At 42.4% G+C, this 72,089-nt stretch overlaps 1 protein-coding gene and 2 long non-coding RNA genes across 3 annotated transcripts; 1 reads left to right on the top strand and 2 right to left on the bottom strand.

Moving 5' to 3' along the window:
- Window positions 1-2,453: 2,453 nt before the first annotated feature.
- Window positions 2,454-4,909, bottom strand: LOC310650171. The gene is made up of 2 exons (XR_014494329.1): window positions 2,829-4,909; window positions 2,454-2,724 (listed from the first exon to the last, which is right to left on the bottom strand). It is a non-coding gene; the product is annotated as an uncharacterized lncRNA (long non-coding RNA).
- Window positions 4,910-46,730: 41,821 nt separating this feature from the next.
- On the bottom strand, window positions 46,731-55,486 carry LOC310650163. The gene is made up of 3 exons (XR_014494328.1): window positions 55,312-55,486; window positions 48,381-48,524; window positions 46,731-47,707 (listed from the first exon to the last, which is right to left on the bottom strand). It is a non-coding gene; the product is annotated as an uncharacterized lncRNA (long non-coding RNA).
- A 152-nt stretch (window positions 55,487-55,638) lies between these two features.
- On the top strand, window positions 55,639-57,961 carry LRATD1 (LRAT domain containing 1). Its single transcript, XM_083358752.1, has 2 exons — window positions 55,639-55,884; window positions 56,663-57,961. The coding sequence occupies exon 2, from the start codon at window positions 56,700-56,702 to the stop codon at window positions 57,561-57,563; it is 864 nt and encodes a 287-aa protein (XP_083214878.1). The 5' UTR covers window positions 55,639-55,884; window positions 56,663-56,699; the 3' UTR covers window positions 57,564-57,961.
- Window positions 57,962-72,089: the final 14,128 nt, after the last annotated feature.

Below are 72,089 nucleotides of genomic sequence, written 5' to 3'. Positions count from 1 at the left end.
TCGCTGTCTAGAATTATTTATTTCGTAAAAATAATAAAGGCAGAATTACAAATAAATATTATTTATTAAAATTGGAAGTGAATGAGATAATGACAACATATTACATTTTACATATTGTAACTTAAACATTCCTGGGTTCTATTCCTTGCCATGTTTTGATGCATATTTCCCTTAACTTGGAATTATTTCAGTATCAAAGAAAAATGGAAAATATTCATCTATAATCAAGTAGCATTGGGGGAAAGAATTAAAACCTTCCATTTTCAGCTCTTTGTAGAGTAGTGCCCCCAACATTTTGGGCACCAGGGACTGGTTCTGTGGTGAGAGATTTTCCTGCTGATGGGAGGGGGCATGGTTTCATGTGCTGCTTGCATCCCGTGGATGGGCCTTCACTTGTTTGCACAGATCGGTTTCTGGCATGTTGCGGACTGTTGCTGGTCCATGACCTGGGGGTTGGGGACCCCTGTTGTAGAGCATCAAGCTACAGCCTGGAAATAAAGCTCATAAAGAGGGTTGCTAGTTCACTTACTTGCTCAGTCAAACTGGAAAATCATTGTTATTCAGTAAAGTTGAATGACTAATCACATAGACACTATGTATCTTCCACCCTTATTTCATTCTCCAATTCTCCAAACCTCCCATTTCCTAGTACAATCACAAAACTTAATAGTCAAACTCTTCTGTAAAAGTTTATCCAATTTAAAAGAAAATTAAGGTTTTGTTACATATTTAGCCCTTATTTATTTCTTCATATTCATGATAAAGTTATCCAATTTACAGGAAAACCAATATTAGAAAAGGAAGATGAGAAAGATAAGAATAGCATTAAAAAACAGAGGGAGGAAATGGTGTCTGGAAGAATTAAAATAATAATAAAACTGCTCTAGAACCTCTACAAATATTTTAAGGCCAAAACAAAAAAATGTTCATATTTTGCATTGCAGCATTTAAAAGTGGAGTCCCTTTTTTCCCTTTAATCATGCTTGAGTTCAATTTTGAATGTTTTTAACATAAAATGGGTAATTTATATCCTGCTAAGCGCGATAAACTGTTTTGAAGATTATGAGATCCTAGTATAACAGACAATTCCTGTAATAAAGCAGCCTTTCAAATCAGTTGGACCTTTTCTATTTGCTGGAACCATAAATTTCATGCTCTATTAATCAATTTGAATCTTTTCTGATTAGGTAATTTAATATAAGGAAAATAGTACTTACAGAAAGTGTTTAAATTTTTAATAATATGCTAGTCTGAATTAGCTAGTAGAATTTTAATGAGATGTTCCACTTTCTGCTGTTCATGTTTTCTGATGTTATTATGTTTGCAAGGAGGTAACTGACAAAGGATTTTACTCACAATAGTTTTCAACATTTAAACATTTAGTGAATATTCATCCTAGAGCTGACTTATGGACTTAATAGACAATAGTTAAGAAGGAACATCAATGGAAAGTTTTAGAAAATATGCTATATGGCTCCCTTCAACCTTTTTGAATGTACACATTTCCCCATATATTATTCCTCAAGCAAACAAACAAATAAATTGCTGAGGGTTCCTATTTGCATAATATGCAAAATGCTTCCTAATTACACAAATTTTACTCTTATTTTGTCTGACAGTGGTCTTTGGGGAAAGTTTTATATTCTAAAACTAAGTGTATGCAATTCAATAAAAGCAATTGTTAAATACTAAGAAAGAAATCTACTTTTGCACATTCAGAAGTGTCTGAGTTACCATAAATTACACCATTTTGCAGCTTTTGGTTTGCTGAAAATGTATGCTGCCACCAGTTTGCCCAAATCCTGGATTTTTCCATCATTTTTAGTGTGTTCCAACCTGCTGTATACAACCTTCAAAAAGTTCTCAAGTCTGAAAAATAGAAATTAGTCCTTTATCACTATGGTATCTACAGAAATTAAAGAATTCAAAATTGCTACTTGAAAGTGAAGCTAACTGCATTTTGAAAAGCTGAAGATTTATTTATTAGATATTAAAATTATTATGTCTCTAAATTTTTTAAATTTAGATTATTTTTTAAAAAATGCATGTTTTGTAACATGAAAGTACCATTTAAAATATATGATCTTAGGACAAAGATAATTGCAAAAATAAATTGTCTGCAAAGTGGCTTATTAAAAGAACAGCACACAAAAATAAATGCATATTTTCATGCAGGTGTTTCTGAAAAGATGGATCAATAATGAAAGTTTAAATAAAAATGAGACAAATGAAATTTAAGATTGGAAAAATGACAAATTGAAATGAACAGATTCACTCATCCATCCTCAGATAGCATTTTAGGTTAGTTTAGTGCTAGCTGTAGTTTCTGAATGACTGCAATAATGAGAAATAGGATTTGGGATTTTCCACACACAAGGGGACCAATAATTGGTCAAAATACAGTAAAAAAAATTCAGTAACTCATTTCTTTTCTCTCTCTCTCTCTCTCTCTCTCTCTCTTTCTTTCTTTATTTCTTTCATATGCATGACCAATTTACAGCACAGTGGAGGTGTTTAATCGAGTAACAACAGATCCCATCTATCCCCATTCAACCTCCACCCTATCCATGTGTCCTTGATTTTAATCTTTGGTTTTAACTTATTCATGTTTTGATGTAGATGTATTTTTATGTCTGTAATCTGTCATATAGTAAGATGGGCAGCCAATAAATTTGATAGATAAATAGATCACAATCTTGTAGCCAGTTTCAGTCTTCATTTATTCTAAGGGAACATTTGAAAAAAAACATTCAGTATTGAAAAAAAAATGTATTAGCTATACAGTCATGTAGTGCAATCATAAATCTTACAGTCATATGTTCTTTTACCTGAAACTCAGCCTTGTGATGAAATGTGAAGGTTTCAACAGACAAGACCAAATAAATCAGAACTCCAAGGCTTGAGATTTCCTCAAAGAACATGTTTATTGGTTACATCAGACATGTCAAACTCACGATGTCACGTGATGTCGTGCAACGTATCGGAGCTTTTTTGCCATTGCCGGCAATGGGGTGGGCGTGGCTTCCTGATGACACGTCCGGCCCATGGGCCGGTAGTTTGACACCCCTGGGTTACATAGTATCAGCACAGTCAAAAGTGAAACCAAGTCTGAAATTCCCTTCAAAGAGAGACAATAATATAAAGTTGAACTTTCCACCCCAATGCTAGGCAATCAGCTACATTCCCCAATAGAAGAGTTTGGTGGGCTTTCTAACCAAATGCTCACACCCCCATCTAATAGGCAGAAATGACCTTGGTTCCCATGGGACAGTAAAATATTTGGACAGTAGAAATCCACCACCACATCCCCTCCCATTCTTGTGGCAACCTAGAACAAGCAAAATGGCTGCAGCCAGGTTCGTTGCAGAGTTAACAATGTACTTGTACGTAAGCACAGATGCTTATTGATGCTCATAGTCTTATTTATGATTAGGATTATAAAAAAACTGATTTCTAAGCATACAAAAGTGAAACTTTTGATTTCATAAAGTTGACCTCTAAATCAAGACACTGTCAAGGAAGAATAAAACTTTGGTGGTAATGCCAACAGTCTACTTGATGTCTCTGGTTGTTTTGAGACTGTAAGGTGGCTGAGATTTGTTTAAACACAGGCAACATAGCTAATTGTGCTAAAGTTTCTTATCAGCATTGGCTCATTTGGCAGATGTCTGGTTCAAAGGCAGTTTTTTTAAAACTCCCCTGTTGATTTCAATTAAAAGAGAATTTCCAAAAATGAAAAAAAAAATCTGGACTTTTTTTTTTAAACTCTTCGAAAGACTGAATACTACTCCCTATTTAGCCTAGTCTTACATATTGCAATTTCAGCCCATGGGCTAAAGTAATGATAATCACATATGTTTTATCCTACTAATAAGGTTGGTGGGAGCAGTAGAAGAACATAAGGAGCTTCTGCTCAATTCTGTTATAGGGTATGGTAGATTCCATAGTGAATCCCTAGACAAATCAACAAAACAGGAATGTGAATAGAACTCATCATCTATTGTCCCTTAAGCTGCTAGCAGCTCCATATTTGTCAGAGGCAACAATGACTATTTCCAGATTGTACCAGTTTGTCACATTACTCTCTAACAATATATCTCAGTCCCTTTGCGAAATGGCTACTTCTGATAACTCACACAGTAGATAATATGTTCAGGGTAGAAGTTTCCTGTGGTATCTAATGGACTTTGATTTCTTCTGGCTTCAATATATGGGTTGGTTAATGCCAACACAGAGGAAAATATCAGGAGACAAAGTTCATTAGAGAACAGAAAAATAAAAGTTCTTTAATGAAAAGTGGACAGGAAGAATCCTAAATACTCCCATAATAATCCATAATATAGGAATTAGCAAGTTTTAATACCACATCCATTTATAAATTCTAAACCGTACAATTCATATAATCCCACAACAATATATGCCTGTTCTTTACCCACTGAGCCCTTTTTTGGGGGGGAAGGGGTTACACACATTCTGTCTGTAGCCCCTTCCTGATTTGGGGTTGGGGGTTATGTGAACCTATAACTTGAATGTGTTTGGGAACTCTACTTTTAGTTTTTGGAGGCACTGGTACAATGATTGCAGTCTTAAAACATGATGGAACCACGGCCTGATGCGACGAGAGATTGAAGTTGTCTGTGAGAACAGTGGCCAGCTGGTCAGCACACTCTTTAAGTACTTGCCCAGAGATATTATCAGGACCTGCAGGTTTCTGAGTGTTGACTTTCCACAGGACCTTCTGAACAGCAGTTGTATCAAACCTGAGCACCTGCTCATCAGGAAGGGGAACAGCCTTTCTTGCTGGAACGTTGTTTGTGGCCTCAAACCACCCAAAAAAATATTTAGCTTGTTTAGAGAGTCTGTGTCACCCTTACATGTCAGGGACCTTGCCTTATAATCAGTAATATGTCTTGGGTCCATAGGATCTTGAAAGAAATTCTGCACTTTCTGACTATAGGCCCGCTTTGCTGATTTTATAGCGTTCCTCGGATGTCTCCAGGGCTTCTGCTGCTCTGCTTACCTGTGTTATATGCCTAGATTAAAGCTTTGTCCATAAACTATTTCTTATCAATAATCTGCATGAGATAATTAACAAAACTAGCCTGTCTTCAGCCATGCCTTTTATGGAAAAGACTGGTTTTGATGCCACCGCAAAATGGCTGGTAAGCTAGGTTGCAGCTCCTTTGCCAAAGATCCACAGACATTCATTCTCAAGAAGTTTTCTCAAGCTACTACATACTTTCAATTAGTTTACCGGTAATTTTTGTGAGAAGGTACCTGCCCATACAGCAAGACCTCCCTGCCAGAGGTGGCAGCCTTTGGAGTAGAAAGAGCCATCTAAAAGAAAGCTCTTAAGTTATAAGCAAGGGACATCCAACCTTGGAAACTTTTAAGACTTGTGGACTTCAATTCCCAGAATTCCCCAGCCAGCATCAGTTTTGAGGGGGGGAGGGAAGGAGGGAGCTCAGAACCATGCTTCTGGACATTTTACCCATCTATGCTATATATATTGTAAAATATTCAAGTCCCATTTATGTCTATTTAGGAGTAAATTCCACTGAGCTAAATTAGGCTTACTCCCATTTAAATCCTGTTGCCCCATTGTTTGTGTTGCTTTTTGTAATTCACTCAGGCTGCAAACCTAAACTTATTTACTATGGAATAAGCTTCCTTGGATGGGCACCAAAGGGTTTACTTACAATAACACAGAGACATAGTGCACCACAATCTGCAGGCATTGTCTTTTCAAAGACATAGAGTCGACACTATATGGCTGTCAGTGATTTAGTATACAGATTCTTTGTATAAAACTGGTGAAATTATTTTTCAGGGTTTTCTTAACTCTTCTGAATACATTAATCTTCCTTCTCTTAGTTGTCTGCCAGAATGGGAAAGGGAAGAGCAGAGAATGTCATGTGCTTCCTGGTATTATTACATGAATTGCACCAATGAGGAAATTTACACCAGTTGCATTATGACATCATGATGCATATGATATTATAGTGATTTGTACTGGACTCCCATTTCCCATTCCTCTACCCTTTCTCCGGTACTAAATTTTAAACACAGTTGTATTAAACTTGTTAAGAGTATAAAATGAAAATGAAAATAATGGGGAAAGGGGAAAAAAGAAGTGTAGGATGAAGAGAAAAAAAGAAAAGTATCAACTTCTGATTCTTTTCAGTGCACTAAAATTAGTATAATGTAACAGCCTTAACTTTTTACTTTGCACACTCAGTATATACTAGCCATTTTTGTATAACAAAAAACCCTTGTCTAATCAGAAAATCCCGAAGTCAATGTTTCATTTGGTTTCTATCTTAAGCAGAAAATCCAGAAGTGTAAACACCATTTCCCCAGTACTACAATCATACAACTAGGGTGATACAACTGGATCCTGGGAACGTACAGTCTTTTAAAATGATTTGGTGGAATGTTTCAGACCTAGTATCTGCACACCTCTGCTACTTTTTAAAGCAATCCAACCTCTTTTAGATTTCCATGTGAGATTTTTTTTGGGGGGGGGAGAGGGAAGTGCTGTTGCTTTGAAAGTGTCATTAGCTGTAATGAACTAATGGATGAAAGCTGTGGCTGCTTTTCTTCAGGGGGGTTTGCACAGCATCCTAAAAACTATGGGGCCGTGCATACTAAGGTCCTAAGCACTTTTTCTGAATTGTTTTTAAAAGTGTGTATAGTTCAGTTAGTTGATACTATGATACTTACCTATCCTTTACTCATTTTGTAGCCTTGAATACACAGTTAAGTAGACCAGAAACAACTGTCTGATCTAATCAAGTCCACCATTTTGTTGCTCTGAGTGATACTTTGCAGCTCTGATTAAGAATAAGCCAGTGGTTTTTCCATCACAGTTAAGCATTTTATGAAACTGAATTCAAACTAGAGCCCTCAGAAATTGCTCCCTTGCTTTCAGACACATGGTACAAAGCTTTAACAGAAATAGCAAGGTATTCTAATTATTTTTTTATAAATTGAACCATTGTTGGGTATCCAGCCCAAATGCGATGGGGAGGATCTCTAATAGCTATAAATTGAGCCCTCTCTAAAAGGGCTTCAATGCTATTCCTTTGTTATGGTCCTCATCAAGGCAAACCTACTTCAGAAAGGGATTCTTAAGATTCTTAGATGCTCTTTTCACAAGAGCAATTCAAACATCTCACATATGTTTCATCTCAAAATTCTGTGAATATGTGTCCCCTTCCTTTTTTATTTTTTGAACCAACAAAACAGTATATATCATTATTATTATTTTTTCACTCTTGATAAGGCAAAAACTGGAGGGAAAAATGGTTGGACAACCGTAGCATTGGGGCAGAAGGCATGCTGCTATGTCTCCACTTCTTTGATATTTCAATCCCCATGTTCAAACTATACCATATGATGCTTGCAGTGCATCTGGTACAATGTTCCAACTGGGAGCCAGAGTTTTTCCATATTTCATCTTGCCACTTCCTAAATAATCCAGTATCACGGTTATACTAGCCTTGATCCATAGCAGCGAAGAGTGGAACCTGAAAAAGAAATTGGGAGAAAAGAACCTTTAACTAAGACATTATGGGATGGAGAATTAAGTACCCAAGATCTCACCCAGAGGCTGAATCTGATGTGCAGAAACTTGTGGCAGAACCATCTTTAAAAATAAGAATGTAGCAAAAAAGCCAAACATTTCAATGGAGAAGATGTGTTATACACATGCAAGGCACCAAATTTAGACCAGCTGCTAAATCAGGACATATTGGTGACCTATCCCTCCTTTCCTATGCTCTTGGGTCTCTTATGGTCTGCTGTTGCAAAAGAAATGAAAGCCTCCAAGTGCTAGAATTTTCCCTTAGGTATTTGCCAATGCTTCCTGCAGAGAACCAATTGACAATGAAACACACTTTCCTGCAGTGTACCTACGTCCAGTGACTTCAGAAGAATTAGTTTATATGCAAAGTTTCCTGATTTTGAAATGCATCCACTAATCCAGGGGTGTCAAACTCAATTTCATTGAGGGCCGCATCAGCATTGCGGTTGCCCTCAAGGGGCTGGGTGGGTGTGGCCTGCTGGGTGGGCGTGGCTAGAGTGCGTATGGCCTACTGGGTGGGCATGGCCAGCTCTACATCGTTCGCATCAAAGGTGCCTATGGGGGGCCTGGGCAGGAGTGGGACAGATCTGAGGGTCTCTGGCAGAAGGAGGGTCTCTGGGCCAGGGCCAAGGCAATGGGGGCCGTTCCATCACTGTTTCCAGGATGGCTTCGCGGGCCACATAAAACCACTTCGCGGGCCGCATCCGGCCCCCGGGCCTTGTGTTTGACATGTCTGCACTAATCTGACTTCCAAATAAATAAATAAATAACCCTCTCCAGTCTTCTTTCCAAAATATTGGGTGAAAACTTTAAATTTTGAACATATTCCTTTCAAAACATTGAACCTTTCTGAGCTTAGACTTTTTAATATGCAGTGCCAAGCCAGGGTGGAATTCATACTGTCAAGGAAGAAATTATTAAAAAGGGGGAAGAGATACAAATGAAAGAAGGTGGAGGTAAATGATGGGAGGGCTGGCTTGACATGCCATCATGGATGCTGCTGCTACAAGTTTGGAAGTATATTTAAATAATAATGAAAAAAAATCAGTTGGGAAAACATCTTAATTATTTGATGCTTCTTCCCTTTATTACTGTGAGCAGCCATTACTGATAGACATATTAGCATTTCCTTTGTTCAAACTGGAGTGCTGAATTATCTTTAATTGCCATGTATATGCAGTCTGTGGTCTTAAAAAAGGAAATAATAAACTACTATTGTCAGCTTTTGTGCAGATAGTCTGCAGGCACTGAAGAGATATCAAAGGAAGAAAAGGAAGATTTATTATAAATAAATTAAGCTAAATGGACCCTGGAGTGCAACTTAATGAAAGATACTGATAATTATTTCCCTATGGGCTTTTTAGCACCTTCATTTTTGTCACTCTTGTTTGTTTCAGGGAGCTAATGGGAAAGGACTGGTTGAAGTTGGCATTAAAAACTGTGTGTTCCACACTTTGATACTTACTCAGGGACATACATTCTTGTCTCAGCCCAATTAAAGGGAGAAAACATGTTTTTCCTATGCCTGGAGCCAATAGTCCAAAGATTAAAATGTGAATTGGCAGTGCTGTAAAAAATTTATTTGGAAAAAAGCCCCACTGAGTTCAACTAGGCTTACTAGCAGAAAGGTGTGCATAGAATTACAATCTGATGGACAATCCTGTACAGCTTTATATAGCAATAATCTCCGCTGGGTTAAAAGATCTTCACATAATTTTGGTTAAGACTGTAGCTTTAGTACTACTTCTTTAAAATGAAAGGATTGTGTACAATTTTGGCATCTAAAACAATAATCATCTCCCTGATCCTTTCAGAAAAAGCTGCCAGATCCTTATATCTCACTCAGCTCTGCTGTTGCTGTTTAATTTTTTCCCCATAAATGTCAATGGAAAAAAATAAAAATTCCAGTGTTCCAAAATGGAATTCTGAGTATTTATTTATTTATAGTTTGGATTAAGATTTCAGGTGAAACTGATGACCTGCAAAGCTGTTCAGTTCCAATCAAAATCTGAAATCTGCTTGCTCCATCTATATTTATCATATGTCAGAAATAATATTTAGATATTAATTGATATTAACACTACATTTTTGCAATGTGTTGGATTTTGTTTTAATTTTTTTTGGAGTGCATTTAACCAAAGTGACCATCAATGGTTTCCAGGAAAGTGTAATATTGGCCTGGGAAGCTCAAGCTGGCTGAGTTTCTGTCTCATGCACCCCTGGAACAAATTGCTTCTTGGATGAATCTTTCAGCCAGAATATGTTTAAATTCATACTAATGTGTCTGTTTAAAGAATTATTGATTATCTGCATGTTGGCAAGTTTGCTATGATCAGGCCCGAGGCCAAAGATGGAACCTTGTCAGGCTCCTAGAAAATCTCAACAACTCCAGTTCCGCAAAGTAGATTTGCTCATTCCTGGCACTTAGCATCAGATCAGTTAGTAGGCAAGCATATGTCGTAGAAACAAGTTCCCTGTTCCTGTTTGTTTTTTTGAAAAAGTATTATTTCATCCAGGGCTTTTTTTCTCATAGAACGCTCAGAACGGAGTTCCGGCACCTTTTTTGGATGGAACCTTGTAGGGTAGGGCAAGGCGGGCTGTATGACATGTATGAGTTCCGGCACCTTTTTCTTTTACAAAAAAAGCACTGATTCATATAACCTTCCTTGTTTATAAAGATTCCTTTTGATGAGCACACAGAATTCCCATTCAGCCCTCTGAAAATCTAGTTAAATAAATCACATTGTAGTCTGGGACTGATGATCCATGAAGATAAGTTCTATTGCACTATTCCAGTTTTCAGAGAAGGAGAAAGCATCCCTGTCCATGTCTTGCAGACCTGGTTAAAAGTGGTTGCCTTCCAACTTCAAAACTGTTCAGTCAGAAGTAAAAAAAAAAAAAAATTGGGGGGGGCAGAACCCTGCAAATACATTCTGGGTACTTGCCTTTCTTGAATACTTAAATTATTTAGATAATACAGATCCAGTTTTATTATTATTATTCGTTTATTAGCTACCAGGACAGCAAACATAATGCTCCCATCTCCATTTTTCCCCATATCAAGCATGTGAAGAAGGTTGAGCTGAGAGACTGACTGGTAAGTGTCATCAGCAAGTGTGTATGGCTGAGATGGACTTTTGCTCAAGTTAGTACATTAGCCACTATACCGTGCAGGTGTAAAGGAAGGCAAGATTACCTGGAGATTAGAGTTACTTATAAATAGCAGAGAATATTCAAAATAAAATTGGCACTATTGGTTAGGAAAATTAATGGGATCTGAAATCAACTAAGGACAATCTACTAGAATACTTATTCTGCTGCCTCTGATGCATATAACAATTATATTTGCCAAATGTCCATGAGATTGTTTAAACTTCCGATATATTACTCCTCTCCCTCTGTTTTGTGTTATGAATAGCTGATAGGTGGAAGAAGGATAGAGAGCAAATGGTTGCTAAAAATTCTTAGGCTCTCATGTATTTCACATTCCTTGAATAATGTAGCACAGCTTTGTTACAACAACAGAGATCATGCAAGGAACATTTACCATTCTTGTTCTCAGACTACAGTAGAGAAGGAATTTGTGTCTTCAGCAAAATGTTTCTAAGTGCCAGTAGCGATATCATAGAAACGTCACATAGACAAAATTCAGAACACTTAAGATGAAGGCCTCAAAATGAAATATGTTGAGAATTTGGGGGAAGGTAAAAGTAAATTTGGTGCCCAGTGATGTGTTATATATGTAAACAATCCTTAAACAGAGATGTATATATGTTAACAGTTCAACTAATACGGCAGCAGCAAAGCGTATAAACTAAAAGCCTCCTGACAGAAAAACACGCGGGAACTTTGACAGCTGTCAAAGTTCCCCGCACAGCGCAGGCGCCACCACTGACAGCTCGCGGCTGTCAAACTCCGGACTACGAGGAAGCCTGAGCTGTCAAAGCGTCCACCGCACAGCGCAGGCGCGACCACTGACAGCTCGCGGCTGTCAAAACACCAAGCCACGTGGAAGCCGGAGCTGTCAACAAAAGACGACGCGGATTGGTCCCTGCCTGACAGGGCGCCAAATTAAACACCGCTGATTGGTCCTCGCTACCAGCTGCCGGCTATAAAAGCCGGACAAGTTATTCCATGTTTGCCTTGCTCTTAATAAACTTGTTGTTAGCTAGCCTGTCGTCCCGAGTGGTCCTTGGCTACTTCACTGGCGACGAGGATGGGATCGCTCCGGAGCTGAAGTCACGGCCGAGGAAGGGAGTTCCCGGCAAGAGCTGTCACGGAAGTTTTAACTTCCATCGGAGCAACCCAGGACCGGACGACATGGCAAACTTCGGCCGTGTGAGGGAGTTTGATACCCGCCATCCCGAGAGATGGCAATCACACCTTGGCCAAGTCGAGGGATTCCTCCTCGTCAGTAAGATCACTGACGACCGAGCAAAGGCCGCCGCTCTGCTGTACATCAGCGGGCCCCCGGTGTACGATGCGGCCGTCGGGTTGTTCAGCCCGGTGCCCATCACCGAAGTCTCCTACGCGGACCTGGTGGACCAGCTGAACAAGTACTACATGCCGGCTCGCTCAGAACTATACTGGCGAGTACTATTCGCACAAAAGAAACAACGGCCGGACGAGCCCGCCAACGAGTTCATCGCCGGGGTCAGACACGCTGCACGGAACTGCTGTTTCCCCGACCTGGAATACCGCATCAGAGACCAGGTGGTGATCGGTCTGAGGGATGAGAGGCTTCAGAAGAAACTGACGTCCAAACCCGACATGAACCTGGCTGAGCTGACCAGGGAGATCATGGCGTACGAGCACAGCCACAAGAAGAAGCCGACGATCACGACCCCTGAGACCCCCGCGACCGTCTACCAAGAGAGCGCAACCTTCAGCGACAGCGGAGAGTCGGTTGATTTCACCGATGGAGAAGCCCTACAGCGCAGGATGGAGCACCGGCAGCCGAGGAGGGGCAACACATCGGGCAGCCGGAATTCCAGGAACCCCCCACCGCCACCACCTCGTTACGAGCAACGAGCCGCCTGTGCCAGCTGCGGGGGCAACCATGCCAGAGGAAGCTGCCGCTTTAGGAACGCGAAATGCCACAATTGCGGGAAGACTGGCCACATCAAGCCGGTGTGCCGCAGCAAGGGCCGGGACAACATCAATGAGGTGGAGGCAAACCCCCCAGGTAGGCCGGCTGCCCAGGCCAGCAGGGAAACCCCACCAGGGCTCCTGGTAGAGACAATTGACCGGGTAAACAGCATAAGCTCCAAGGTTAAGATTTGGGTCAAAATTCAGGGGGTGCCCTGCCAGATGGAAGTAGATTCAGGATCAGCAGTTTCCTTAATTTCGCTGACAACCTATCAGGAGATCTGTCAGCAAGGCCGAGGACAAATTCCCCTGAAACAAACTCAGGTACACCTAGCTGACTTCCAGAAAACCCCCATTCCGTTGGAAGGGAAAGCCAAGGTCATAGTGCAGTACAAGGGGTTCAAGGGCCCCCTAGAGCTTTTAGTTACGCCAGGGAACCGTACCAACCTGATAGGACTAAACTGGTTCAGTCCACTAGGCATCGCCTTAACGGGGGTTAACACCATTCAAACACCCAGCCTAGAAGCCGTTTGCGATAAGTACGCCGACGTTTTCGATGGCACTTTAGGAAAATATGCGGGTCCCCCCATCTCCTTGCAGCTAAACCCTGCAATCCAACCAATTAAAATAAGAGCCAGGAGGGTACCCTTTGCCCTTAAAGAAAAAATTGAAAACGAACTGGATCGCCTCGTAGGACTAGGGGTGCTGGAGCCTACAGAAGGGGGAACCTGGGAAACCCCTATTGTCACCCCAATCAAACCTAATGGTGAAGTGAGAGTGTGCGCTGATTATAAGGCGACAGTCAACCTAGCCCTCAGCCCCCATGCCTACCCGGTGCCCGCGGTAAGGGACGTATTTGCTTCCATCCGCTCTGGGGCCCTTTTCACCAAGCTTGATCTCTCACAGGCGTATTTGCAACTGCCTGTCACCGAGGACACTGCGGAGGCCCAGACAATTGTCACCCACCGTGGTGCCTTTAAAGTAAAGAGGCTCCAATTTGGCATATCGGCGGCCCCGGGTATATTTCAGGGTATCATGGAGAAGACCCTGAAAGGAATACCCGGGGTCTGCCCATATTTCGACGATGTTCTCATCGCCGGAGAAAACGAAGCCAACTTAGCTGACAGGCTGTCAGCTGTGCTGAGCCGGCTCAGAGAAGCCGGCCTCAAACTTAAGCGGGAAAAGTGCTCTATTGGAGTCACATCCACTGAATTCCTAGGGTACAAAATAGATAGCCAGGGCATTCACCCTACCTCAGAAAAACTTCAGGCTATTCAGACCGCACCCAGCCCTAGGAATAAACAAGAGCTCCAATCCTTTTTAGGACTGTTAAACTTTTACCACGCCTTCATTCCCCATAAAGCCACTATTGCAGAGCCTCTGCATAGACTCCTAGACAAGGGTACAACTTGGTCGTGGACCAGAGAACATGAGAATAGCTTCCAATCGTTAAAAAAGATTATCTGTCACAGTTCAACTATCACCCTTTTCAGAGAGGACACCCCAATATGCATCGCTTGCGATGCCTCTCCCTATGGAATCGGGGCTGTCTTAAGTCACATATTCAAGGACGGCACACAAAGACCCATAGCCTTCTATTCACGCACTCTGACCAAAGCTGAAAGGAACTATGCTCAAATTGACAGGGAAGCCCTAGCAATAGTAGCAGGGGTCAAAAAATTTCACGATTACCTGTATGGAAGACCATTTACTATATTTACGGATCACAAACCCCTGTTAGGCATATTCACTTGGAACAAAACTACCCCACAAATTCTCTCTCCGAGAATTTTAAGATGGTCAACATTCTTAGCAGCCTATTCCTATCAACTAATACATAAACCAGGTAAAGAATTGGGACATGCTGACTGCCTCAGCAGACTGCCCATACAAACCAGGGACGCAGACCCAGCTCCAGCCAGCCAGATTTTAGCAATCTCCCAACTGCCAGAATGCCCCCTGACTGCAAACATCATAGCTAATAATTCTGCCAAAGATAAAATACTTGCCAGAATCCTCAAATGGGCCACAACAGGATGGCCAGCTCAAAATCCACAACCTCAATTCCAACCTTATTATAACAGGAAAAATGAGATCTCAACACATAGAGGATGCCTGCTGTGGGGAAATAGGGTCATCATACCAGAGAAAAACATAGACCAAACATTACAAATTTTACACGAAGGACACCCTGGAATTGTAAAAATGAAGGCGATGGCTAGAAGTTATGTGTGGTGGCCAGGCATAGATAAACAAATAGAAAAGTATGTGGGTGGGTGTTATACCTGTCAAGAGACCAGGAATGAACCACCCCAGGCACCAATCCATAAATGGGAGACTACAAGGAACCCTTGGTCACGTATACATATAGATTTTGCTGGACCCATTCAAGGTCAAAGTTTCTTAATTGTAGTAGACAGCCACTCTAAATGGCTGGAAGTCACACCCCTTAGAAAAACTACGTCCCAAGCCACTATTCAAGCTTTACGAAAAATATTCGCTACACACGGCCTACCTGACACCATAGTTTCTGACAACGGACCTCAATTCACCTCTCGTGAATTTCAGATCTTCGCTATGAAGAATTGTATTAGGCTGGTCACGTCGGCGCCGTTCCACCCATCGTCAAACGGAATGGCTGAAATTATGGTACGATCCACAAAGGAAGCATTAAAAAAATTCGTTAAAGGAAACTGGCAGAGGCGCCTCAGCCAGTTCCTCTTAGCACAACACACAACACCATGCTCTACGACCGGCAAATCACCGGCGGAATTAAGATGGGGGAGAAGGCTAATAACACGTCTGGACAGACTGCACCCCGACACGTATCCAGAGGAAAAACAACACCCCCACCCCGCCCGCACACTCAACCCAGGTCAATTGATTTGGGCACGATCATACACAGATAAAAACAAGTGGGTCCAAGGGACAGTAATAAAACAAACAGGGCCCATCTCATACCTTATAGCTACGCAAGCACAGGGCAACATACGCCGCCATATTGATCAGCTCAGACCCAGACAACCACCACACAATTCTGAGCAACCAACCAATGGCAGCATACAACCCCCACCGGAAATGCTGCCTATCCCAAACCAGGAAGAAGAACACCAAAACGAAAATCCAGGACCAGAACACCCTCCACCCCTTCGCCGCTCAACCAGGAATCGGAGACCACCCACCTACCTAAAAGACTATCAGTGGGCAGGGTCAAACATCCAAGAGGAGGGAAACGCACCAGGGGAGGGGTAAGGGGTGTGTTATATATGTAAACAATCCTTAAACAGAGATGTATATATGTTAACAGTTCAACTAATACGGCAGCAGCAAAGCGTATAAACTAAAAGCCTCCTGACAGAAAAACACGCGGGAACTTTGACAGCTGTCAAAGTTCCCCGCACAGCGCAGGCGCCACCACTGACAGCTCGCGGCTGTCAAACTCCGGACTACGAGGAAGCCTGAGCTGTCAAAGCGTCCACCGCACAGCGCAGGCGCGACCACTGACAGCTCGCGGCTGTCAAAACACCAAGCCACGCGGAAGCCGGAGCTGTCAACAAAAGACGACGCGGATTGGTCCCTGCCTGACAGGGCGCCAAATTAAACACCGCTGATTGGTCCTCGCTACCAGCTGCCGGCTATAAAAGCCGGACAAGTTATTCCATGTTTGCCTTGCTCTTAATAAACTTGTTGTTAGCTAGCCTGTCGTCCCGAGTGGTCCTTGGCTACTTCAAGTGAGGTTTCTCTCTTATGAAGTCCACCTGTACCTTAAAGTGAGATTTAGCAAAACTTAAGAGTGCAGGCATTGCTACTCAGCACTTCATTTCTGACATAATTAGGTTACAAACAGAAGCCACTCTCAATTTATGGAAGATAAAAAGCAGGGCTTTTTTTCTACAAAAAAAAAAAAAGGTGCCGGGTGCACCTTTGGCGGGTGCAGGAGGCAGGGGGGTGGCACTGCTGCAGTCATGGGTGTGAGGGGTGTTGGTGGTGGGCTTTCCCCCGGGGCCGGAGCCAGCACGGCTGGGGCTGTGGGAGCAGCAGGGCCCGCTCTATATGGCAGGGCTGCGCGGGGCGTGTGGCGGAGGCGGTGCGGGCCAGACAATGCAGGGCGGCCACTTAGGCGTGCAGGGTGAGGCGATGGTGGCACAGGTCCAGCACCGGGTAGGCCACCAGCCTGGCTGTCACGGGTGAGCACAAGGAAGGAATGCACATGGACTCCACAGAATCCACCTCCTACTCCTTGTCCTTTCTTACTTACCTACAATAGTTGAGATGGTGTAGTTGGGCAGCAGGGAGGGATGCAAAGTTCCTGCCAACTCGCCTTCGCTGCAGACAACTTGCCGGTGCAACATTTGCAGGCCAGGTCTTTTGGCGTACTCAGCAGCAATTCCTATTGGTTTTAGAGGGAGTAGCATAGCTTGTGCAAAAACTTTTTTGTGTGTGTGCAAAAAAAGGTGCCGGAATGCCATTCTGAGCATTCTAAAAGAAAAAAAGCCCTGTTTTATGTTTTAATCTTCTGATTTTAAAAATATATATTTTCTATTGTAAGTTGCCCCAAACCTCGCCATGTGGATTGCATACAAATATTATATAATCGGTAAATGGCTTGGGTCCGGGATATCTGAGGGAACACCTGCTGCCGGCATCAAGTTCCCTTCGTCCTGTGCACTCCCACAGGGAGGGCCTTCTCAGGGTGCCGCCGGTAAAAGAATGCCGGCGGATAACACCCAGGGGGAGGGCCTTCTCAGTGGGTGCGCCTACCCTTTGGAACCAGTTGCCCGTGGAGCTTAGGACTGCCCCCGACCTTCGATCATTTCGCTGAGACCTGAAGACCTGGCTCTTCGAGCTTCCGGCCCAGGCTGAGTTTTAATTGGGGTTTTAACTGGGGTTTTATATGTTTTATATTTTTTCAGGGATTTAGTTTAATCTTTTTAATTGATCTTAATTTTTGTACTGACATTTTTTATGCCCTGTAAACCGCCCTGAGTCCTACGGGAAAGGGCGGTATATAAATTCAATAAATAAAATAAATAAAATAAAATAAAATAAATAAAGGTAGAACATATGTTAAATATACATCAAATGATAATATGCTTCCCTACAAAGTCAATTCTTGCTCAATGACAGACCAAGGAGTTAACTCGGAAAGACAAGAGGAAAATCTAGAAGAGATCTGTGCAACCTGTAGAAGGGAAAGGCCCACACTGATAAATTAAAAATATTTGTGGTCTGCAAAATGTTGGTGGGCTAATCAATGATTTGGTAATAGAGGAGCATCTACAGTGTTGGAGCTCGTGGTCATGGTAAGCTATGGAGGCACTAGGCAACATGACTTTCAGGGCAGTGGTGGTGATTTTATTATTATTATTTTTTTAAAAAAAGTCTGTGCTCTATCCAAGGGTGCTTGGTAGGCTGCATGTACAGGCCTGGTCTAGAATTTATTTTGGAGCATTCAGCTATCTAGAGCAGGCATGTCAAACTCATTTTGTTTGAGGCAACGTCTTATAAAAGAATTGCCATTAATTTGTTTTAATAAAACAATTTAAATCAATTTTTCACTTGATTTCAAATTAAATGAATTATATTGGTTGACAATGAGATTTTTTTTTTTAGTACAATTGCCAAATGCAATAAACTGGTTTTAGGTATATGTTATTGGAAGGAAAAAGCAATCCTTGCTGCGTTACTGATCCCAGAGAAGCATTTGCATGTATGCAGGTATCCTTAGGGTGCCATAGTTATGGATGAGAAATATTGGTTGCAAAGTTGGCATTTCTGGATGTAATACAGATATTTTGGACATTTTTATTTCTTTGCATGTTTGATATTTTTAAAAAGGCATATGCTACTGACCATGCTTATGCACACATGTAACATTTTTGGTAGGATACATGACTACTGCTTGCCCAGAATGTGAAGAGTGAAAGATTGTGACTAAACAAAATTTTAATGTACAGATAATACCACCAGAAATTATTTTAGCCTTTTTAATAAATAATGATGTTAAGCTCACCATGGAAAACATCATATATTGTTATGTATATACTAGGTTAATTATTTAAAGACTGAAGTGCAACATAACTAGATTCTAATAATCTATTTTTCAAAAGACACAACAGTCCAAACAGTAAAAGTAAAGTCCAAATTAAGAATATTTCATTCTTAAGAATTGTTTAAAGTGGTTTAGTTGTAATAGATGTTTATAGATTCAAAATAGTTTTCAAGAGTATTTACAAAAGATACTATTTTTTTCTAGCATCAGCTAAATTAGACATATTACATTGAGAAAAATGTTTCTCATTTCTTTCCTTATTGATTTATTGATTTCATTGAAGAGATGTTAACATAGGAAATAGATTATTTTGTTATCTAATTTTACCTTCCAAGAGACAGAAGCAGATGAATAATATGAGGTCCTTTTCTGTTGGCTTTTTTGAATTAGCTGTTTTAGATTCTAAAAGTTTAGTTCCTAAAGAAGTAACCTTGTAAATAATTTTAATGTTGTCCAGTGCAGGGTAGGCAAACTTGGCTCTTTTATGACTCAAGGACTTCAACTCCCAGAATTCCTGAGCCAGCATGGCTCAGCTTGGAAACCTCTCTCTTTCCCCTCAGTGTGGCTGGCTCAGGGTTTCTGGGAGTTGAAGTCCATGAGTCATAAAAAAGAGCCAAGACTGCAATAGGCTTTCCAAAGCCAATAGAGGCAGCTTTTTTTTGCAAAAAAAAAAAAGTGCCAGAACACCATTATGAGCGTTCTATGAGAAAAAAGCCCTGATAAAAAGAATATTTTCTCAAGAGAGCTTCTAAATATTGAGCTCTAATTGGAACAGCCAAATGACAGCAGAAATTACATAATATTTCGCATGGCAAGAATAATAAATTTAGGAGAAAAAGCAAGCACACACACACACCTTCTTTTGTTTGCTCTGAAAGAGAATCTCAGTGGCTTAATTGTAGTCAGATGAAGAAAGCAGCATTGTTAAAATGTTAAAAGACCACCTTGATACTTTCCTAATTTGTCTGCAGTGTGTTAAAATGAGAGAAGGAGTGACAATGCATATAACTAAAATGTAGGCTTTTATGAAAAAATATAGCTTTGTCCAAATGCAAAAGAATGTGGTAAAAATACCTGTGCCGTTTATATATTTATAGTGTAATCCTTTGTATGGTTCCCAAGAAGCAATAATCTATTCAGTGAGGATAACTCATGGTAGAAATGTTGAAGGAATGCATTTCATTTCAAGAATCCATTGTAGCATTAATAGGGACAGAGAATCCAATTTCTTGCCCTGAAAATTGCTTATATATTGCAAACAGTGACATAAGCGATTAGCAGAGCCGCATAGAAAATTTCACAAACTAGAAAAGATCGCTATAAAATGTATGGTTATATATGTATGCCCAGAAAACTGATATTAAAAAAGTGTATAAATGCATTAAAGTGCTTTTATGTGCTTTAAAAAAACGCAAACAGATGCAAAAGGTTTATAAAAGAGTGTGAAAAACGGTCATCAGTTACTTTTTTCAGTGATGTAACTTTGAACGGTCATTAAGTGAACTGTTGTTAAGTCGAGGACTACCTGTACACCCAATAAAACCCCTCTCCAACTTCTGGTTTTGTTTTTTTTCCTCCTCGCTCTTTTCACCAGAGATGATTATGTGTATGTTTCCACATGCAGTAATTGTTCATATGTAAGAGTTGTGGGAATAAATTAATTTTATAAACCAAGTGTGTTATTGTATGGCTGTGTGCATTCCATTGTCCTGGCCCTCGGACTGTGAGTGAAGCTTTCAGCAAGTATATGCACATTGTTTAGGTGATTTCAGGAAATCACTACAGTTGGTAACTCTAGGTTGTCAAAATAAGGAAAGCTATATATTGCACGGATGTTTTTACTCGTTTTTTTAATATTTTTTATTTGGAAAATAGCATCTTAAATTCTGGATTACCTTTCATTGGACATATAAAATATATTAACATTTGAATCAGTGCAGTAATCCCATGCAGTCAAATTACTCCCAAACTAGATTTGTTTAAGCATTTGTATCATGCTGCCCATGGGCAAGGAGAAGTTTTGCAAATGTAAATGTTTGGTTCGAATTGACGAGGACTCAGAGTGGTTAACACTGAACGAGTTTATTGAATACACAAAGTCAACTGTCAAATGTCAAATGTTGCAACCCTTTTATAGAGAAAGCGTTTGAACTGTAACCAATACAAACAGTCTGTTTTCCCGCTCCTTGGTTGTGGCGTCCAATGATTGCACCTTATTTTCCCGCTTTAAACCTTGCAAAGCTGCACAGTGTTTGCAATCTCTTTCATGGCTTATTGCTAACTATTTACATACACAACACCCCTTACCCCCCAGTTGGTGTCATTTCTTTACAAAATCCATTAGGTATTTTGGTGGCCTATGTATTCTAGAAGGGTATCTGTTACTTTGGCTGCTAGGGACCCTTCTTCCTGGTTGACTGCTTGGCTGCTGGTTACCATGCTGGTTACTACTAGACCTGGGCTCAGGGTTACTGGCTTCAGATGTACTGCCTTGTGTATTAGGTTGTGTTTGGGATTCAGTTGTCACTGGCCTACTTCGCAGGGGTATTTCCCAATCAATTGGACTGAATTGTTGTTGATGGGCATCAGGAAATATGTCATCTTGCCCAACCACTACACCACTTTCTGGCCTAATGTTATCTGTACTGTTTGCCCTTACTGAGCTTTGGTCCCCCTCAGCTGGCACACACCCACTAGATCTTTTCCTCAGCTGGTCTATGTGTCTTTTACAGATCCTATTCCCTTCCCCCTCAATGATGTATGATAGGGGACCTAAGATTTCAGTTACCACCCCAGGAATCCATTTATCCCCTTGGGCGTAGTTCCTGGCCCAAATCAAGTCCCCCACTTCAAATGTTCTGTTAGGAATGTCTAATTCAATGTTTGGTTGGAGTCGGTCAGGGTGTAGTCTGTCCAACTTGGTCAAGATTTTCCTTCCCCACCTCATTTCAGCTGGACTTTTCCCTGTAGCCGAACAAGGGGTTGTGTGTTGAGCCAACAAGAACTCAGCTAGTCTCTGATGCCAGTCACCTCGAATGATTCTTTTAAGCGCGTCCTTCGTGGTCCTCACGTTCCTTTCAGCCAATCCGTTGGTGGAGGGGTGGAAGGGTGCAGAAGTCTTATGCTTAATCGAGTTGGCCTTGAGGAAATCCTGAAATTCAATAGATGTGAATTGTGGCCCGTTATCAGACACTATTAAATCCGGCAACCCATGAGTGGCAAAGAGGCCCCTTAATGCCTGTATTGTTCTGCCTGCCGTTACTGAACTGACCGGTACTACTTCTAGCCATCTAGAGTAGCTGTCGACCACTACAAGGAACGTTAACCCCTGGAAAGGTCCAGCGAAGTCAATATGAATCCTGGACCAAGGATTCCTAGCTAGCTCCCATTTATGTGTGCGGATGTGTTGTTGTTCAGGCCTGGAACGTTGGCACAGATGGCAATTGGCAACGCATTCCTCAATGTCTTGGTCCAATCCTGGCCACCACAAGTGACTCCTAGCCAGGGCCTTCATCCTTACTATTCCGGGGTGTCCCTCATGCAATTCAAATAGAATAGCTGATTTGTGGATTTCTGGAATTACTACACGAGTTCCCCAAAGTAAGCAACCCATATGAACTGATAGTTCATCTTTCCTTCTGAAAAATGGACTGTATTTTACGTCCGGGTTGGCGTTGGGCCAACCGCTCATGACCCAGGCCATTACTCTCCTTAAGATGAGGTCCTTATTGGTTGCCTCAGCTATGTCTTTAGCAGTTAGGGGCAGATCAGGAATATCTTGTAGGGACATTACTTGTCCCACTGGGGCAGGGTCCTCCTCTGTTGTGCTAAGGGGCAATCTGCTAAGAGCGTCTGCATGACCCATGTCCTTACCTGGTCGGTATTGGAGGGAAAATGAATATGCTGAGAGGAAAATGGACCATCTCAGCATCCTGGGAGACATAATTTGGGGAGTCTGTTTATCTGTGGTAAACAGTCCCAGCAGGGGTTTGTGGTCTGTCAGTATTGTAAAGTTCCTGCCATACAGGTAGTCGTGGAACTTTTTAACTCCTGCCACTATGGCTAAAGCTTCCCGGTCAATTTGAGCATAGTTCCGCTCTGCCTTGGTTAGTGTGCGGGAGTAGTAAGCAATGGGTCTTTGCATTCCCTGGGTGTCTAAATGGCTGATTACTGCCCCAACGCCATAAGGCGAAGCATCGCACGCCAGGTAGATTGGTCTGTTTTCTATAAAGTGGGTTACAGTTGAGCTACTGGAAAGGATATCTTTTAAGGTCTGGAAACTCGTTTTGTGCTTGTCTTGCCAATGCCAAGGGGTCTTCTTATCTAAAAGCCTGTGCAGTGGTTCTGCAATGGCAGCCTTATGTGGCACAAAAGTGTGATAAAAATTTACCAAGCCTAGGAAGGCCTGTAGCTCAGCCTTGTTCCTTGGTTCAGGCACCCCTTTTATTGCTTTAATTTTTTCAGGGGTAGGGTGGACTCCGCTTTTGTCAATCCTGAACCCCAAAAAATCAGTGGATTTAACCCCTATGCTACATTTTTCCTTTTTTAATTTTAATCCAGCCTTTCTAAATCTACCCAGTACCTGTTCCAGTCGCTCTACTAACATTCCTTCATCTTTTCCAGCTATTAGGACATCATCAAAGTAAGGGCATACTCCAGGTATGCCCTTTAAGGTCCTCTCCATCACTTCTTGAAAGATGCCTGGAGCTGCTGCAATTCCAAATTGCAGTCTGTGGACTCGGAACGCCCCCTTGTGGGTAACAATTGTCTGTGCCTCTGCCGCCTCTTTGGAAACAGTCAACTGTAAGTACGCATGCGCCAAGTCGAGCTTGGCGAAGATGGCGGCGTCCTGGATCGTGGCGAGGACCTGCTTCACCGTCGGGACCGGGTAAGCATGCTTTTTCATTCCAATGTTGAGGGTCGCTTTGTAGTCGGCGCAGATCCTCACATCCCCATTGGGTTTGAGGGGTGTGACGATCGGCGTCTCCCACAAACCGCCCTCGACAGGTTCTAAAACTCCGAGGCCTACAAGCCGGTCGAGCTCGGCCTCGATTTTTTCTTTTAAGGCAAAAGGTACCCTCCGGGCCTTTAGCCTGATTGGATTTACTGAGGGGTCTAGGTTAAAATTAATGGGGGGCCCTTTGTACTTGCCTAGAGATCCATCGAATACGTCTGCAAATTCTTTGCAGACGGATTCGAGGGTCTTATTTCTAATCACAGAATTTATTCCCCCTATCCAAATTCCCAGGGCAGGAAACCAATTAAGCCCTATTAAGCTAGTCCTATTCCCCTCCGTAACTACCAAATCTAAGACCCCCTTAAACCCCTTAAAGTTTACTCTAAGGCTGGTTTTTCCTTTTACGATTATTGGACTTTTTTGGAAGTCCATTAATTGAATATTTGTTGGACTAAGTGGAATTCTTTTTCCGCTTAGTTGTTCAATTTTCTCCAGGGTTTCAGTGGAAATTATCGACACTGAAGCCCCCGAGTCGATTTCCATTCTGCAAGGAACCCCTTGCAGAAGGACTGTGATTTTTAATTTTCCGTCCGGAAAATTGTGCCCCCTTCCCTGCCGTTTCCGATTGACTCGGGCCACCTCCCTTAGGTTTGGAAATTTCGCCCGGGATCTAGGGGTCTCCTTGCCACTAGCATTGGGGGTTACCTTACCCTCTGGCCACACATTGACTTCATTCAGACGGGAGTCCCGGACGCGGTTTCTGCAGATGGCCTGGATGTGGCCGGTCTTGCCACAAGCCCTGCACTTGGCGGTGCGGAATCGGCAGGAAGCGCGGGGATGGTTGCCGCCACAGCTGCCACATCGGTTCTGGGTGTCGTTGTCGCGCGGTCTGGTTGCGGTGTCCCGCCACGGTCGTTGTGCCCCGGTCGGTGGTCTTTGCGGTGTTGCGGGTTGTTGCCGGCGGCCGGGTTCGGGCCCCTCGCTTCTAAGTTGTCTGGGTGCCATCTTTCCAAATCGCCTGGAGACTTCGGCGATCTCTTCCTCCCACTGCTGGTCCACCTCCCCGCAGTCCACATAGCCCTCTTGGTTAATTTCAGGTGCTGTCGCCATGCTACTGCGGGGGGGGTCGCGATACCCGGTTGACTCATACGTTAGGAGTTCGTCGAGCACTTCCTGTAAATCGCCGGTAGGTTTGGCGATTATTCTATTTTGTAATTGTTCATCGCGTAAGCCCAGCACGACTCTGTCCCGAATCCTAATTTCTAAATTATCGTATTTGCAACGTACTGCGGCTTCCCTGACGGCAGCGACGAATTTCTGTATGGACTCCCCCGGTCTCTGATTTCTCTTCTCGAAGATGCGCCGCCAAAAAAGTTCGGACCTTCGGGGAGTAAAGTGAACCTTTAGTTTTGCAAGGAGGTCGGCATAGGGCACGCTGGAGACTGGTTGTGGCTGGCACAGCCCGACAGCGACTCTGTAGACCGGTGTGCCGCAAATTGTCAAAAGTGCCGCCGCTTTTTTTCGGTCGTGGGTGATTCCGTTCACTAACAGGAATCCTTCGACCTGACCAATGTATTCTTCCCAATCTTCGGGGAAGTTAGGGTCAAATTCCTTCAGTGACCCGATTTGCGCCATTCGGAGAATTTTTTTTCCTATTCTGCCGCGGCCGCTCGGTTGACTGTGACTCGCTCTGACTTTGCCGCCTTCACGACAATTCTTCCTAATCTCTGGTCTTCTGTCAATCCCACCTTCGTCGCCAGTTGTTTGGTTCGAATTGACGAGGACTCAGAGTGGTTAACACTGAACGAGTTTATTGAATACACAAAGTCAACTGTCAAATGTCAAATGTTGCAACCCTTTTATAGAGAAAGCGTTTGAACTGTAACCAATACAAACAGTCTGTTTTCCCGCTCCTTGGTTGTGGCGTCCAATGATTGCACCTTATTTTCCCGCTTTAAACCTTGCAAAGCTGCACAGTGTTTGCAATCTCTTTCATGGCTTATTGCTAACTATTTACATACACAACAGTAAACATTTTTATTGTTAGGGAAATGAAGGGTAAGTAGCTAAGTGGGTAAAATAATTCGGCAGTAACTGGCAAAAATGTGCCATTAGGCAAAATTACATATATATTTGTATGCTCAGAGAAATATGTATAAAATGCTTTTAAAAAAATAATATGGAGGGTTTTCTCCCCACCTCCCAAATAAAATTAAAATTAAGATATTCTTTCCTCTTAGCTCTCCTTAGTACTTTCTTTGGGATCCAGAGTGAGAAGTGTATCTTCCTTCTTTTTGCCACTTATTTTTCTCCTTTTCTCTACAGTTTATCTGATCTGCAAGACCACAGGATGGTGAAATAATTACAGAATTATAGTTGTTACACTCAGGGCTTTTTTTGTCATAGAATGCTCAGAACAGAGTTTCGGCACCTTTTTTGGATGGAACCTTATAGGGTAGGCAAGGTGGGTTGTATGACATATGTGAGTTCCAGCACCTTTTTCTTTTACAAAAAAAGCACTGGTTACACTTAATGTATTTATTGTTGTATTTCTGACTTGGTTTTCCTCTAACAGCTCTAACCCTGTGTATATCTTCTTCTACCACAAGCACTCTGTGTACACAATATCTGCAAAAGAACCCAGTGCAGGAGATTAGACTGAAAGGCAGGGACTGATCTAAAGCCTTTGACCTGACAATTACATAAAAAACAATTTTAAGCACCCAAGGGATGGAAAGAGTAGCAAAGTTGTGACAAGAAGGAATTTTGGCCTTGCATAAAATAGGATAAAGTGGGGGGATGCAGGAGTTGAAAAGGCCTTGAACAACTGACACACTTTATTCTCTGCATTTTCTCTATTCTTCTCTTTCCCTCACTGTCATGGACATTTTGATTTCAAAATATATTTTCTAATTAGCTCCATTAGCCATAATCAGTGGAACATTTAATTGCCTCTACTACAGTTCATCATCTCATTGAAATTGCTCTCTACTTAATCTTCATCAAATCCCTGCAAAAAATGCCCAGACGCTGGGCTTCATGCTTCTGTTTATGGCTGAGGAATATTTTCCATAGCAGCTTGTGGTGTACAGCACATACACACAGAGAATGTTGAGCATTCAGTTACAGTCATTGCCAGTAAGCTTTTGGCAGTGCCATTCTGCCACAAAATAAGTTGGCGGTAGAAATCAAGGAAACAAATTTGCATTTTATTCCAAACAGTTGTCCTATATTGTCTAACATGTCCAAGGATTGATCATGCTTTCTCTATGTCAGTGGCCCATCTTCTCTGTCCCTTCCCTTTTTTTTTCTTTTGATCTCTGTTTCACTGTGTATTGAGGAAGATAAGGGGAATATGGTTCAATATATATGGTTTAGTATATATTAATAATATATATTAAATGGAAATCCCTGGATAAAAGGAAAGATTAAAAGGTGAGCTGCATTAAAATACAGTAAAAATTTGGTGAGCTGCATTAAAATACAGTAAGAGACAGAAGCTCTGGAAATTCTGAATAAGTTTTATCCCTGGGCTCCAACTAAGTACTTAATTCTATTTTCTGACACGACCATGAGGAAAAAAGCATCCTGGTGTCAAAGTTTGCAGAATCACAACTGCCGTTAATCAACAGCCATCTAGTTGTCACATCTGGGCTTGATTGAGGGCACTTGAAAGCTGTGCTCAAAAAGTTTCAGCCTCGATAGACCATTGCAAAGATAATCAATGCAGATCTCATCAACAGAGCCAAGATATGCACTTGACAAAACCAAATCAGGTCTTTCTTTGGGAGGTGATGATGATTGCAAAATAATCCTCAGGACAGCCTGAGGAGACAGTTCAACATGTTGTGTTTGCTCCCTGCTCACGTGGTCCCATGCTGACATATTTCCAGTGAAACTATGGCTCAACAGAAAATGCACTGAATGTTTCAACAGGAGCAAGACTGGAGCTCTGTGGAGGTTGGATGTAGGCAGTTTCCCCAATGGTGAGAACTTTTGCAACTCTTCTGGGTTCTGACTGTCCCCTTTCCCCACAGAAGTTGAGCACTTGTAGCTTTGACCTGTCATTTCCCTGCGGGTTCAAGAAATTGGGCAAAGACATGGTGCTCGGTCCACCTCAATTAACATCTGGGGATTTGGTGAGCAAAAATGGCATTTGGTGTGGCGAGAACCTGGAACTCTCATTCTGCACTAAGCCCAAATATAGGTTGAAAGCTATATATTCCATTGAGCATGCCCAAGATGGCGGACATGCACGGCTGAGCTCCGTTAGGAGCTTCGGCAATTTTAGCAATGTGGCGACCCTGGGGAGCTTCACAGTGATATTTGGGTCCTGTGAAGGTTTCGGGTGAGGAGGAAGACGAGGACGAGGGAGCTGAGTTTTGGTGCCTGCCTTTAGAACGCCTACATGGTTTGCCTGGCTCTGGGAGCCTGGACTCACCGAGGGCTCCGAGGACTCTCTGAGGACTTTTGAGGACTATCAGCTGAGCCCGGAGGAGCCTGGAGGTGCCCGGAGTTTCGGGAGTTTCTGGACGGCTTGGTGGACATGGAGGAGCTGAACGGAGCCCCGTGTTGTATGGCGCCGATCAGCTGTTTGTCGGTGCCGCAGGGACCCGGCGAACTCCGATGGAGGCTGTAGGGCGCGGAGGAGCTGGGCGGAGCCCCGATGGAGACTGCTGAGGCGCCTGGAAAGACCCTGTTTTTTTTGCTGAAGCCCTGCTCAGCGAGCCTCCGACCGGCTGACCGTTTGTGCAACGGAGGTCCCGAGACCCCTTCTACGGAGCCTGGTGGTGTTCCTGAGATCTGTGACGCCCGGATTAATTGTTTACAGCTCGGTGATGCTCCGGAACGCCTTCCTGCTGCTTGGGGAGCCGCGTGTTGCTGGACTGACTATGAATCGCGGCTTGGAGCGGCGGGGGGGGGGTGAAAATGCTGGAGTGGTGGAGACGTCGTTTAACTGGTTTCCGAGATGGCTGATGGTGAAGGGAGTGGGCCTCTCTGATATGGTGACCTGGCCTGGTGGTGGAACGCGGATGCTGTTGCCTCGGACATTTGTGAGGCAAAATTTAATCTCTGTGCCGCCAGAAAATCATTGGACCATGTTGTGGTTTCCCTTCTTGACTGACTATCATCCAGTCTTTTTTGCAACATGGAATTGACTTATAACCGGAATCTCTCCTACCATTTTGTGACCATGCCGGCTTATTAATCCTAATGTATTTCATAGATTCTTTGCTCTAACTCCCTCCCCTTCTCCCCCCTCCCCTATAATAGGAGGCCCGGGTTGTAACCACTGTGGGAGAGTGGTTAAGTTTTTACATCTGCTGCCTCCCAGAGGTGAGAGCTCTGGGGGGTATTGCTCCCCCAGTTTGCATGTACCAGGTTGCCCCCCGGCTTTGACCGCCGTGAGAGGGCGGGATTCGATCTGTTCCAGGATTTCCCAGCTCTAGTGGCAGTGGAGCTGGGCTGGCTCTCTGGTCACTTGCCTTCGATTTATTTATTTTGAGATCCTCCCATGTTGATCTGGTCTGCCTTGCTGTTTTTTTGTCGGACTTGTTAAGATCATGCGTCTGACTTATTCTAGCACGACCTTATACGCTCTCAGGGGGCCCCCCCATCCTGGGAGCGACCCGCCTTACTTTTTACACCTCCTCTTGATGAAGGGCCCGAGTGTTGGGACCCTGAGAGATGGCTGGGCATGGGTAGGGGCCTCCGATACAAGCCAAATAAGAGGCCCCTGGTTAGTTTTTTGGTTTAGGAGGTTAGGGAGGGGGGTGGGAACTTCTTTTGGTTGTTCGGATATGGGGGGCAGTCCAGCAACCATTGTTCAGGCCAGGGCCGGAATTGATCGCGGAGGGGAGGAGCGGGGGTCGGTCGCCCCCGGGGCTCCAGGGCAAGTCGTGGGAATGCCTATTCCCACGACGTTAGGGAATGGCAGCGGGTGCAGGAACAGAGGGCCGTATCGATCTCAGGGAAGGCCTCTCCGCTACTTGCAAGCGGTGAGGCGTTCCGACCCTCTTGTTCTGCCCCGAGGTCCCGGGAGTGAGGATGTGCAGCCTCCTGAGCTCCGGCTGGTGTACCTGAATGCCAGGTCTGTTGTTAATAAATCTCCTCTTGTCCGTGACTTGGTCGAGGGTGAGCAGGCGGACCTGGCTTGCATCACGGAGACTTGGTTGGGCCCAGAGGGCGGTATTCCTCTGGCTGATCTTTGCCCACCAGGTTTCCGGGTGCTACACCGGCCTCGAGCTCAGGGTAGGGGTGGGGGAGTGGCTGTTGTTATGAGGGAGACCTTAGCTCCGCGGGAGGCCACCGTTCCGCAGATAGTCGGGTGTGAGTCTCTCTTCTTGAGATGCGGCCCTGGTGCGCAGTTGGGCTTGCTGCTGGTGTACCTTTCGCCTAGTCACGCAGCAGCAGCCCTGCCTGAGCTTCTCGATGTCCTCTCTGGGTTGGTGGTTGAGTTCCCGAAACTTATAGTTTTGGGGGACTTCAATCTACCATCTCTGGGAGGATCATCTGAGTTGGCTCGGGAGTTCATGGCTTCCATGACGGCCATGGACCTGACGCAAGTAATTTCAGGACCGACTCATGAGGGAGGCCACACCCTTGACCTAGTTTTCTTATCTGGTCGGTGGTTAGATGATCTTGGTGGGGGCTCCCCAATTATTATGCCCCTGTCATGGACCGATCATCATCTCCTGCGGCTGGTCTTCCGTTTTGCCACCCCCCGCCGTGGGTGTGTGGAACCAGTTAGATGGTACCGCCCCAGACGCTTAATGGATTCCGTGAGATTCCAGGCAGCGCTGGGGTCCCCACCTGCCTCCCCCACTCACAGCTCGGCAGAGGTCTTAGTGGAAGCTTGGGAAAGGGCAGCCACTGAGGCTCTTGACCGAGTTGTACCCTTGCGGCCCCTGACCCGATGCAGATCCCGTCGAGTCCATGGTTCTCCGCGGAACTCTGGGAGATGAAGCGCCGGAGACGGGGCCTAGAGAGCGGTTGGAGGTCCAGCTGATCCGAATCCGACCGATTGCGACTAAGAACCCATATTAGGTCTTATGTCGCTGCGATAAGGGTGGCGAGGTCTAATCACTTCGCTACCCTTATCGCGTCCGCAGATAATCGCCCGGCCGCTCTGTTTAGGGTGACTCGCTCCCTCCTTAATCAGGAGGTGAGGGAGGAACCCTTGCAGGGTCGTGCCGAGGAGTTTAACAATTATCTGTCGGACAAAATCACTCGGATTCGGACCGGTCTGGACTCTGACTGGGCAGAGTCTGGCGATCAGGACGCGGGTGGTCTTGTCGATATCACTTGGGAGGAGTTTGATTCTGTGGCTCCGGAGGAAGTGGACAGGATTATGGGGAGACTGAGCTCCACCACGTTTATTGGACCCGTGCCCTTCCTGGCTGGTTTATGCAGCCCGGGAGAGGACACGCAGCTGGTTCCAGGCAGTTATATCAGCTTCTTTCAGTGAGGGTAGCTTCCCTGCCGTCTTGAAAGAGGCGGTGGTGAGGCCCCTCCTCAAGAAGCCTGCCTTGGACCCAGCTGTATTGAACAACTTTCGTCCGGTCTCCAAACTTCGCTTTCTTGCGAAGGTTGTTGAGAGTGTGGTGGCGCATCAGCTCCCTTTGGTCCTGGATGAAGCGGATTATCTAGACCCGTACCAATCGGGTTTCAGGCCCGGGCACAGCACGGAGACGGCATTGGTCGCGCTGGTGAATGATCTCTGGAGGGCTCGGGACAGGGGTCATTCCTCTGTTCTAGTCCTATTAGACCTCTCAGCGGCTTTCGATACCATCGACCATGGTATCCTGCTGCAGCGTCTCAGGGGATTGGGAGTGGGAGGCACGGTTTTACAGTGGTTCTCCTCCTATCTCCAGGGACGCTCGCAGTCGGTGTTGACAGGAGGGCAGAGGTCGACCGCGAGGTCTCTCGTTTGTGGAGTTCCTCAGGGGTCGGTCCTCTCGCCTCTCCTGTTCAACATCTATATGAAACCGCTGGGTGAGATCATTCGTGGCTTTGGAGTTGGGTATCATCAATATGCTGATGATACCCAGCTTTTTCTTTCTACCCCAAACCACCCCAGTGATGCCTTCAACGTGATGTCCCGTTGCCTGGAGGCGGTTCGGGTCTGGATGGGGAGGAACAGACTTCAGCTCAACCCCGACAAGACCGAGTGGCTTTGCATACCTTCATCCCGGGTCTATTCGGATATTCCATCTCTTTCTATGGGGGGTGAATTATTACCCCCGTAGATAGGGCTCGCAACTTGGGAGTCCTCCTAGATTCGCGGCTCACCTTGGAAGATCACATGGTGGCTGTGACTAGGGGGGCTTTCGCCCAGGTTCGCCTTGTGTGCCAGTTGCGGCCCTATCTAAGCCGGGATGATTTATGCACGGTCACTCACGCGCTCGTGACCTCTCGTCTAGACTACTGCAACGCTCTCTACATGGGGCTGCCCTTGAGGACCACCCGGAGGCTCCAACTGGTACAGAATGCAGCCGCGAGAGTTGTGTTGGGAGTCTCCCGATACTCCCATGTGACACCTCTGCTCCGTGAGCTGCATTGGTTGCCAGTTGTCTTCCGGATGAGATTCAAGGTGCTAGTAATGGTGTTCAAAGCCCTCCATGGCATGGGGCCGGAGTACCTCAGGGAACATCTGCTGCCGGCATCAAGCTCCCTGCGCCCTGTGCGTTCCCACAGAGAGGGCCTCCTCAGGGTGCCACCGGTCAGAGAATGCCGACTGGTGGCCCCCAGGGGGAGATCCTTCTCTGTGGGCGCCCCGGAGCTATGGAACCAGTTACCGGTTGAGCTCCGGACGGCGCCCGATCTGCGCTCCTTTCGCCGCGATCTGAAAACATACTTGTTCGAGGAAGCCGGCCTGGCCTGAGGGGGGATTGGTGGGGTTTTTTATTATTTTTATTGGGGTTTTTACTATGTATCAATTGTATTTTAATCGGGCATGCATTTAATTATATTTTAATTTTTGTAAATTTCTGTGTTTTATTCTTGCCCTGTACACCGCCCTGAGTCCTCCGGGAGAAGGGTGGTGTAGAAATATTAATAAATTAAATTAAATTAAATTAAATATCAGAACCCAAGATGGTCTTCCATAACAGTCTTCAAGCAGTGAAAATTATCCTTTCGTCTGATTTGCATCAGCCCATCCAAATGACCAATGACCTATTTTATTTGCTCAAGTATTGAATGTTATGTGTCTGTAATTTGAACAAGCTTCTGGTATGAATAAAGAAGGGAAGAATCTCATAGCAACCACACTGAAACTGAGAAAGTGAGACCTCCTTCAGATGTTTATTTCCTTTCATATAACTCCGAACTCAACAAAGTTCCATAGATAGCTGCAGAGCTATGTTTTTATTCATTGCATATAATGTGTTTCTCAATATTTCCAAGGTTAACCATATTCAGATAAAGCCTAACCGGACTGAACTCAAATAATCTCACCTCCGCATTATTGTTTTTGTTTCATTTCTTTTTATAAACAGTTCTTGACAGACATGTATTATCGTCACATCTTTGATTCTAATGCCATAAAGCTGTCATTCAAGAATGCCATTGATATCAGGACAGTATTTGCTTCTGAGTGTGCTAAATTGGCTCAGTAGGACTCCACAGATGTGCTGTCACAAACCAAGGCCAAGCTTCATATGTTACCGTGGTTTCTTAGGTGATTATGAAGTGCTGCCAGCCCAATATCTAACAGCCATTTCAGTTCAAGTCTCTCGTCCAGGATCAAGGTTCTTTGCTGTTATTTGTTATTTCTTTTAAATTATTTTACTGATTGCTGAACTTAATTGCATTCAGTTTGCTGTTCCATTTCATATAGTTTTAATTGTTGCAAGCTGCCTTAATCTTGGTATATTTTTAAAAAAAAACTGAAAACATAGCACATACGAATTAAACATGTTTCAACTGATGAAGCAATGGTTGTTTCTGCATCACTGCCATGTGATAAATATCCATGATGATTCTAATTATTTAACAGGACTAGAGAGAAAGAGGCAATTTTTAGAACATCAGCCAGAATTTTCAGGTCAGAATTCAGAACATTTCATTCCAACTATTGTTCTCTGGGTCGTTCTCTACAGCATGTGTTACATTAGTATGATATTAATGTTATAATATTCCAGCCACAGTTCTCTTCTATTGCTGACTGTAAAAGGAAAATTATGCAAATGTTAATCTCACCCATTGAATTCTATTAGATATTATTGGTTTGCTAGTTTACATAAATTATGTCCTAGAGCTTTATCAGAAATGTACATTCCTGGGGTAAAACAAAACAAAACAAAACATGATAGAAAGGTACAATAAAAATTGAGAAAATAAGATATTAAATAGCCTGCAGTTTAGCATGTTAAAAGTTCCCCACCCCCAAAGCCTAGAATTCAAGCAGGCTGTCTGTAGAATCTTGGAAAGGCAAGTCTCCAGTCACCACTTGCTATTCAATCCCACCCACACTTAACTGGGGATCAATTTAATTGCCTTGGCAGGGCGCTTCCTAATAAACATGCTCCACACTGGGGATTTTAAAACTTTTTCAGGCTCTGGAATCTCTTTAAGACCAAAAGTGTAACCTATGAAAGCATCTCTCCCTAGTTCTCAAGTAGTTTGGGGGTGCGGGTGGGGAGTCGAAGAACGACACAGCCAGAGTTGCAAGATTCTGTTAATGTAAACTTATAATAAAAATAGTATTTGCATTCGTAATTATGGTTTCCTACTCTGGTTTCCCTTGAAGGGATCAAGGGAAAGGTACAGCTTAGGGACACAGCCTGTGTTTTCCATTGAAAAGTTTTCTTTTCAACTCAACTCAAAGGCTTTGCATCTCCCAACAGGGTTGGAAAAGCTCCTCCCTGACATGTTAAAGAGAGCTGCTTCTAATCAGTGTTGGCAATACTGAATTACGGTAAATAGTCATAACAGTATAAGACACTTTCTTAAATTATTTAGAAACGGGTTTGTCTCTGTACTTTCTTCATTCTGCTCCTAAAGAAGAATGAAGGACGAGTAATGAAGATGCCGCATGGCCCCTGCTTTTTCTAACTGCAATCTCCCCAGGTAGACGGGGAAGATCTATGGTGAGGGTTTAATTGTCAGGTTTACTGCCTGAGCCAGCAATAAACCATTTATAGGAAGCAATCTGAAAAGGGAAGTCACGTTAAGTCCAGCGACCTCACAGAAACAGAGAAACCTCAAAGTTCAATTTGTCAAGTCCAAACAGGACTAGAGCAAGGGAGCATCCCAACAGCTTATTCTAGTATCTCAAGTAAGGCAAATTTTGGACAATGCAACCAGGTGTTTTAGTTTTTGTGCCCCCTCCCCCCCCCAAAAAAAATAAGGCATTCCATGGGCCATGCTTCTTGACTGAGTTGTGAAATATGACCCCAGACAAGACTGTCATTACTACAAAACACCTTTGTGCAGCGTATATCAGCTCCACTAATTAGACTAGACCTGGAAGTCAACTCCACAGGAAGGTTAAAACTACTTTTTTTTAAAAAAATAACACTGATTACCCTAACAGAATTTTGCAAGTCTGCTTGTGCTGTACCTGATCTTCCTTACACTTCAGCAAATTAGGGAGAATTTACCTAAATCACTTCTGAATGTAATCTTGTGTTTCTAGACTTAAAAATTGCTTCAGCCCTTTGTGGCTAGGTTCCTGCATGTCTCTGTCAAGGCCATCTTCCTTACTTTCTACAGCCTATGCACCAAGTAGGCACTAATCCTGTACCATTAAGAACCATCTCTCTTTAGGACCTGGGATATCTTTGCAAACTCATCCTCATCTGATGTGTCTTCCAAATGACTGCATAGTTCATCTTTAAGGTGTAAGCCCGTAGGGTAGTATTCCTGGGTAGGGACCTGAAATTCTTCTTGTTCTTCAGAAGAGAACTCTTTCTGAGAGGAGTGGCAGTTGGTGAATTCAGATGAGGGTAATTACAACCTTCCATGGTATCAAAAACCTGATTAGGGTGAGTTCCTAGTTTCATGGTGAATTCCAACAATGCTTGGCCAACCTTAAGTTTCAGCAATACTTGTCAACAGAGAAAAATTGTGGATGATGCACTATCCTACATGCATTCTTTTCACAAATACCTAAAGAGGATTTATATCTGCCTTCTCAGTACAACAGATCACACTATTACTGTACACTGGTCCTACAGAATATAAAGTGCACTTATCTATTAAAAAAATCAGTAAGCCAATGAAGACAATGCAGGCAAAGCTACCACTGAATAACCAAGCTCTGGAACTTCACTCTCAAAGATGAAAAAAATAAGTTATATTTGTTCTCCCCAAAAAGTAATGACTCTCAAATTGAATTTGACTCAATAAATCAGTTGACTCTAAAAATATCATAAACCTTGAAAGCACAGCTCAGAGTGTTTTACAAAACTCAACTGTCACCAAGATTCCATTTCTTTCTGTCTTGTTGTTCAATATCACATAGTATTTTTTAAAAAAAATATTTGGTATATATTTGGAAATAGGAGAAATCAGAGGCAAATAGCAGAAATCAGAGAGAGGCAAATAAAAAGCCTTTTGAAGTGGAAATAAAATAAAAAATGTATGCTTGCTCAAGAGTGGAGAAGGAAAAAAATATCCGCATTTATATAATTTTCATAAGGCCCTGAGGGCAGATGCAATTTTTAAATATTACAAATTTGTGATATTAAACCACAATACAGTTATAAAAGAAAGATTTAATAAGAACTCTTTGTATGTAAGTAAAAGAAGCAACCAGCTAATGGAACAACAATGCAATCCTTGATAATTGCAACTTTTCTTGTGCGTAATGGGCATTCTTTTTCCCCCCTACAATTTATAGAAGAAATTGATGAAAAGTTGATGACTTTGACTCAAGAAGACATTTTGCCCAGGATACGTAGGAAGGAAAGGTGGGGGGAAAACAGCTAGTAATAAACGTAGAACAGTCTGAGTAATTAGTCCCATGTATATCACAGCTGCTAGCATACAGGGCCTGCTTCCAGAAAGAGGCAATATGCTGAAAATCTTATTTTGTATCAAGAACAACTTACCCATGTAGAGACACTCTAAAAACTCAAACTTATTCATAGAAAATGAATGAATCATGAAAAAAGTGGCAATGAAAGTGAAACAAAAAGAAAAGAGCACTTTACTCATCCCAAGATATTATGTAAAAAGACTGTTGCCATTCAGTGGTCTTGGGAGTGCATATGACATAGGATTTTTCAGATCTCCAGTGGCAGACAGAAGACTCTGATATGGGAAGAAGATACGTCAACCTTATAAAAATCCTCTGGGTATCTTAAAATATCTATGGCTGTTATTTGTCTACTGTTGAATCTCTGACACTGAAGTAGATGAGAAAGAGGAACACTGGAGTGATTTTCTACCCACGGGATTCATTTGGTCACTGCCCAGGAAGAGAAGTGCACTAGACTATTTTATTTCCCTCCCATATTTTTTTTTTAAAAAAACTTCTAAAATAGGAAATGTAAAAGTTTCTCCATGAGGAAACCGACAGTAAAAATGGAGGCTTGGGAAAGGAGCTGCTTTACCTTGCCTTCTCTCTGTCAAGTGTGGTGGAACAGTTGCAAACACTGAAGAAAAGGTTGCACTTCCCAGATGTGTCTGCCAGGCTACGGCCTCAGAGAGTGCTGCTTCAGCCTGCCATCTACTTTCTCTCTCCTTACGTTCAGAGGAAAAAAGGTGCCTTCCTCAGCTGAGTAGTTTCAGTCAAGCGCTGATTAGTGATAAGGTCAAAAAGAGAGCAATGAGCTTGGTTCCAATTAGAGAGCCTTTCTAAGCACTAGATGGGACTTAATGAAGAAGGCAGGGACTGATCAGATAAAATTGTCCTAGAAATTGAGCACTGTCTTAAGGCAGAGGTCTCCAACTTTTTGGGCACCAGGGACCAGTTTCATGGAGAAAGGTTTTTCCTTGGACTGGGGCTTTACTTGTTTGCACGGACTGGTTGCTGGCATGCTGCGGCCCGGTACAGGTCCACAGACTGGGGGTTGGGGACCCCTGGCCTAAGGGACCTTGATTTTTCTGGGGGGGGGGCGGCTCCATTCCCTTATATCATGTAGCCTTCAGAGGTCAAGCTATAAAGTGAAATCCAACTTTTCCACTCCTTCAATACGCTACTGCATGTTCAAACCCCTTGCCATGTGGTTGAAAACTTTAAAATGCATACAAAGTCTGCTGGTGAAAACTGCTTATAGCAGGAGTGCACATAAATCTACACACTTTTGGCACGTATTTTAAACAGAAGCAAACCATCATAGAAACAAATAGGAGAAAAAGGCTAAAAAAAAACCCAAAACCTGATTAACCAAGGAAAACCAAAGTGGAAGGTTTCTTCTAATTTGTTCTGGCCCACTGAGATGTTTGTCAAAGTCATTTTACAGTCCAAGGTCATAAATTGATTGAGAAGCTTAAGTTAGCCCTGTCCAAGATAAGCCACAATTTCTTATCAGCAACTGAAGAAGATAGGAAGTGGCATCTCCTCCAGGCACAGGATACATGCTGCAGTTTTCAGAGGGAGGCCCAGAATACAGAGATGGTGTCAGGATCAGGAAGGTATTTATTCAGCCTTGCCAGTTGGATGTTCAATGTGGATCTGCTTGCATTTTTCTCTTGCTCCTCTTTGCTTCTTTGACACAGCTTAAGCTGTAGAATATTCTAACTTTAAGGTTAATGGAAAAAGATAGGGCAGGAGAGGGCAACTGCAACAAAATCCACTTGAATACAAATCATGGAAAGTCTTGCACAGATATGTAAATGCTGTGATTCAAAACAAGTTTTAATCATTGTTTTATAATTATTTCTAAATATACACCTGTCCAAATCGAATTGTATTTAGAAGACGGTGTTTTGTTCTGAATTTTCTAAATATAGTTCAATCTATAAAGTTCAATTTGGCTTTGTTTAATTTTATGCAAGCATGCAGACATGCCAAATACTGAACAGACTGAATAAAGTCTTGAGGTTGCAGCATGTGGCTGGTACTTAAATAGCTAAATGGCAATTGGACCTGGTTAGTAAACTTCTAGAAAACAGGGGAGGGGGGTCAGCTTGGGAAGTTGGGGGGGGGGAAGGAAACAATAGCACCCCAATTCAGTATGTCTTGCAAGAAAACTAACTGGATATATTACATATTAAAGTTACTTGGAATCAAGCTCAACTTCAGAACCTGTGCCATTTAAAATAAATAAATAGTTGATAACTGTTAGGTACTTCTTCCTTCAGCTTTCTCCAACTAAGATTGATTGCATATCTACTTAAATTACTAGAAATTGTTTCTAAATCTGCATATATAGATTTAAATTAACATATGGATATTTCATTTCTCTCTGCCTAGCCTGCAGTTTTGGATGCATGTAACCTTCAGCAATAAACCAATCCAGTTGTAGCACCACTTAATGCTCTGGTACTCTCTATCCTTTTCTGAAACCCATTTTTTTAATCCAGCAGTGATGCATCAAAAGGCAGCAATAAGGGGATTTTGTGAAAGGCCCTAATAGCACATGCCTGCCACAGCAACAATAAACCCAACAAGTAGAGGACAAAAGGGAGAACTCAGTAGAATCCAGCCATACAAAACAATAGGAATGTGGTAGACAGTTCACTAAACTGAGCTAACATGTTCTAATCCTTTAAATATACTTCATTTTCTCTGCATGAGTTTTCTCTTTTCTCCTTTTCTCTTCTGCCCACCACTCCAAAACTTGATAACTTTTTTCATCATAATGAAATGGGAAGCAAACACCGAAGATGCTCTGGAGGCAGAAATCCTAAGAGGAAGAGAATGCGAGATGTGCAGCTTTATGAGTAAATCAGCAAAATAAAGTTACTCAAGAAAAGCAAATGTGACCCAAATTGCATACTAATCTTTTGCTATGTCAAAAGAATATGAGTTATTTATGATAATTGAAATCTATGAAAATATTATTGATCTTTGTGGATTGAGGGGCAAGTCTATTTATCTTATTGTTTTACGTTTATATGCAATTTATCTGGCATCCTCAGGAGAAAGACAGTTAGTTGCAGTGGCACAGAATAATAAACACCAGGGTTTTTTTATTATATTTCATATATTTTTTCTGGATTTTTATTGTTTTTGGGTACTTCACCAAGAGACAAAACCCATTTAATATAATATGAAATGCACATCAAATCATATCAAAATAAGCACAAAGGTAGAAAAGGGAAAGAAAAAAAATCAGCCTAAAAAGTAATTAGGAGAGGTTCTTCTATGTGGAGTTCTAGAGTCACAGAGCTATCTGTCAAAAGTAACTGTCTAGGACTAGGCAGATGCATTTCAGTGTAAAGTCAATCATTTTCACGTCTGCATTAATAGGAAACCATTTCAACTTTTAAAATGCCTATTGTGGAAAACTTAGAAAGAAGCATTTTGACATTTATTGATATTAATGCTGGAATTTGTAGTGAGTTAAACCTTCCTCTATTATCAAATTCCATGAGATGTGCTTGGGGATGGGCCTAGGGCAGGGGTAGGCAACCTTGGTTCTTTTATGACTTGTGGACTTCAATTCCCAGAATTCCTAAGCCAGCCATGCTGAGGGGAAAGGGAGAGGTTTCCAAGCTGAGCCTTGCTGGCTCAGGAATTCTGGGAGTTGAAGTCCACGAGTCATAAAAAAGCCAAGGTTGCCTACCCCTGGCCTAGGCAGTAAGTATCTATTTAAAAGACCTATTTAAAAGACTCAAGCCCTCCCATCACATATTTCCAGGGCCTATTCCTTTTCAGGTTCTCCACTTATCACCTTCCAAAACTGGGAGCAACTTCAAAATGGAGCACTCATTTAGGAGAGCGCTAGTTAACATTGTTGTCATATGGTACAGAAGCAGGAGACAGAGAGTGGGAGATTCTCTAGATTCTCCAAACTTCTAAAATATGAGTGTTAGAATTTAATTGGATTCTGTCCCAGACATTTTTCCCTTTGCCTGACATCTATCTTGGGGGACTGCTGGGATGACTGCTACATATGCCAACCAGTCAGCATTTGTCATTAGAAATTCTGCTTCCCCCTAAGCACACAGGCCCTGAACTGTCAAAACTCCCTTTTGGCTTCACTTGAGAAAAATAATATCCCTTGCTAGCATGTTCCTATCCTCCCATGATTCATGTATTTATCTACAGTAAACTCAACACAAGCTCTTTATGAGCTAGTTCATCAAATTAAAGAATAGCAGGACTTCCTGGAGAGCTGAAATGAAATCTGGAGGGCTTAGGAAGATATGGGCAAATCAGAACTAAGGATTTTACTCAAGTGGATTTTATATTAATATGATGTAGCGATTAATATTCTGGCCTAGAAATGAGGAGACTCTAAAATCATCCCACCCTAGGCATGAAAGCCAGTTGGGTGCCCTTGGGCCAGTCACTCTGTCTCAGCCCAGCCCACCTCACAGGGTTGTTGTGAGGAAAACAGGAGGAGGAAGGTCTATTAAGTATGCTCACTGCCCTGAGTTTCATATAAAGTAATAAAGGCAGGATAAAAATTAAATATCTTCTCTGTCCACCAATTGGGCAACAAACTTGTTTTTCTGTTTTAAGCCTTTGAAAGCTAGATGATCAGCTGGAGGAAGGAGCTAACCTTTGGGCAGCTGTTCTCCAGGAAGAGTAAAGAATGAGGAAACAACAATGCCCTAATAACATAAAAGGTTCACAACAAAAGAAACAAAAGATGTATTGAAACACTGGAATGTTCAGGAAAGGTTACACACAAGGAAAATTGAGTTTCCTGGCATAGACAATGGGGAAAAACATTGGATACAAGTTTGAAATAATTTGCTTGACAGGGATATTGGAATCATAGTTTAGAGAGTATGAAAAAGCTCTTTATTCTGGATTTATTTTTTGCAATCCTTTTCTACTTTTGCATGTTCTTCAGTGTTGTCAGACAGCTATTAAGGCTAGAAGTTATCCATAAGGGGTGTTATTAAACAAATCGTTAAATTTTGCTTGGAAAGCAAGAAATGGAAGGAAACTAGATCTTATTAATGGTCTTATGAAGATATCAGGTGACTGCTTATCAATCTTGATTAATTATCATTGGGATTGGTTGTTGCCTAGCATAGATCTAGAGCATCACTGTCTCTGTTCTTATTGTTATTCAGTTACTAGAATCCCTCAAAGATTTTCTTTATATGTTGTTGAACAAAATGTGTCAATTTACTTTATGTGTTCTCAGTTTGAAGCTTCAGTGTAAAAGCTTTAAAATAGTAAAATAAAATGGCATCCCTTTAATGTTTCTAAAAGATAATTTTTTAGACTAAATATCTTTTTAATATATTCAAAATTCATTGGTGATCAGCTGAAATAAATGAATATTAGGATTTTTCATTCCAAATCCAGTTAAAAAAAGGAAAAAACAAACAAACCAGGAGGCAATAACAAGCCACTTCGATGATATTGTAAACAAAATATGCACATGAAGTTGCCAAAGTTTGGTTTAGAAGAAATAGATGGGGCACTGAAGAATATTGGCTCAGCTCATAAAAATGAGGAAGTGCAGCATTAAAAACACCTGCACTTGACTTATGTATGTAGAAGAATAATTCTAAAACAGATTCTATATCAATATTCCAGATCAGACATGTCAAACACAAGGCCCGGGGGCCAGATCCGGCCCGTGAAGTGGTTTCATGTGCCCCAAGAAGCCATCCTGGAAACAGTGAGGGAACGGCCTCCACTGCCTTGGCCCTGGCCCAGAGACCCTCCTTCTGCCAGAGACCCTCAGATCTGTCCCACTCCTGCCCAGGCCCCCATAGGCACCCTTGATGCGAACAATGTAGAGCTGGCCACGCCCACCCACTAGGCCATATGCACTCTAGCCAGGCCCACCCAGTAGGCCACACCCACTCTGGCCATACCCACCTGGCCCCCTGAGGGCAACTGCAATGCTGATGCGGCCCTCAATGAAATTGAGTTTGACACCCCTGTTCCAGATAGTTTGAAATAGTAGGCCACTGTTTCTCTTGTTTCAAATAAAGAATTAGCTATTGTCTTTGTAAAAATACAAATTAGGCATTCAACTGCAAATCTGATAAAGGGTACATTTCTTTACCTAATAGAATGATGATATATTATATTTGATTATTGTATTGTACCTGGGTTACTCTATGTTGAGCAATATTAGATTGCTTAAAATAATCCAGTGAACCTGTCAACAGAGATTTGTAGCTAGTTCTTACTGATGCAAAGTTGACATCATCTGCTTTATTTAGACTATGCCCTGATTTGATTTGATTTGAAACATAGATTGAAGATTGGAAGAAGGTGGAGCTCAACCTGAATTTGCAATTCAAGATTTGAGAACAAAGGGAATTGATCTGAGCTTCTTCAAAGTTATAATGGTATCGAAATATCTTTAAATGCTGCATGGGGTGAACATAGGAGGAATGGAAGATTCATTAGAAGACATGTTGCTGTTGGTATCAGCTGGATGTCTTCAAGAGTTTCTCCTCTTTTGAGGCAGAAATAAGAGAAGAGGGCAGCACAGAAAACTGCCTAAGATGCACTGACTTAGAGTAGTAAATATCTTATCCCCAGAGCTGTTTAAAACTCAGTTCTTTTCCACTTGCTCTTTTGGACTTCTAAACTTGACACAATACTGCAGAATTATTACTGATTTGTCCTTGTGGACTGTTTGTTTTGGGGGGGATACCAGTAAGATTGGCACAGTTACCTGAGAAGTTCCCCACTCAGGAGCTACCATGTTTTCCCGAAAATAAAATCCATCCCAAAAATAAGCCATAGCCTGATTTTTTGGGGGTGGACCCAATATAAGCCCTACCGCAAAAATAACCCGGGGGAGTGGATCTTTCCAAACGCCCCATAGATGCCCAAATACTTTTCGCCCGGATGGAGAAATGACGGAAATATATATATAACACAGTAGTATTCCATCGAGTTAATTGGGGTACCAGGCTGGGAAGGATTGACCTCTTCAGGGCTGGATTTGGAAGAATGTCTCCTGAAGCGACTTTATTGTGTGATGTAGCTTTGCTGCTTCTGCTTCTTAGTATGTGGTGTGACTGGAGCATTTGCATAACTAATTGGCAAGCTCTCCTGGGGGGAGTCATTCATAGGTGAGTGGCAATGAACTTATTCTGAATGTAAGTTAGCAGAGGCAGCAAAAGCAAGCAGGCATGGTGAGATGGATAGGTATTTGTAGCCTTCAGACTTAAAAGAGTAAATGTTGAGCTTGCACCTGTGTATCCAACTGCCCATTCATTGTTAAGAGCAAGTATTAGATCGACTGGGCTTCAGCCCATGCACAGAGCACTGAGAATTTTGCTGCTTCCAGTTGAGTGCTCAAAGTAGTCAAGCGTCAATGGGACTATCTGTTATTGTTGTTCATAGTACTATCAGTTAAAGTAGTATTTATTATATTAGTTTCATATAATAAACATTTGGGGGGGGTCAATGAACGATCTGAAACTTCATGAGGGGGTTGAGGAGCTGAAGAGTTTGGGAACCTCTGCACTAGAAAAAAAGACCCAAAGCTCCTGAGTAGCTGAGCAAATGAGGGAAGCCCAAGGTGATATTAGTCTTACCATCTGAAGGGCAGGGAGTTTAATGAGCTGATAACATTCATTGGCCATCAAGAACTTATGTCACATTCCTCAGCCCAATGGGAGTGGCCTTGAAACGTTATATAAACTCTATAACTGCCAAATCACTGTAAATGTCATGTCAGAGAACCTTATGACACTTTAAAAGACTTCAGACTGCTTTGAATCCACCTGATTCCCTACTTTGTTGATTCTTTTTCATCTGATGGATGCTTCTTTGCACATTCCTATTATAGAACACAGATTATGTGTTATCAAACTCTAATGGAACATGTATTATTATGTATTATTTTTATGAGTGATTGTATACTGCTCCATTCGTCTAAGTGGCTTCCTAAACAACAGATTTAGATATCTTAAAAATGATTTAAGAATGAATCCTTGACTTCTGGCATTTTTGGAAGTTTCCATTTTTGCAGATTGTCAGCAATCTGAACATCACAGCAGTCAGATTATTTTCCCCAAATACAGATATGCATGCACTCTCCAATCAGTTATGGTGTCGATTGGATTGAGATTTGGAGCATGGAGGTTCTATGTGTTAGTGAAGGATCAGGTGTCCCACCTCAGTATTTTACTATGGAAAAGGACACTTTTGCAGAATATTTCCCACAAATTCTCCCCTATTCTTATAGTGATCACTATCCTACTGCCATATCCAATGTCCAACAACATTGGTTCTCTTTGCATCTCTGACAGCATGGAACAGATAAAATGGTAACCAAAATTTATACATTTAATTTTTATCCCACCTTTATTATTGTTTAAAAATAACTCAAGGTGGTGAACCTAATACTTCCCTCTCCTATTTTCCCCACAACAACTATCTTGTGAGGTGGGCTGGGCTGAGTGTGTGACTGGCCCAGCTGACTTTCATGCCTCAGGTGGGACTAGAACTCACTGTATCCTAATTTCTAGCCAAATGTCTTAACCACTAGATCAAACTGGCTCTGTTGATGCTGTTATTGCTTGATCTCAATGTTACTGCTACTGACAGGCTCGAGAAACTGCTGGAGAATTCTGGCAAAGTGGTCTTGTGCTTTCTTTACCTACCAATAGGATAAAAACAAGGCATTTGTGCATAGCTCTATTAAACAGCTAAACCGCTCTCCTGCTGTAAGGTTTCTCAAATGAGGAGTCACAATTCCATCTCAAATTGACACCTCTCAGGATTATTTAGAAGATGGCTATGAGATCTATCTTGTAGATTCTGTAAAAACCCTCATACACACTCTATTCAATATTGCCTAGTATTTCATATTCTTCTTTTTCCTAAAAGCATTTCTAAGAGCTAGGGCAAGGGTCCCCAACTCCCCCAGGCTGCGGCCCAGTAATGGGCTGTGAACTGTTCAGAACCAGGCTGCAGAAGAGATAGGTGAGCGTCCATGCATGTGCTCATTTGTATGAGTGGTGGGCACACATGCCCACTTGTGCAAATGGAGCTTTTGAGTGCACTTGCCCACCACTTGCACTAAGCCATCCCCTGTCCATCTTCCCCTTCCCCCCCCCCCCCCCCCGCCGATCTGTAAAGCTGAAAAGGTTGGGGAACTCCGAGCTAGGGGATTTCAGAATATTTTTATTCTTATCTGGCCATTTAACAATTATTGGTAGTTTTTTTTTAATCCATCTTCTTTACCAGTGTGTCAGTCAGGCCATCCATTTTTGCACTTGGGTTTGAAATGGTTCTTTGGGCCAAAATGAAAAGCAGAAAAGTACTGTAGTTTCCTTCCTTCTTTCTGGGGCATATTTCTCTCAAACGAACTATGAATCTTGCTCCAAATCTAGCAGGTAGGTGTGGCCGACTTTCCTAGCTGGTTTTGCCTCAACTGACCCTTATTATTCAGGGTCAAGGCAAAGTGGAGCTTCTGGCAGATTCCAACAAGCGTGGCAGCAAAGCCAAGATTGCTGACATTTCAAAATCAGTGCATGAGAACATTTCAGCTGTGGCAAGAACACACCCAAACAAACAGGTTTTGCTTGTAGGTGAGAAAGGTGAGGCAATAATTGTCCAGAAAATAGTCAATGTAGCCTTGCTAAAAGGTTTCAAGAAATGTGATTATTAGGCTATATGTGTGTGTTTGAATATGATTTAAAGATTTGGCAATGTTTCACAAGCTTGTTCAATCTATTATAAAGCTAATTAAGGAGGCATCTGTTTAAAGTTTGGCCTTGACCATTTAGTCCTTTCATAGGTTGTATCAATAGATAGTGCTGATCTTTCTAAATGTTCCCAGTCTCCACCATAACAATACAGATTTGATGTTTGCATGTCTTCTGAGTGAAAGCTGAGGCCAAAATAAAACAAATCCTGTTTACCCACAGCGAACTTTAAACTTTTGTTCAAAAGCAGAAATTCAATCTGTCTGCTATTATGGGAGGGGCATAAACATGGCATGAGTATACCAGCTTTTGATGGAGGAGGATGGTGACAAGAATCTTGAGTAAACACTAGAAATAATTTTGCCATGACCTCTTTGGTTCTAATGTTTAGACTGTAGATTAGTTAAAACTGGTTTTATAAGGAACTGTTTAGAGATAGATAATCCAAAACAAATTCAGCATGAAAAACAAATCATATGAACAAATAGACTATTTTTCATTTCTGTTTAAAGAAATCTGAAATGAAAGCTAACACTACACGCTATCAAACTGATGATTCAACAAAAATATGAAATCTTTTCTCCCTATTTATCTGTTTTGTCCAATAGACAACTCTTTACAATAACACTGAGAAGAGGGCAATGTTTTTTACAGAATTGTATTGCTTTGGGACAGGACTGCTGCAGGTTGCTGTCCTCATCTACTGAACATTTTTTGGAGGAAGCAAAGAAAGGAATCTACACATTATAACAAGAAACAGGGCTGCCGCATTGAAAATCTGGGGAAAATATCCTGCAGTTCATGAAAACTCACATAGTTCACATAGGCAACAAACTGCTTTGATGACTGAGACATATGTTTGGAAGGGCTTAAACTGGGGTTTGTGGACCTCACAAATTGCTGGAAGGAAGGAAGGAAGGTTTAATATTTGGATAAATGAATATGTTACAAATATAGAGCTGGACCGAGAATTCCTATTTGGTCAATGCAAGCCCCTTTGAATGTAGCTCCATTGAGAACAATTACATAAAAGAGGAGAGAAGATACTGAATCTTCTCCTTTCCCTGGAGTCTCAGGCCCCCTTCTTTTGCAATTCTCCAGACCTGTAATCAGGAGATTAGAGGCAGAACAGATAACATTCACTTCCTCTCCTGTGCAGATGTCACAGGAAAACATTCAAAGGATTAAAAAAAAAATTCCTGTGACTTTCTAACTGCAGGATTCTTCTCCCAGATCCTGCCCATTCTGAACTTCAAGAAGCAGCATCATGTCTTCCTGCACCTTCATTCTTATTTGGCCACTTCAACAACCTTTCAACCTGAAATAAAGAAACAAGCAAATTGGAGCAAAGTGCAGTTTGCTTGTAGTCATTCAGTTATATTGCTAAGCCATTATGACTTTGATTGTTAATCAATGTGGAATGCGTGATCTGTATATGTGAGATTGGGTTAATGATAAGAAAATCAACCCTAGCCCTAACTTTAACCCTATTTTCCTGCTGGCTTAGTTTAGTCATTGATACTTTTCCAGAGCAGTAGTTGATGAGGGTGTTCACTGAAAGAGATACTACTGGATAGGTTGCAAAAGGTGATCACATGAACTTGGGACACAGCAACGATCATAAGTATTTACCAGTTGCCAAGCATCTGGATTTTGATCACATGATCATGAGGATGCTTCAAAAGTCGTAACTGTGAAAAATGGTCATGTGTCAGTTTTTTTCAGCATCATTGTAACTTTGAACAGTCACTAAATGAACTATTATCAGGAAAGTGCCAAGAATTTGCCCACATGGAAGCAATCCAACCCTGATCCTACAGCCAGTTGTAGGAAAATACATTGCTACTCTACTCTATGTGGAAAGAGTTTGGTTTATGCTTGGGGTATTTTAGGCTTATCTCAAGTTCTAATTAAGTATACCATATTGCTCTTACAGTCTGTAAAATCTAAAGTATTTTTCTCCAAAATCTTCATGTACCTGGAATACTTACCGTAGGACTACCCATACACCAAAGTATTTTTAAATATGCGAATCAAGAGATGCTGTGTAGGCAGACTTGAACTATGACTTAGATGTGCAATCCAATCTGTATCTGCTCTGAAGTTGGTCCAGTCCAATTCAATGGGATTTATTCCTGGGCAAAACCATATAGGATTATAGCGTTACTATAGAGAGAAACCAGCACAATCCCAGTTCGAATGGATCTCCTTCTGAATCCATGTGTAATGGTATGTGAGAAAGGCCTCGGGCAGGGTTCCCCAACCCCCAGTCTGTGGACCAGTACAGGGTCACGGCATGCCAGCAACGATCCGCACAAACAAGCAAAGCCCCATTTGCGGGATGCGGAGCACACAAAATCACACATCCTCCGGTCCACGGAAAAACCTCTCTCCACGGAAGCGGTTCCTGGTGCCCCAAAGGGGGACTCTGGCCTAGGGAAAAGTTAGATAAGAGAGAGCACAGGCTGCAGCTGCATAATGGATGGAGAAAGAGGCTCAGAATGGATCCTCCCTAGCTTCTCAGGCTCTAAAGGAGTCTGCAGGAGATTTGTATTTTCAGACTTGGAAGATTCTGTTAATGTAACCTTATAGTAAAATAGAATTAGCTCATCTGATCATGTTTCTGTCTGGTCTACCTGGGAAGGCTGACACATATCCTAAAAGGCTGGATGTAGGTAGATTAGTGAGCTTCTTGTTGCAAAGTTTAGGCTTAAATTAAAGAAAGTAGGGAAAAGTGCTAGGCCAGTCAGGTATGAATTAAATCATATCCCTGTTCAATATAGAGTAGAGGTGACAAATAGATTCAAGGAATTAGATCTGATAGACAGAGTGCCTGAAGAATTATGGACAGAGGTTCGCAACATTGTACAACAGGCAGCAACCAAAACCATCCCAAAGAAAAAGAAATGCAAGAAAGCAAAATGGCTGTCTGAGGAAGCTTTGCAAATAGCTGAGGAAAGGAGGGAAGCGAAAGGCAAGGGAGAAAAAGAAAGATATGCCCAATTAAATGCAGAATTCCAAAGAATAGCTAGAAGAGATAAGAATGCCTTCTTAAATGAACAATGCAAAGAAATAGAAAAAAACAATAGAATAGGGAGGACCAGAGATCTTTTCAAGAAAATTGGAGAGATGAAGAGAACGTTTAATGCAAAAATGGGCATGAAAAAGGACCAAAATGGCAGGGACCTAACAGAGGCAGAAGAGATTAAGAAGAGGTGGCAAAATTACACAGAAGAACTATACAAGAATGAGCTTAACGTCCCTGATAATCACAATGAGGTGGTCACTGACCTCGAGCCAGACATCCTAGAATGTGAAGTGAAGTGGGCCTTAGAAAAGCTGAGCAACAACAAAGCTAGTGGAGGTGACAGTATTCCAGCTGAGCTATTCAAAATCTTAAAAGACAATGCAGTAAAAGTGCTACACTCAATTTGCCAGCAAATTTGGAAAACTCAACAGTGGCCACAGGATTGGAAAAGATCAGTTTACATTCCAATTCCAAAGAAAGGCAGTGCCAAAGAATGTTCAAACTATCGCACCATTGCACTCATTTCTCATGCTAGTAAAGTTATGCTTAAAATTCTACAAGCTAGACTCCAGCAGTATGTGGATCGAGAACTACCAGAAGTACAGGCAGGATTTCGAAGAGGCAGAGGAACTAGAGATCAAATTGCCAACATACGCTGGATCATGGAGAAAGCTAGAGAGTTCCAGAAAAACATCTACTTCTGCTTCATTGACTATGCTAAAGCCTTTGATTGTGTGGATCATAACAAACTCTGGCAAGTCCTTAAAGAGATGGGCATACCAGACCATCTTATTTGTCTCTTGAGAAATCTATATGCAGGCCAAGAAGCAACAGTGAGAACTGGACACGGAAGCACTGATTGGTTCAAAATTGGGAAAGGAGTCCGGCAAGGCTGTATACTGTCGCCTTGCCTATTTAACTTATATGCAGAGCACATCATGAGAAAGGCAGGGCTAGATGAATCAAAAGTTGGAATTAAGATTGCCGGAAGAAACATCAACAACCTAAGATATGCAGATGATACCACTCTAATGGCAGAAAGTGAAGAGGAACTAAAGAGCCTCTTGTTGCGAGTGAAGAAGGAGAGTGCAAAAGTTGGGTTGAAACTAAACATTAAGAAAACCAAGATCATGGCATCTGGCCCTCTCAATTCCTGGCAAATAGATGGGGAAGAAATGGAGGTAGTGACAGATTTTATTTTCCTGGGCTCCAAGATCACTGCAGATGGGGACTGTAGTCAAGAAATTAAAAGATGCTTGCTCCTGGGGAGGAAAGCCATGGCAAATCTAGACAGCACACTAAAAAGCAGAGATATCACCCTGTCAACAAAAGTGCGTATAGTCAAGGCCATGGTCTTCCCAGTTGCAATGTATGGCAGTGAAAGCTGGACCATAAGAAAGGCTGAGCGCCAAAGAATTGAAGCCTTTGAACTATGGTGCTGGAGAAGACTCCTGCGAGTCCCTTGGACTGCAAGGCGATCAAACCGGTCAGTCCTAGAGGAGATCAACCCTGACTGCTCTTTAGAAGGTCAGATCCTGAAGCTAAAACTCAAATACTTTGGCCACCTAATGAGAAGGAAGGACTCACTGGAGAAGAGCCTAATGCTGGGAAAGATTGAGGGCAATAGAAGAAGGGGACGACAGAGAATGAGGTGGCTGGATGGAGTCACTGAAGCAGTAGGCGTGAGCTTAAATGGACTCCAGAAGATGGTAGAGGACAGGAAGGCCTGGAGGAACATTGTCCATAGGGTCGCGATGGGTCGGACACGACTTCGCAACTAACAACAACAACAGGTAGATTAGTATACTATAGCAATATATAAGCAATGAACCACAAAAGGTTTATTTTTCCCATTTTGAGGTTCCCATCAAAGCACAGCAATAATTCAGAGGAACAAATTGCTTCTAACTATGCTTTCTTGGGTTACAAGAGTCTTCTTTTTAACCAGCAATTCACGAATGCTACACATTGGAACTACTGCTGCAGCTGGAAAGGCAAGTAAACATTTGTTTTGTGGCTGGGAAGAGAAAGAAGTCACACAAACCACAATGCAAACCCAATAGCTAATCTGACTACTAAGCAGCTTATTTTTGTTCAGGAGCTGACAAGGGTACACCTTGAACGACTCTGACATTGAAATGCAGTCTATTTATTTGGCAGGTCCTTGCATTGTCAGGCTGCTGAGAATGAACTGATGCTTGTGTTCTGAAGTTAATTAAAACAGTAATCTAAATGAAGCAAGTTCCTGATGAGATGCCAGCTGTAGACAAAGGCATTCCTATCCACGGATACAGCAGGAGAAAGCAAGCGACATGCAAAACTAATTACGAAACGAGGCAATGTAGCGTCTCTGGTCCTGAAAGCACTGCAGTGTGGAAGAACAACACAAGCTCGTTCTGTGGGCATGTGACAGAGGCAGAAGAGTAGGCATTCAGCTACTGCTTGCATTGCGATGGTATAACACTCCGAGTGGACTTTCCTCTGTGCTCATTTTCATTCATTTCAAGAAATCCTTCATTTAGGCTCAAGCCCCATCCCTTTCACATTACAGCTCTCAACTAGTCATTAAACTGGGGGACTGTCTTGGCTCTAAAAAGCTGGCTGGGGAATTCTGGGATTTGAAGTCCAAAGTCTTAAAAGTTCTCAAGGTTGGACACCACTGCTCTAAAAGGAAAGCAATACTTATGAGGGATAATGACTATGCCAATCTTTCCCTCCAGGTGTGACAGTGCCTACTGGTCAGTTAAAGCCTGCCTCTAGAATGCTATTCTATGGCACAGAATATCCAGAGTTTCAACAAGTATCAGAAGATAAGAGAAAAAAGAGAAACATTTTAGGAAACCCCTTTGGATCTTTCAGGTGCTTGAGGTGGAGCATTTATTTGACCCACCACCTTGTTGGAAGTTCATACAAGTTCACACAAGTTTGCCACAGAGTAATCCGTCCATGACTACTGAATTGCACAGAATGTTCTCTGCCTTAGCTAACTTCTATATTAAAATTCATTTTTATATAATGAAAATGGAAAGTCAGCACACTGTAAACCAAAAGCGACCTTCTGGCATGTGTATTTCCAAAAATCCTCCCCCCCAAAATGAGGGTGGCTATAGCCAGTAGTTTGGCTAGACTAGAGGCATACCCATCTCTTCCTAAAAAAGGGAAAGGATAATATATAGCATCAGTTGAGAAGAAAATGACAGGGAGCATTAGTGCTTATAACTGATTATGTCCCCCATTATGAATGGGCAGCATCCCCATCAATCTTTTGTGAAAGTGCTACACAATGTTCTCAAAACCCCAGATCCAAAAAGTCAAGAACCCTTTCTTCGGCTTTACTTACATACGTACTTAAAACCCAGGTCTCTTCCCTGGTCAAGTGATTATCTTCCTGGGCAGCAGCAAATTGTCCAGTTTGGTCTAGTGGTTATGTCCCCAGGCTAGAAACCAGGTGACTGTGAATTCTAGTTTCACCTTTGCCATGAAAGCCAGGTGGGTGACTTTGGACCAGTCACTCTCTCTCAGCCTAGCCAGCCTCACAAGGTTGTTCTGGAGAAAACAGAGGGAATATTTTTGCTATCTTTGACTTACCACACTTTTACTGCATCCAAAATAGATCTAACATACCAATATTCCTACTCCCCCTCCTTCTCAGGCTTTTGGCCTGTGGTGGCGAACCTATGGCATGCGTGCCACGGGCGGCACGCAGAGCCCTCTCTGTGGGCACGCACACCATCGCCCCAGTCCTAGACCTTCAGTTGGGTTTTATAAAACCTTTTCACTTTAGGCCTCCGCCACCGTGTGCAAAAAAAAGAAAAGGTTCAATCAATCAATTTCAACTCGCAGGAAAAAAAAAAGATCTCACAAAGTTAGAATTGATTGATTGAACTTTTTAGTCCCACCCAGTGTCCCATTACCACCGCAGCCACGCCGACACAACTGGCCATGCCCACCCAATGGGCCACACCCACCCAATGGGCCACGCCCACCCGGCACCCAACAATACATAAGTGGGTTTTGGGTTGCAGTTTGGGCACTCAGTCTCTAAAAGGTTTGCCATCACTGGTTTAGGCTCTCTTAAAGCATGTGCCCTATCATTTAACAATAGACACTCCCATAAATACATTTCAAGGCAGGATTTGAAGCAAAAGTGGGCCTGGATGGGTAATACAACCATAAAGGCTCACCATTTATTTCAATAGAGATAAGTCATATGGTTAGGACGCTGAGCTTGTCGATCAGAAGGTCGGCAGTTTGGCAGGTCGAATCCCGAGTGCCGCGTAACAGAGTGAGTGCCTGTTACTCGTCCCAGCTTCTGCCAACCTAGCAGTTCGAAAGCACGTAAAAATGCAAGTAGAAAAATAGGGACCACTACGGTGGGAAGGTAACAGCATTCCGTGCGCCTTTGGCGTCTAGTCATGCTGGCCACATGATGACGGAGATGTCCTCGGACAAACGCTGGCTCTTCGGCTTTGAAACAGAGATGAGCACCGGCCCCTAGAGTCGGAAACGACTAGCACGCATGTGCGGGGGAACCTTTACCTTTAAGTCATATGCATTAAAAAGCAGTCTCAATAGTAGGGCTCCAAGTTGAACGAAATGAAAAAAAGCCAGCATTTGTATCTTGATCTTATAGAGACAGATCACTAAAAAATTACCTGAAGAAAGTTCACAATATTACACAGGAACTGATGCCAGTAATAACAGCAACTGGCTACAAAATGAATCCTGCGGTAGAGTAAACATTGCCAAGACCAACTCAGCTAAGCTTGTGTAGGGGTTAAGGAGAATACTGAAAACTCCCCGCATTTGAAAGAAATAATGGGATTTATCATGGTTGAAGGTTGCTCCCTCATAAAATATTTTCAATCCTGAACTCTGCAAATTGGCAAACATGCTATTGGTTATTTTATATTTCTTCATTTTGTCTAGTTATGGTCCATTTCCTATATTCTGTTAACCTACTTTATTCACTAGCCTTTGACCCTTGATGTTTATAGTTCTTAATGGATTTTGGTTCCCTATCTTCCCTTTTCTCTTCTCTTGCTGCCTACTGTTTTTCAGAGCTATTTAATTTGCACATTTTACTCATTACTGCCTAGTAATAATATTGTTATTATTAGCTTTAGAATGACTTCCTTGCTTTGTTCTGCTCTGTCACACCGTATGCATTTTGGTCCAACTCTTCTATCGGTCTTTTATAAAGGATCATTAATAACTGATTTTAACTTAGCTGATTATGTATGGAGGTATGCTCTACAAATTGAGAATAAAACTAGTCTATGCCATCCTTAGAGATGGAAGAGGACATTCAGACTACTGGGTTCATTTTCCTGCTTGGTGCAGAAATCCAAATTAAGGAAGGGTTTCCTGTATATCCAGCTTATGCTTAAAGACATCCAGAGAAAAAGAGCCCACCACTTCCAAAACAACTCTGTTATCCCCTGCTGACAATCATTCCTGCAAAATCCCCTCCTTCTCAGGATAACTGGGAAGGCAGCGCAGTTTGGTATCTGTGGCAACTGAGATTATAACTCCCCAACCTCCGATAGTTGTATTTACTGCTTTTGTTCAGAACATGCCATAAAGCCTTCCCCTTCCATTCACACCCACACCCGCAAACCACATAAATGGGTACTCATTTAAGCGTTAATGGGCACATTCTCCAGAAATACACAAAGATTTCCTTCGTGATTCCGAATTGTGTGGGGGTTTTTTCCCCCCCACCCCTCCCTTTGCAAACCAAGCTGAGTTTACGTGTAATCGGGAACTCTGGGTAACGTTGAAAGAAAAGCCGGACTCTAAGTCTAAGCGCGGTTTGGAAGCCTAGGAAGATCCTTATGGACAAATAACAATGGGCGAATTTAAGTGCTATTAACGGCACGGTTATGCGTTACCTGGTGGGATACCGGCTGGGGGCGGGGATTAGCTCTGGGCTTCCCTTCCTACGGCGGCTGCTTACCACAAGCGGAGCCGCCACCTCAAACACCGCCAAGGGAGCCGGGCAGGAGAAGCAGAGGAGGCCGGTCTGGGTCTGGCCGCCTCAGGGAGAGAGCAGACGGCGGGCGTCTGGAATCCCACCCTTGGGAGTTCCCGTGATTGACACCCCCGAGAATGGCTCGAGCTTTCCAAGCGCAGAGCCGTGCAGCCAATGAGCGCGACCGGGGGGCGGGCCTTGGCGTCAGGAGTATCTGTTACTTTAGACTCGCCGGCGCTGTCGAGGGGGAGCCCAGAGCTGAGTCGGACAGCGCAGGTGAAGGGCGCGAGCGAGAGCGGGAGCTCAGACACTCGGGGGGCCGGGGTCGCCAGCGCTTGGACGGCGGCGGCGGCGGCGGCGGGTCCTGCTGAGGGGCACCTGGCTCCGCTCCTCGGCCTCAGCGGCAGCAGCAACAACAGCCCCCCCACTCCCCATGGCGACCAAAGGACTTTGAAGGAGTTCGGGGGCTTGGTCGGCATCTGGGCGATTCCGGGTACGCCGCTGTGGTCGACATGCTGGTTCCCCACCTTGCATCCGTCGCGTCTAGTGCTCGGTTTCTGGGAAGGCCGCCGGCGGGACGGGTTTTTTTTTGCTTGGCGGGATTTCTTCGGGCCAGGAGTTAAAAGAAAAGGCAGAGAGCGAGGACCGAGGCGTGCGCGAGAAGCCGAAGAGCGGCGACTTGGAATCGGCCGACTTCTCCGCGAGAAGTGGCCGCCGCCGCCGCCGCTTTGGAGAAGGACCGGGAGACGCGGGGAACGACAACTGGAGACAAAGCGAAGGGCGGGAGGAATCCACTCGCTGGGACATCTCGACACCGAGCCCGGATGCGGCTTTTGATTCTTTGGGGAGGGAAGAGCTTTGGGGTGCCGTCCCAAACAGCGACCTCGCCGCCGCCGCTCTTTTTCCCTTTGTGCACCGCTAGGTCTTCCTAGGAGAGGCGGCAGCAGATCGGCGGAGGGGGGGGGGGGTTGTTGGCAAACAGGGCAGCCCAGGGTTTCTCGCAACCTCTGGCGACCGGGATCCAGCCCCTGCCCGTCCTAAAGGTAGTGTCGAGCGAAAGGGTGGGCGTGTTAGGGGGAGAGAAACAAAAAGCAAGAAAAATCGGCCGGCGACAGTTTTCTCTTCCTTGGCCAAGATGGGGCGCTGAGAACCCGCTTGCGCCCCTTTTCGTGTCGGGTGCGTGTTCATTGTTGTGTTCCAAACCCCCTCCCCCCAAGGTCCTCATTGGCGTTAATCTCCCGCTCTTCCTCTCCCGTTTGCTTGTCCCTCAGATCCGGCGATTCCTGCTCTCGCCGCGCCCTGTCATTGATGGGAAATCAACTGGATCGCATCACTCACCTGAGTTACAGCGAGCTGCCGACCGGGGACCCCTCGGGGATCGAGAAAGACGAGCTGCGCGTCGGAGTGGCATACTTCTTCTCCGACGAGGAGGAGGATCTGGACGAGCGAGGGCAGCCGGACAGGTACTGCGTGAAAGGGTCGAGCAGCCCGGCCCAAGAGTCCCCCACCCGCCACCACCCGCCGCAGCTCGTGCTGAGCGAGACCCAGTTCTCCGCCTTCCGCGGCCAGGAATGCATCTTCTCCAAGGTGAGCGGGGACTCCCAGACTGGGGATTTGAGCGTCTCTCCGGCGTCAGCCCTGCCGGCTCTGTGCAAGCCGGGAGACCTGCTGGAGCTGCTCTACCTGGGCCCGTCCGACCACCCTCCGCCGCCCCCGCAGTGGGCAGTCTACGTGGGCAACGCTCAGATCATCCACTTGCACCAGGGCCAGATTCGGCAGGACAGCTTGTACGAGGCTGCGGCCACCGGCAACGTGGGCCGGGTGGTGAGTAGCTGGTACCGCTTCCGCCCCCTCGTGGCCGAGCTGGTAGTGCAGAACGCCTGCAGCCACTTGGGCTTAAAGAGCCACGAGATTTGCTGGACGAACTCGGAGAGCTTCGCCGCTTGGTGCCGCTTCGGCAAACGGGAGTTCAAAGCCGGCGGCGAGCTCCAACCGGCCTCGGGCTCTCAGCCTCAGCAGCAATACTATCTCAAGATCCACCTGGCAGACAACAAGGGCCACACGGTGCGGTTCCAAAGCTTGGAGGACCTCATTAGAGAGAAGCGCAGGATCGATGCCAGCGGTAAACTGAGGGTGATCCAAGAGCTGGCGATCGTGGATGGCAAAGAATAAAAAGCGGAGCCGGCGCGACCGGGGGAAGGGAGAAGGGTGACCAGCCGTGGCCAGATCGGCAAGCACCACCCGTCCTCCCCGCAGACTCGCTCCGCCGCCTGGTTGCTCGGCTTCTTCCGCCTTTCTTTCCTCCTCCGGTCTTTCCCATGGAGGGAAAACCAAACGAAACCAGCGGCTGCCCTTCCCTTGGCCTCGGCCAGAGGTTGGTTCGCCTCCCACGAACAGGGATCGTCGTCACCACCCTGAGCCCGACGACCCGGAGGGTGGGGTGGAGAAGGGTGGGGCCAGCCACGCCATGAACAAAGTCTGTGGACAAAGTCACTCGGGGGCTATCCGTGTTCATTATACTTCCCATCCTGCTTAAATAAAAATGTTTTGAGAAAAAATTACACCACCACCCCACTTTAAAAAAAAAAAAGCAAACGTTCCTGGCTTTAATTCCTAAGAACGAGGGCTGATTTTTTTTTTATTTGTTAAGGGACTGAGGTTAGGACGGGTTTTTTGTGTGTGGGTTTTTTTTTTTTTTGAGTTCTGCCTGTTCTGAGTATGCAAGAACTTTTGATGGGTTGTTGATGGGGATGGGGGGGGCAGCCTGGTGCCCTCCTGATATTTTGGCCGCAGTTGACCTTGATGCTTTCCGAAGTCCACTACCTCCAGAGCGAGTGCAATTACTTCTTTACAGCATGGCAATTTTATGGGATGAAAAAATCTCCTCGTAGAATTACTCACCAGGGTTTTTCTAAAATCTGTTTCCTAAAAGGCTCGTTTATCAGGTTCCAGAGTGTTAGACTGATATAAACAATGCAGTAGAATTGTGAGGGGAAAAATGGCCATCTGATGCACTTATCTGGGCTTGTTTTCTGAGTAAGCATGCAAAGGGTTTCACAATACAGTGTCGGTCCTGGGTCTAACTTTATGCAGCTGTTGCCACCAGGACAATTGCAGTCCCAGGGAGTTACAGTCTTAAATCTGTTCAGGTGGCATTAGGTTGTGAAAGGCTGTGCTTAGGCCACTGCATGGCTAAACAGCAAAAAAAAAATCCTTTAAATTAAGCCATATTGGTGTTTATGAAGCATTTCCTCAGTGACCTTGACTGATCTTGAAAAAGCTAAGCAGAATGAGGTTGGTATTTGGATAGGGGTGTCATCAGGAAATCTTGCGTTAGCCTGAGAATTCTTTAAAAAATCTGAATTGGCAAAAATCCCTTATGGATATAAGGTCACCGAGAAATGCTTTAGCTTTATTGCATAGTTATAATTTCTTTTAAGAGGTAGCAGTTGCCTTCCCTGCCTTCAGCAATTAACAGTCTCCTGTTTGGAGTGGAGATTTTAGTTTATGGTAAAGCCATGTGGTGTTATTTAGGGTTGCCTGTTGCCAAAATGACAAGCACATTGGTGGTGACATTGGCACATAAATGCTGTGTTGATTGTAATTATATCCTTTATAATAAATATAATCTTTACATGTAGGAAAGTCACAGCACTTACATAATGATATCCCATGTTTCAGCATTTGGCACCCTGCAAATGGCCATGTGATAAACATGGTTATTTATTTACTTAAGTTACTTATTAAATGTACCTGCTTCCCAACTTGGTATCAATAACTGCAGAATAAGTTAGATCTGTTCTGTTTCCTGGAACTGCACTGGAATTTCAAAAAGATGAAGGGGATTTAGTCCCTTTATAATGCTTTTCCCCTTTCTGTTGTTTTTGCTTTAGACTTCACAGGCATAGTCTGGCTAAAATTGGGAAGCTGGGGCATAGAATTTCATTAAGCCTATCCTATGTTTCAACCAAGTGATTTGGATTAAAAAGACTACAACTGCAATTCCATACCTATCTATTCAGAAACATCCCCACATTAAGGCAACTGGGGTTTGCTGCTACTTGTGATTATACCCTATGAAATATAAATATTTTGTACTTGGCCTTCTGAGACCTTGTGACTATTGCTTTTAGAATTCCCATTTAACTCTTAAAATTCTCCTGAATGTCAATTCTAGGTGTTTTAGTTAGGGCACCGTTGGGGAAGGCAGACTTGGACTGGATCAAAAATTACAACACACACAGTAGATTTAAACTAAATAGTGTGTTGGGCCGAACAAGCCTTAAAATGTTGTTCAGTTAAACACATTGGAAGGGAAATAATATGGTTTTCTTTTTAATAATCCACTCAAGATTTTAACTTGTATTGCACTTGATAATGTTCTTAGTGGTTTCTTAAATGTTTCCTTCTGCTTGGAAGGCAGCCATGTTTCAGTGATCTAAAAAACTATTTTAATCCCATATGCATTCTTGGGGACTATTATTTCTGAATAAACTTGCATAGGATTGTGCTACTGCTTATTTCTCCAGTTATAGTTCTGTGCTTGAGGGGAACTGGAGGTGAGAGGCTTAATCTATTCCCACAATCTATACCTCTCAAGAAACCAATAAGAATAGTAATGAAAACAACAATAACATAACATAGCTATGGGTTGGAATTCTCATTTCTGTTTATAGATTTACTCTATCCTTTTACTCAAAAATAAGTCCCTCTATCTTCAGTGGACTCAGGTAAGCAGACTCAGGATTGCAGTCTTTCTGCTATGCGTCTACAGTCACATACAATACTGTCTGATTCAGTGAGATTTATCCTGAGGTAAATACATAGAAACTGTATCTTTAGATAGAACTAAGCCAAATTGTTTTGGTTTGGGGATTGATGACTTGGTAACCTATGAATCAGATTGAATGCAATATAATTATGCTTTTGTATGTTTCTTTGGAATAATACTTGAACTCTTCTGTGCAATTACTCAAGCATAATTCTTTTTCTTCCATGGCCCTACTTTGCTTAAGTGATTTATGGATCATTTCAGCTTTGGACTCCCACATATTTCATAGCTATTGTATGCTGCTCTATTCTCTGCCTGCCCAGAATATTCTTCAGGAAAACTAAAACAGGTGAGTATAGATTCCACACAATAATAAGCTGTTCGTTGTTGATAGTTCATAGCAAAAGCCACAAAGAGATTGTTGCTGAGTTTGCTTTGAAATTCAAACTGATCACTAGCCCAATTTGGTTGACTTTTTTGTTGTTGTTAAGTACAGAAAATGAACCTTGAAAGAGCGGAGTACTTTATATATTTCAAATCTTTATTCTATTGTCTGTCCTTAGTGTTAATCAAATCTGAGTAAAGAAAAATAGGGACATCTCTCAATATTCTGAGCGGAGTACATTCTAATTATATTAATGTGATGTTTTTCAACTGATCAATTTCTTGCACATACTCCTACTCTGAAAGCGTATTAAGCAATAGCATACAAAATTATACATTTCTTTGCCCTTCACAATGCAATCTTCATGAGTCTTAAATTAACAAATAGCTATTGCCTCAATATATTATTTTGCTATAGAATAACTGACTGATAGTTGAATTGTGAGCATGGCAAAAATACATCAAATCTGAGGCACTAGCAAGAAAGAAAACTGACTTCCAATGTTGGTTGGTTCATTAGTTCTATGTTTTCTTATCTTTAGAAATTCATTAGATAAATAAGGGCTTTTACTTCCTTCAGATTTAATAACCTGTAAATATTCAATTGGAAAGAACCCCACTGAGAATATAGTGAGATATATGCTTGCTGCTCATAGCTTGGTTGATAGCTACATCAGTATTGGTTTAACATCTGTTCATATGATCACCAGTGCAATGCTTTAGTTATGTGTGAACAGAAATAGTTGATGTAGCCACATGTGCATCTGCATTGCTTTCTGCGAAACATTTTGGCACAATCACTATTGGTGCTGTAATCCATATGAAGATCACTGATACATCCAGTAGTCACTGAAGGCCACCACGTGAATTGGACTCCACTCCTTAGTAAGGGTATAATATGCAAATATTCCAATGGAATGACCCCTTTCCTCCATTTGAATGATGTCATCTCGGTGATGTCAGCGGGAGACATGCCTTCACCAGAGCTCTCATAATAGGAGAAGTAACACATGAAAGAGACTCCTCCCCTTTCTTAAATATGTGATGATTGACTGAATTAAACTTTCCAAGACAAAAGGTTAGAACAGGGGTCTTCAAGCTTGGTCCTTTTATGACTTGTGGACTTCAACTCTCAGAATTCCTCAGCCAGGCACATTGGCTAAGGAATTCTGGGAGTTGAAGTCCACACAAGTCATAAAAGGGCCAAGTTTGAAGACCCCTGGGTTAAAATATCTTCCCCTCCTGCCTATTTAGCAGGTAATTTTTATCACGAATGAAGGTAAATATATGTGTCCTGGGATAATGTTTCAGGATCCAATCTGGGTCGGTCACCGGGACCAGAGGTTTTGCCTTCAGAGCTTTCAGACTCATGCTGGAGCCCATCTTCAGGGAACTGCTCTCTAGAGATATAATATCTAGAGAGAACATCCCTGAAGATGGGCTCCAGCATGAGTCTGAAAAGCTCAGAAGGAAAAGCCTCTGGTCTCAGTGACGGATTCAGGCTGGATCCTGCAATATTTTTTCATTCCCTTTGATCACACTCCATACTGATTTAGTCAGACTAAAGACAAAATAAATCCATTCTGCACTATTTTAGGGTCTTTTGAAATAAGGAGTGTGCTTACTATAAAAGATTTGAGTGGCTGTAGCTTTCTGGTGGTTTGTACTTCACATCAACAATGGTTATGTATATCTATTATGTGTTTTCTGTAAAAGCATGCCAATTTCTTGAAGCATTGAGATTGTGGTGAGTGTTAAGCCTCCATCTTTTGGGACTTCATGTTCATTCCTTAAAATTTACTTCAATAGGCATCATTGAAAAGGAGGTTTCTATCCTTGGATCATTGAAAAGGAGGTTTGTGTATGCATATTTTAGAATCTAAGGTCCAAACTATATTCCATTTCAAGTACTGATTTCAGGTTGACACTGCTTTACAGAACAATCAGCATTTAAGCATGTTTGAGTCTTTCTCAAGGCCAAATATTTTGCCATATATTCGCTTCTGGAAACTGTCTGAATCATTCCCATAATGAAAATTCCAGTTTGCACATAAGTTATTCTCACACTGGGATAATCACGGGAATAACTACCGGTAGTCCTCGACTTACAACAGATCATTTAGTGACCGTTCAAAGTTACAACGGCACTGAAAAATGTGACTTATGGCCATCTTTCACATTTACAACCATTGCAGCACTTTACGTGATCAAAATTTGGATGCTTGGCAACTGGTTCATACTTATGACGGTTGCTGTGTCCCAAGGTCATGTGATCAGTTTTTGCGACCTTAAAACTAAAGTCAATGGGGAAGCCAGATTCACTTAACAACCGTGTTATTAATTTAACTGCAGTGATTCACTTAACAGCTGATGCAAGAAAGGCCGTACAATGGGGCAAAATTCACTTAATAAATGCCTCACTTAACAACAGAAATTTTGGGCTCAATTGCGGTCATAAGTCAAGGACTTTCTGTAATTCATTTTGAATTCTTGTTTTATCCTATCTTAATTAGAAGACTGACTTGTAGAAGGGCTTCCACAACTGAAAATAGCAGTATGCATTATTGCATATAGCATAGTCCCATTCAGAAAGAAAAAGCGCTGAGAATGAGCAATTTAGAGAAGCCATTCTCTTCAAGCTCAGCTTTCAACATATAAATAGCAATACACTTGGCTGAAACTTTGAAAATGATCCACACACTCCAGCTAAAAGTATTAGTCAATCTGGTTCCATTGGTTTTTTTATTAAGCGTGACATGGTTTCAGTAGCACTAAATCATCTTAAATTCAAGCACCTAGTTTAAGTGGGTTTTGCAATAGACTTTCATGCGCTTAGAAATTAAGCAGCTACTTGAATTCTTAAAGCTGTTCAGGGCTTTCTACTGAAACTAATAAAATGACTGAATGATGACAACCCCCTTTGTAATAACTACCTTAATTCTATCTCATCTGCTCAATTTGGACTCCCATCAGATCTCCATCCCCAGTCTTAGTGGCAATCTAGGATGGCAATTTATCAAGAGCTGAATAATATTAATGAACGTTTGATTATAATAATTAACAATTAACCGGATGCCATAGTATTTTCTTTCAATTCGGTGGACTGCATATTGTACAGATTTGATTTAACCTATTATAACTTGATTAAGGGAAGAAGAGAGCAAATCCGATCCTTCTGATTCACTGCACCTTGTGAATCTTTACAAAACCTTATCCCTTCCAGAATTTGCAATACAGTAGGCAACATACTCATTTTTGCTCAAAAGCAATAAAAAGGGAGAGTGCCCTAAAAGAACAGGTATAGACAGCCAGGTGTCTTGTAGGTGATTTGAACCAGCCCCCAAGGCACTCAGTTTTGATGGTCAGTGGCAAGAGATGGTAGGAATTGTAGTACCTGCAGGATGCAGGTTGCCTATGCTTGCCTATGGGGGATGATTGGACAAAATTGCTTTTAAGTAGAAATCTTTCAGGGAAAGCATCTACTTCTGGGAAAGTGCATATGAAATAGATATATTAGGAGAAATCCATATTAAACAGTACAAGGTATATCAATGTTCATGCTGTCTTTGTTTTAACTGGGTCCAATTGGAGCAGGCTGAAATCAATTTATAATCAGGAAATGATATTCAGAGTTAAATAAGTTTGTTCATTCCTAATGAAGATTGTTCATCCCTTTCTTTTAATGTTCCATTCTTATGTGAGTGAATTCAAGAAACAAAATCTGGACATAACACAGTGTTTTTCCAATCTATGAAATCCTTCTTTTCCTTTGTGCCATTTAATTCTATGGGGAAAAGAAAAGTATGTCTGAAGGCATCAGTCATCATGAAAAATAGCCCTGCTACATGTAGGCAGAAAGTTCTAATAGTAGTTAAGATTGCTGTTTTCTTCTCTGTTTCACTCTGATTATTTGCACAAGGTAGTGGATTACTCAGGAAGAAATTAATTAATCATTATTCTGATTGAGCCAAGTGCAGTGAAGCAGATTAAATTCTGGTGATTTCACCAGCAGAGTTGCATAAGGGCTTAAAAGTTTCACACAAAGCAGTAAGCTTTTAATCTGAAATCCTTTGTTCTGGGTAGTAGAAAGGCTAGTTCTGTATACATAGGATTGCAAAAGAAGCTGTACGTTTTTGGCTGAAACATACCTTAGGATTTTTAGTTAATTATGTTTTCTTGATTTTCTATTTTCAGAAATTTTAAAAAGTTGTTAATTTTTCCACGTAATATTAATTGATTTCTTATTATGGTAGTTCATCTTCCCTTAATTTTCCTATTCTAAGCGTTCTTGCAATATCTTTGGAGAGCTTTCCAAGGCTTGCTCAATCATAATTTGCTTTTATAAAACATATCAGTTAATTTTAGGACAAGCAGCATTAAAATGATCTTTTTGCCAATAATGTCCAAAGAGTGTTTCTAAATTTAGCCAATTAACAACAGTTACTAAATCAGATTTTCTTTTCCATTCCTTTTAATTTCCTGTTAGGATGTTTATTAGGTTAGGTCTGAAAATAAAATCTGTGATGATAAGAGGAAAAATTCTAGTCTGTGACTTCATGGAATCAGTAACATTACAGCTGATTTATAAAATAATAGATGGATGGGGCTAAGCTTCAAAAATAAATCCAAAAAATTGCCCTCAAAACAGTGAAACTGTGAAGAGAACACCTGATTGTAGATCTTTAAAGTATTTGTGTCATTTGCAGTCGGCAGCTGCCATTCAATCTGGGGAGAATTTTCTTGTATTCATTTTTCATTCACTAATGCTGCTTGAAGGCTAAACATGCTGTTATTGGCTTAATCGACTTTCACCAGCATACTTCATTATCTAACAATTGCAGTCCAGACTTGTATTATAAGCATCCCAGGGTTTGTATGATTGGGCATTATCACATTGTGGGCAACAGCTACGGTACTTTGTGGACCCTAGTTTATTCTAGTGGGCATTGTGTGACACCAGCAATTATGATTTGTTCACAAGCCACATGTAAATCACTGTAGCACTGCACTTCTTTTTAAATGCCTGGTTGTAATGGATTTACAAGCTTGTAAAGTTCAGTATCATGATGGATCTCACAACATTTTGGATTGTTGGGATTTTTTAAAACCTAAAATGGTTTCACAAATTGTAATACTTGCCTCTTCTCCTTTTCTTTATTAATTTTGGAGTTATTCTGCTTAGATATTTTGGTCTATTAAGAAAATCTGTGGAGGGCTAGCACGATATAGAATTTAAATGTGTGGTCAAATCATCATGATTAGCTCCTACGCAGGGCACATTGGGATGTAAGTGATTTCCAATGGTTTTGATCATTCAGGGCATTTTCGGCATCCCAAGGGTCATTAATAATCTCAAAATCTTCCTTATGTGTTTGGCACCATATTTTCCTAAGCCAGCCTTGTGTTGTTCATTCCTCCAGGAGGTATCCAACGTAGTGCAACTTTTGGATGCCGGTCTTTAGGCATACGTAATATATGGCCAACAAGCCACATTCAGAGTTCGTTCACAATTTTCAATAGGTGTTCTAAATCTGATCTTTGTAGGATCTCTTCATTAGTGAGGTGGTCATGATATGAGATGCGGAGATGTCTTCTCAAACAGCATTGTTAGAAAACATTTAACTGTTTTAATCATCTTGGCTGTATACTTCCGTGTTTTGCGAGCTTATATTGCAGTTGGTATAACAGCACTCTTGAAGAGTTTAATCTTTGTGGAAATACTTAGGACTACCGTAGATCAAATTGGGCACATACATTGAAATAGATCCATTGCCCTTTCAATTTGATAGTTAATGTCCTTAACTGTACCTCCATTGATAGACATAGTGCTACCAAGTTAGGTAAAGTGTTGCACTTGTTCTATAGCCTGGCCACAGACTGTTATAGGCACATTATCCTGAACACTTCCGACGTGGATGAATGTGGGCTTCTGAAAATATATACGTAAGGCAATCTCGTTATCTAAACTGGTGGTCATTTCTTGCAAGCACCCCTTTGTTTCGCCAAGCAGTGTGATGTCATCTGTAAAATCTAAATCTGTTAGACAGGCTATTGTCCATGGGATGCCCAAGCTAGGGTTATTCATAGCTCTGTGTAACAAAGTCCATGGAGAGGAGAAACAAGAATGGCAATAGTTATACATCCCTGTCTTACCTTGGGTTGATGTTAAAAGCTATGTGGTCAAATGGGTTCTCAAAATTCTCCACACAATTTGTGCAAGTAATGAGTGATGGGAAATTAAGTGTTGCTTACTACCATAATGGCAGTCCAAGTGCTGTTTTTTATATCTTACAATGCCAAGTGGACTTAGAAAAGTGAAATAGTAAGAATATTGTTGCTTTTGAAATGGAAGATTTCCACGTATACCACGGATAGCTAGGATTTCTGGATTTTCTGATTGAAAAGGGTTGAATATCAGAATAAGTGAGGTAGCCTTGATGGGGAAGAAAAAAAGTATGTGCCTGCTGTAAGAAAGATCAGAAGTTGCTTCTTTAAACTTTTTAAATATTTCATTTCTACTGCACTTTTTCTTCTTTTCTTATGTTCTTTTTCTATATTTTCCCATATTTATATTTTATCTATGTTTAAAAAAAATCTAATGAAGATCATACTTAAAAGAGAATACTGTGGACAGACAAGAGGATAAACAAACCACAATGGATCACTAGAAAAAACAATCCAGAGTTCTCCCTCAAGACATAAGTGACCGGCTTCAGATTGTCATTCTTTGGCCCCATTATGTGCAGACCCAACTCTCTTGGACGTTCCTATAATCCTGGGAAAAGTGGAAGAAAAGAAGAGCAGCAAGGTAGATGGACTTTAGTGGCAATGGATGCACTGTTGGAGGCGCTGAAAAACCCAATTGGGTACAGATCACCATGGGGAAAAAATCTAGATGGTTGCTAAGAGTTTATGATCTAATCCATCAGCAAAGCAAAGGACATCCTGAAACATTATTAAGGCTGTGTAGAAAAGTGATAACGGGCACCTTATCCAGAAACTGGAGAATATTCAAAAGAAAAAAACTATGAAGTGAGGTTAGAAACTCTGAAAAATGTTTGTGAAATTTCAGTTCAACTTTTAAGAAACTTGAAAAGGACATAATAGGTAGGTTGGAGGACTGGTGGAATAGTTTAAATGTATTATTTTCTTGTCCTTTGGTTGGCCTCAGAATAAAATGGGGTCGCTTTCTCCCTTTTCTCATCTTTTAATGTATATGAAATTTTCACTGAGCATGAAGATTACACCAGATGCTCAATCAGCTAGCAATTTCAAACCCAAAAACTAAAAAAAGGGGGAAAAAACCTCTTCATTGCTCTCTCTCTATTCTCCATGGCTTGGAAAGATTGCATGCAGGGAAATGAAACCTTTTCAGTTAATCATTTTATTTCTCAAGGAAGATGTACATGCTCCTTCATATAAGGGATGGAAAATCCTCTGCCGAAGGATTTTCTCTGCTTTTTGTTTCTGTTCTGAGAATGTAAATAGAATGAAAATGCAGCTCTTTGGACACTCTCTGCAGATTGGGGAGTTTCTGGAGCAAGTTATATTTTGTATTTGGGTGTGTGGAACATCAGAGGAGAGACAAAAGTTCCAGCAAAGGAGCACACTTTCAAGTATAAAAGGCTGAAATGTGCCTGTTTATCTTTTTCTTTCTTTTAAAATTCACCTTTTTTGGAGAAAGCATATGAAATAGTACAGAATTTCACACTGAAAATGAGGAAGGCATAAAATATTTGTTTTCTGATTTTTCTTCTGAAAATGAAAAATGTGAGATCAAACACTGTCTTTTGAAGCTTTAACAACATCAGAACATGCATGCTTGCTTGCTTGCTTGCTTGCTTGCTTGCTTGCTTCTTAGGTTTAGGGCAAAGGTCCCCAACCTTTTAGGCACCAGGGACCGGTTCTGTGGAGAGAGGTTTTTCTGCGGACCGGAGGGTGCATGGTTTTGTGTGCTGCCTGCACCTCGCAGATGAAGTTTTGCTTGTGTGTGTGGCCCAGTTGCTGGCATGCCGCGGCCGGTACCGGTCCACGGACTAGGGGTTGGGGACCCCTGGTTTAGGGGGCTGCCTAATTTCATTGGGGAGGGATGCTATTCCAAAGAAGCAGAGTTATAAAATGATTTTCTCCTGGGTCTTTCGTGTCGCCAGAAGCATTTGCTTAGTGATGGGAACAAAGTCACCTCTTGAGGAATTGAATAAACACAGTCGCTGATGCCTAAGTACACCAGGGAGCTGTTGGCCTTTTAAAGAACAAGCCAGCCTGATGTTTCCAGAGGGAGTCAACCTGAGGCTTGACAGTCTAAATAGAGGAAAAGAAGGGGGGTCTGTCACTTTTGGGGGAGGGGGGAGGAGAAGGAGTTTGGGGGTCTTTAGAGAACTGGCTGGTTGTCACAGATGAAGGGCTGACCTCAGGCAAGATTGGAAACGAGTTGTTTATTTATTTTTATTTATTTTAATTCCATTTATATCCCGCCCTTCTCCGAAGACTCAGGGCGGCTTACAAGCTTAGCAGTAGGCTTGTTAGGCTAAAAAACTGCTTTACCTCTTTCTAACTGCATTGTGGAACCTTCTCTTCTTCTGGCACCTTTTAAGAAAGTTGCTTAAATCCTGGAGTAGACCAGAGGCCCTGTAGCACCTGTCTCAGCTTGGCTGAGCACCAGATTCCTAACGTTATAGTTATGGTGGCTTCCCTCTCTGCCTTTAGCCAGACCTGGGGGAGGGGAAGGGGGGCAAAGAATTCCCCTTCAATCCTCTCCAGATTTCCAAGAGGGTTGGTGGGGAAGAAAGAAACTAGTTGATGGGTGGGGTGGGGCAACAGCAGAGGTCCTCATTTTCCAGTCACTGTTCCTCCCCAGGCACAGATTACCTCAGAACCAAAGTGCACAAAAAGCAGCTCTGACAAAACAAGTATTAAACCCACAGTTCTTAAACCTTGTCCCCTTCAGCAAAGGTCAGTCATAATGTTCAGCAGCAAAGGATAAAACATTGCCTAATGCACACGTTAGTCAAAAGTCTTAACTTTTTTTTTTAAAACTGTAGAGGAGGTTTCTTTTCAAAGAAATCTCTGGAACAATGTGTTTGCTTCACATTACACAGGGAGTCCTCGACTTACAACACTTCATTTGGTGACCATTGGAAGTTACGGCGGCACTTTATAAAAAAGGTGACTTATGGCCGTTTTTTACACCTAACAACCATTGTACCATCCCCATGGTCACGTGATGAAAATTCAGATGCTTGGCAAATGACTATTTATGACCGTTGCAGTGACCTGGGATCATCTGATCACCTTTTGTGACCTCCTGATAAGCACATTCAATGGGGAAGCCAGATTCACTTAACTGTGTTACTAATTTAACAACTGCATCGATTCACTTAAAAACTGTAGCAAGAAAGGCTGTGAGATGAGGCAACAAGTGTTTCACTTAGCAACAAAAACTTTGGGCTCACTTGAGGTCGTAAGTCAAGGACTACCTGTAATAAGGAACAAAATGTGGTTTGGTTGATCTGAATTTAGTATGACCCTACTCCATGTGTTTTGTGGCTTAATATGATGTGCAAACTCAGCCAACTAAGGATTATGCAGAAAATCATGACTTAGTGCTCTGCAAAACTAGCAGTGTTTACTGAGAAATACAGATGATTAATACACATTCACTTAAAAGGGTGGCAGCCTCATAGCACTCTCTCTCTTTTAAAACTGAATGGGAGATCTCTTAAAATAAGATTCTTGTGGACCTACAATAGATTACCAATGTATTGGATTAAGGTGCAATTTTTCTTACATTTGGAGATAGAAATATTTTTCATGAGGTAGAAGCACTGTCTTTATTTCCCCTTCCAAATCCTTACAAGTAAATATGTCATGGTTTATTTTACTAAGCCAATGCATAGCATGGGCAAGTTCCAGCTTTCCCTCTGTTTTATTTCGTGCTAAGATGGTTTGTTTCTATGCACGATAAGGAGATTTACTGCAAAGTTGCACCTTGAGGGTGTGGCTTGATAGCTGGAAAAAACATGTTCTCAGGTAAATAGTGACCATCCCCATTTTTAAGATTTGATTTCTCAAACACTACATTTCTTTTTAAAATGTAAAATTCACTAAACGTCAGAGATTATCATGTAGTTCAAATCCATCACCAGCCATAGAAGCAGCCAGGGGAAATACAGGATGTAAGCCTAAGTCATTATCATTCCTATTATTTATATTGTTTCTATCAGTATTAAGAAGTAGTATAACTCGATTACCTTGAAATAATTTATTCAAATACAGATTACTTCCAGAATGTTAAATTTCAGTAATAACATGGATTTTTAGTGAGGTATTTGTAATGAGATTTCTAAGCTCAGGTACACTGAAATGTTCACTTTTGCTCAGAACAACATTACAGATAGTCCTTGGGTTATGACTGTAATTAAGTTTTGCAATTATGGCTGTAAGTCATCATGGTCATAAAGTGGATTGCCGCATAACCAGATCCAGTTTTATGACCTTTTTTTCCTGGTAGTCATTAAGTGAAAGCTTTGGTGGTTAAGTGAATCTATGGTTTGCTGTTGGGCAGTTTTTGCCAGAAACTAGGAGAAAATGCCAGTTTCTGACAAAAATGTACATTGCAGTCACATGACTTCAAGGTGCTGCAAACAGCTGTAAACATGGCCCAGTTGCCAAGCACCCAAAATGTGGTTTTGTGACTGGGGAGGCAGATGTTGGAACCCGGTCAAAAGTCCTTTTTCAGAGTCTTGTCATAATTTCAAACAGTTGCTAAGCAACTACATAGTTGGAAATTGAGGGAGTACCTATACTGAATTGGACCTTGTTGGAGCTGACAAAGATTAGGTACACGAAAGATGACAACAGGCTATGCTCATCTGTGCTTGTCTTATGCTTCCATTACATCATACATGTTGTAGTTTGTAGTCCTATAAATCCAATTTTCTCAATAGAATCAGTTTTACATTAATTCTTACCATGAGTGTACTCTTTGCTCCAAACAAACTGCTTGAGTTTTAATTAACCTTTCCCACTTATTTCAGCAAGACGTATCTTGAATTCTACTGTTTTCTGTGGAACTTTAAATGTACCATGACTATTTTTCTGAGAATCTATAGCACCAAAGTGTCAGACTTTGGAATTGGGATATATACAGTTGTGCTGGTTGCCATAATTGAAGTTTGCTGGAGTGAGCCCTGGTTAAACATCACATAACCAAGGGAAGCCACACAAGGGACATTCTCTATCCAAGCATAAAACCAGAAATCCTTAATTTTGTTACTTCCAATAAATAGAATTCTCCATGAAGGTAATAATGTAAGCCTCAATTTACCAGCAGATATCAATCATAGCACATGCTGCTTGCTCAAGTAACAGCAAGACTACTTGTACTAAACACCTTGACATATTTTCCTCCCTTTCCTCTCCCCAATCCAAGTCCTGAGGAATGCAAATTCTGATAGTGCACATTTCTTTGGACAGTGATCCGATTCATATTCCCTTCATGCTCCTAAAGAGTGCCTGGATGTCTGTCAGGCTCAGCTTCAGGG

This window comes from Vipera ursinii, assembly GCF_947247035.1.
Source record: "Vipera ursinii genome assembly, chromosome: 1".
In the NCBI taxonomy this organism is placed as follows: domain Eukaryota; kingdom Metazoa; phylum Chordata; class Lepidosauria; order Squamata; family Viperidae; genus Vipera; species Vipera ursinii.
The sequence above is the reverse complement of the archived record's forward strand: the minus strand, read 5'-3'. Positions and strand labels throughout refer to the sequence as shown.

What these genes read in the sequence shown, in the direction of transcription:
- LRATD1 (XM_083358752.1), top strand. Translation starts at nt 56,700, where the DNA reads ATGGGAAATCAACTGGATCGCATCACTCACCTGAGTTACAGCGAGCTG.